The 72089-nt window shown below is 41.4% G+C and overlaps 1 pseudogene; it reads right to left on the bottom strand.

Moving 5' to 3' along the window:
* Positions 1 to 18152: 18152 nt before the first annotated feature.
* LOC139155354 (mucolipin-3-like) lies at positions 18153 to 43187 on the bottom strand (annotated as a pseudogene).
* Between the last annotated feature and the right edge of the window lie 28902 nt (positions 43188 to 72089).

Genomic DNA, 72089 nt, shown 5'->3' with positions numbered 1-72089 from the left:
AATCACATGTACATGATCATATATCTTAGAGACTCCAGGTGCAGTCTATGGTGTGCTTTGTGATAGGAGTACACCTATTTTTGTTAAATACGTAAGCAAAAAGTTCCAATGCAGAAAAGTATATGTATGTTGAGACACGCACACACCCAGCAGCTTGTGCAGCTGGTAGCGGATCCCATCCGAGATGACGCCAATGAGGTGATGCTGGCACACAAGTTGGATAGTGAGGAGGCTGGTAAGGATTCGGTGCCAGTGGCAGAGGTTCAGCCAGGACTTCTGAACCTCCAGCACCTCACAGCAGAGATGAGGAAGAAGAGGAGGAATCCCTTCTTAATGCACATGTGCTAAGTTTTCTCTGGTCTGTAGTTGAGGCGGAGCAATATAACAATTAATTGTGGCACCACAATACTTGTTTTTTTAGGTTGCTAGCCAGTACGGGCCACACTGCGTACCGGTAGCGAAAAATGGAGCTGCGCTTGCAGCTCTGTGTTGACAGCATGTGTGCACATGCCCTTTCATGAGATTTTGCTTCCTTCCATATGCAGAAGCAAAATCTCGCTGGGGCATGCGATCGTGCACACTGGCGACGCAGACCTGCGCACGCATCATACCAGTAATGGCGGTAAGTACCAACCCCACCTGCACTGCAACATTGTTTGAGCTAGGAAGTAGGCAAGGTAGGACCTGGTCAATACTTGATTAAGAAATTTCTAAAAGGCTCAGGATCTAGTTTAGGATCTAGTCAGAAAAAGATTATAATGGTAAGAATATTATAAATACATAGAGTAAATCCTATTTTCCTCTTGTTTCATTTCATTCACTAAATTTTATTATAGACCATAATAATCTGCTACTTAGTAAGTTTATTCTAACTTGTTATCTAACTTGACTCATGTAAAAGTTTTTACGTGTAACTTAAGTTATTCTGAAAATAATTCATTTTAACTGTGTGAGAGCAATCCCGTAGGAATAAGTAGGAACTTTCTTCATGGTTTTGCAAATTGCTTTCTAAAAATAGCTCGGTGATTAATCTCTGAAACTACAGTGTTGTCCATGTAACTCAAGTGTTTGGATGACTTGATAGAAGCAATCATATTTTCCAATCTGTGGGTTATTTCAGTTCCTTATTGTCAAAACAATAATCCTTGTTTCTACAATATCCGGTTTTTTATTTTCTATTTAGGAGCATTGAGCATTCTTGTGCGTTTCTCCCATTTTCTGAAATCTGCTGTTACATCAAATTTAGTACTTACTTTGATGGGATGTCTGTCCTGTAATATGCAGTTTCAGGAATGACATCCGAGCAAACCTAAGGTCTTTTAATTAAATGAATGCTAATGCTAACCTCAAAGTAAGCTAATCTCATTCCTGGGAAACTTTGGAAAGAAAACTTGTTTCCGTCCAATTTATTTATTTATTTATTTGTTTGTTTGTTTATTTATTTATTTATTTATTCATTCATTCATTCTTTCTTTCTTTCTTTCTTTATTTATTCATTTAGTCCAATACACAATGAGGGTTTTATTGAGTATATATCAATATACACATAGTAAAATACATGATGAAGGTTATAGAGGAGATACTCATAGTAAAATATATCTAAGAAATAATAGAAAAGAAGATATAGGAATAGAATATATAGGAATAGAATATATAGAATATATAGAATATAGGAATAGAATATATATATATATATATATATATATATATATATATATATATATATATATATATATATATATATATGTTTTCGTAGATTTTCACGGGTACAGGTATGACGGTCTTGGTATATTCGGGTTTCTTCCCGTGTAGGATTTGGAAATTTCTGGCGACGTTTCGATGAGGTCCCACTAATCATCTTCAGGCTGGTGTTTCTGTCCTTGTTCTCTTCGCCTGAGAACAAGGACAGAAACACCAGCCTGAAGATGATGAGTGGGACCTCATCGAAACGTCGCCAGAAATTTCCAAATTCTACACGGGAAGAAACCCGAATATACCAAGACCGTCATATATATATATATATACATACATACATACATACATACACATACACATACATACATATACATATATATATATAAACATACATATATATGTTAAATGTTTTTTTAGCTGGAATTTTAAAATTAAGGGAGACTAGGATGGTCCCATTTCGGCCTTGTTATGGCCTCATCAGCTAGCCACACCCTTTCCTTTACTGGGATTCGACCCCTCTCTTGTAGATATACATATACACACATACATACATACATGCACATACATATACCTATATATATAGGAATAGAATATATCAATGAAAGAATAGAAGAAGAGATATAGGAGATATAGGAGAGTAATAGGACAGGGGACGGAAGGCACTCTAGTGCACTTGTACTCGCCCCTTACTGATCTCTTAGGAATCTGGATAGGTCAACAGTAGATAATCTAAGGGTAAAGTGTTGGGGGTTTGGGGATGACACTATGGAGTCCGGTAATGAGTTCCACGCTTCGACAACTCGGTTACTGAAGTCATACTTTTTACAGTCAAGTTTGGAGCGGTTAATATTAAGTTTAAATCTGTTGTGTGCTCTTGTATTGTTGTGGTTGAAGCTGAAGTAGTCGCCGACAGGCAGGACGTTGCAGCATATGATCTTGTGGGCAATACTTAGATCTTGTTTAAGGCGTCTTAGTTCTAAACTTTCTAGGCCCAGGATTGAAAGTCTAGTCTCGTAGGGTATTCTATTTCGAGTGGAGGAGTGAAGGGCTCTTCTGGTGAAGTATCTTTGAACATTTTCAAGGGTGTTAATGTCTGAGATGTGATATGGGTTCCAAACAGATGAGCTGTATTTGAGGATGGGTCTGGCAAAAGTTTTGTAAGCTCTAGTATGTAGTGTGAGATTGCTAGAGCAGAAGCTACGTAGGATTAGGTTTACAACTCTTGAAGCCTTCTTGGCTATATTGTTGCAGTGGGCTTTGGCACTTAAATCTTTTGTTATTAGTATACCAAGGTCTTTAACCGAGTGGGGATTATCTGTGATAATTTGATTATTAAGTTCGTATTTGGAGTTTAGATTCTTCTTCCCAATGTGTAGGACAGAGCATTTGCTAGTTGAGATTTGGAGTTGCCATGTGTTAGACCACTCAGAAACAGCGTCAAGGTCTTTTTGGAGAGTAGTTGTGTTATCGGTGGTGTTGAAGAGTTTTACATCATCGGCGAAGAGGACACAGTTGCTTGTGATGTAATCGCAAAGGTCATTGATGTAGAGAATGAAGAGCGTTGGTCCCAGTACACTACCTTGGGGAACACCGCTTTTAACTGGGACAGGGGTGGATATGGTGCTTCCTATTTTGACCACTTGTTGTCTGTTTGACAGGAATGCTGTAATCCATCTGTGGAGGGATCCTGAGATGCCATAGGATTTGAGTTTTAGGAGTAGTTTGTCGTGGACCACTGAATCAAAGGCTTTGCAGAAGTCAATATAAATTGCATCTGTAGATTTCCCTTGATCTAGATGAGTTGTCCATATATTTTTGCAGTGGAGGAGCTGCAGGTTGCAGGATAGTTTTTTTCTGAAACCAAATTGTTTGTTAGAGAGAAAATTGTTAGTTTCTAAATGGAGAGTAATTGATTTGTTTATCATTGATTCCATAACTTTGCATGGGATGCAGCATAGTGAAATTGGTCTGTAGTTATCTACAAGAGAGGGGTCTCCTTTTTTGAAGATGGGGATGACCATTGCTTTCAACCATAGTTTAGGAAGTGTGCTGGTTCTGAAGGATTTTTCAAAAATTATGCTTAGTGGTTCAGCTATGGCAGAAGAGAGCTTTTTTAGGAAGTATGCACATAGACCATCTGGTCCGACTGATAGAGAAGGTTTAAGGTCTGCCATGTGATGTAGACCATCTTCACACGATGGTGCTACAATTATTGTTTACTCTTATTCCCCATTAATCTGGCCATTCATTTACTAAGGAACAAAACAACCATCTCAACAGACCTGTCATTTCTGACCCTGACATTTAAATAGTATTAAATGGCTATTACTGTATATAGGGCCACGTTAAAAAAAAAAATCCTTATCCACATAACAAATACAAGCAGGCTTCCACAGCCCCATAACTGGAGACCAAAAACGATCAAGGGTGTTTGAATCTTCATAGGAAGGTTGTTTATAAAGCAGGAATCTTGAGACAGAAAGCACACTTCCTAAATCCTATCTGTAAGCCCTGCGTGGAAACCAAAACTGATGGGACACAGAACTTATCCACCTTGCCTGATAGAATAAAATAACATTCTTGTGATCAATGTTCCCTCTAATTTTTTTTCGGTGTGGGCGGAAAAGTATAGTGTCTGAACGGCAGTCCCCTTGGGACTGGGCCGCATAGAAATAAATAAACAAACAAACAAACAAACAAGAAATAAATAAGAAAAAAATCCCTTCTTTTTTATTAAAAGAAATTAATAATTTAAAAAACCCAAAATCCATTACTATTAAAACTAAAACAACCAGCAAAACCAAAAACATAACTATTAATAAAAACAGGTGAGGGCTGGGGGGTTTTTTCTCTGTTATTATTTAAGTGCTTGCTTTCTCTGTCTGTCTCTCTCTTGCTTGCTTTCTTCCTCTCTCTCACTCTCTTCCTTCCTCTCTCATCTCTCTCTCTCTCTTTCTCTCCCCCTCTTGCTCTCTTTTTTTCTCACTTTCTCTCTCTTGTTTTCTTTCTCTCTCTCTCTCTCTTGCTTTCTCCCTCTCTCACTCTTTCTCTCTTGTTTTCTTTCTCTCACTTTCTCTCTCTTGTTCTCTCTCTTGCTATCTCTTTCTCTCCCCCTTTCTCTCTCTCTCTCTTTCTCACTTTCTCTTTATTTTGCCCTGTCGCTCTCACTCTCTCTTGTTCTCTCTCCGTTCTTCTCACAGCGGAGACCGGCGAAGGTGATTTTCAATGTCGGGCGCGTGGGCGGGCGCGCGCACTCCCCATCCCCCTGCCAGTCCGCCCGGAACATTCAAAGTAAAAAAAACCTTCGCGGGCGCACCCGACATTGAAAATCACCTTTGCCGGTCTCTGCAGTGAGAATGCCCACCCCGCCTCTCTTGCAGCTCCCTCGCTGAGAGGGGAAAGAATGCCTATCTATCCATCCATCCATCCATCCATCCATCCATCCATCCATCCATCCATCCTCCTTCCTCTCCATTTGCCTTCTCTCTTTATCTTTTTCCTCCTCTCTTGAAAATGGGACTCTCTGTCCTCCTTCCTCTCCATTTGCCTTTCTTTCTCTCTTTGGAAAACGGGACTCAACCCTGACTTTCTCGTCGTTTCTTCAATATTTCAATTAGTTTTAATTTTAAACAAGTTTTACAATTTGAATAAAAAAACCTAAGGGGGCTAACTTCACTCTGCTCTTGATATTTTACAGGAAAATTACTTCAGAGAAAGAAGAGGAGATTGAAAAAATTATAAAACAAAATGAAAGTCTCAGCTCAAAAATTTAAAAATATGCCATCGAGAAAGTAGAGCTCCTCCACGAAAATAGTGAATTGAAAGAAGAACTGTATAGGTGAGAAATGTTTATTTTTATTTTATTTATTTGATTTATTGGATTTATATGCCGCCCCTCTCTAAGGACTCGGGGTGGCTTACAACATATAAAAACATATACAATACAAATACAATAGCAAATCCAATTAAGTTAAAACTATAGAGACAATCTAAAGCCCTCAATTATATTAAAAATCAGTCATACCCATTCAAACAACAGCCATACAAACATTTGGTCGGCCAGGGGGTAAGAGAAAACATTTGTTCATACGGTGTCACAGTAAATGTGTGATGGAACATATAGAAATTTTAGGCAGATAGTTAGGTAGCTAGGTAGGGATAGATAGGATAGATAGATAGATAGATAGATAGATAGATAGATAGATAGATAGATAGATAGATAGATACAGATATTCAGTCAGACAGACATATAGATAGAAAGAACAGTAGGTAGTTGGAGAAACACAGATAGACAGACAGATAGAATATGAATTGTGATTTCTGTTTATCCTCAGTTGACCGTTTAGGTTTTTGTTTTGACCTTTGAAATACATTGTTAGCTTGCATTAGCAACCCAAGAAAGCCAGTTTGGTATCGTGGTTAAGGCGTCACCCTGCGCACCCAGAGACCGGCATTCCTTGTCCCACTTTAGGCACAAAGCCAAGTGGGTGACCCTGACCCAGTCACCTTTTCTTCCCCTAGAAAGGAGGCAACACCAAACCACTTCTGAAAAATCTTGTTAGGAAAACAGCAGGAACTCATCCAACCGAGAAGAAACTGGACTTTCCTTTTTCTTTGCTTGGGTTTTTTTGGAAATTTTTTAGACCGTAATCCAAGAAGTTTCTTCAGTTTTGGAAGAATAGTAAAATGTTATTTTTTTCAGTAGTGTGAATTTCCAGGCATGTGTCAAAGATTAGATGGCAGAGATATAGTTGGTACCCCAGATTTGAAGAGGAAACAATGTTTAACATCAACCCAAGTCATTTAGAATTGTTGATAGAAAAATTAGTGTCTTTAATCACTGTCAATTTGCTTTTTTAAAATAGGGTATTTTGTCTCCGGAAGGAGAAAGTTCGAGACATCGTCTTCTGGCACAAAGACATGCTGAGGTATATAATGTATACTTGCAGCTCACCTTAGAATATTACTATGAGAAAAATGAAAATAAATGATTTTTTCACAATTGGTCATGGTTAATAATGCATGTGCAGCATATTTTATGTAGTATATATGTTCGCTTTATATTTCTATTGCATATATGAAATCCATACACACATCTATACAGACCAGTTTATTTGTAATTTCTGTAAAAGAATGGCAATTATCAGAGCTGATGCTAATTCTTGGTCGGTTCCTTCTTTGCTAAATTAGCTACTTTCCTTGGCCACATACAATACCAATAGCAGTGAAATAAAATTTAGATGATTCATAATTGTTTTGAACCACTGTGTTTTATATTTCCTAAAGAAATTAACTAAGACTATTTTTTTTTTCTAGCCCAGCATAAAGTTGCGTTCCCATCAGGTAAGCAATCTAGTACATAAGGAACCTGTTGAGTGTGCATGACTGAGACATAGTTCATATCATAAAAAGAGGGGGGAAAGCCCAGTGTGACTAATTGGGTAGTGAGGGGTAGCAAGTGGGCTGCTACGGAAATATATTCCTGACTTATGATCTATTTTGGCTTCTCTAGATTGTTCAGACAAAAGCGCAAAGATCAGATGCTGATTTGAAGAGAGTGAGGGAACAGAGATATATGTAAGTCTTCACATAGTTCATCAAATCTTTGCACAATCCTCTTAAGTTCACCCTGTCTGTATGACATTCATAATTTCATAAGGTATTTTTAATGTGTATTTAATAAAAATTGAATAAAAAGGTTGATAATTCAAGTTAAAAAAAACCCTGGGGGCTAATTTCTTTCTGGTCTTCATTATTTGCAGGAAGACAAAGGACATTTCTAAACTGCTGACTGAAAAAAATGAATTAGAAATAAAAATTAATGAACTTCTTAAGGAAAATAAGAAACTTTGCCAAGAAAAAAAATAAAATTTGTGAAGACTTTGAAGAAAAGTTGAGGTGAGAAAATTTTAGATAGCAACCCTGACTTTCTCATCGTTTCTTCAATATTTCAATTAGTTTTAATTTTAAACAAGTTTTACAATTTGAGTAAAAAAACCTAAGGGGGCTAACTTCACTCTGCTCTTGATATTTTACAGGAAAATTACTTCAGAGAAAGAAGACGAGATTCAAAAAATTATAAAAGAAAATGAAAGTCTCAGCACAAAAATTAAAAAAGATGCCATCAAGAAAGTAGAGCTCCTCCAAGAAATTAATGAGTTGAAAGAAGAACTGGATAGGTGAGAAATGTTTATTTTTATTTTATTTATTTTATTTATTGGATTTATATGCCGCCCCTCTCTAAGGACTCGGGGTGGCTTACAACATATAAAAACATATACAATACAAATACAATAGCAAATCCAATTAAGTTAAAACTATAGAGACAATCTAAAACCCTCAATTATATTAAAAATCAGTCATACCCATTCAAACAACAGCCATACAAACATTTGGTCGGCCAGGGGGACTGAGATCTAACTGCCCCAAGCCTGGTGGCATAAATGAAGGGGGGGCAGAGCGAATCTCCAGGGGGAGCTGATTCAGAAGCCCCCACATAAAAGGTCTTCACCTACGCACCACCAAACGACATTGTCTAGTTGATGGGACCTGGAGAAGGCCAACTCTGTGGGACCTCACCAATTGCTGGGATTGATGCGGCAGAAGGCGGTCCCACAAGTACCGCCAAGTACCAATGCCATGTTTGGCTTTATAGGTCATTACCAACACTAATTGTGTCCAGAAACCAATCAGCAATCAATGCAATCCACGTAGTGTTGGAGAAAGAGGGGCATGTCTAGGAATGCCCATGACCGTTTGCACGGCTGCATTTTGCACAATTTTAATTTTCCAAACACTCTTCAAAGTTAGCCCCATGTAGAGAGCATTGCAGTAGTTGAATCTCAAGGTGATAAAGGCATGAGCGACTGTGAGTAGAGACTCATGGTCCAAGTAAGGCCACAACTGGTGCACCAGGCAAACATGCCCGTTGCCACAGCTGAAAGATGATGGTTTCTTCCCCCCCAGAGTAATGGACCAGCAGATGAAAGTATCCTCTGAAAGCCCTCTGGGTCCATCAGGCGCCTGGGAAGGAATCACCTAATCAGTTCCATCTCCCTGCAGAGGAGGATTGAAGCCTTGAAATCAAGCCGTAGCAGAAAATGACAAAGGCAAAATATTTAAGACCCTTAATTTCAGATCATTACTCAACTGCTCTGTGGGGAATACCATGTCAGGAGCATGCCCCCCTCATGAGTTGCACCCTAAATTACTTCGGTCAGGTCCATGGTTGCCATGGTGGCCATAAACTCCTGCACCAATCCAGAGGATTCTCCGAGCAACAGGTTAATGTCGACCAAGACAATAAGCTTGGGGAACTCCACTGCCAGCCCAGCTACCTCCTCGAGTAGCACAGGCAGGGCTGTTGACACGCAGCTGGGAGGCAGGTACATGAGCAACAAGCCCAACTGAACCCCTAGGTTCAACTTCACAAAGAGGAACTCACAACCCGTAATCTCAGGCCAGCGAGCCTGCGTAGGCTGAAGGTCTTTTTCGCTATAATAGCCACTCATCCCACTTTCCCTGGGGTCGTGGCTGGTGCCACACCTGCAACCCAACTGGGCACATTTCAGAGAGATGGACTCCTCCTTCTGGGCCCAGCCAGATCTCAGTAACACATGTCAGGTCAGCCTCCTCATCTAGGAGTAAATCCTGGATGAGGGGAGCTTTATTTACAACTGACCTGGCATTGAATATCAACAGCCTGAGCCTATGGTTCGAGATTTGCTTGTCGCCAGTACCCCGAGCTAAACTCATGGGGCCGGAACAAGGGATTGCTTTCAAGCAGCGAGCTCTTGTTCCCCGAGAGCAGCCTACCCCATGTCTCCCAACATATCTGCCTCTCCCCAGCAAAACCGGGATATTCCGGCCCTGTGCTACCCTAGATATGGGCTCCTCCACTCCTCCCGCCTCTATATTGCAAGAGGGCTAATATCTCTCTGGTCCTTATATTTTGCAGGAAAATGGCAGTAATAGAAAAAATTACCATAGAAAAAGAACAAATGAAAATTGAAATGGAAAAAACCACATTCCAAAAAATTGAAAATATTGATAAAAACGAGGAGCTCTGCCGAGAACATTACAAATTGCAGTGGAGGTGAGAAATTTTTAGATAGCCACCAGAAACTACAGAGGAAAGGCTCGTAAGTCTTCACATAGTTCATCTTTGCACAATCCTATTAAGTTCACCCTGTCTGTATGACATTCATAATTTCATAAGGTATTTTTAATGTGTATTTAATAAAAATTGAATAAAAAGGTTGATAATTCAAGTTAAAAAAAACCCTGGGGGCTAATTTCTCTCTGGTCTTCATTATTTGCAAAAACACAATGGAAATTTCAAAACTACAGAATGAAAAAGAAGAATTACAAATAAAAATTAATGAACTTTTTAAAGAAAATAAGAAACTTTGCAAAGAAAAAACTGAAATTTATCAGGAGCTTGAAGAAAATTTAAGGAGGTGTTTCCGTTTGCGTCGAGGCTTGTAGACCAGTGATGGGCAACCTTTTGAGCTTATTGTGTCAAAATTCGCCAAAAAACCGAGCATAACTCGGGTGGTGTGTCACCTTGAGAAGAAAAACATAATTTTGTGCTAAAAGTGTCTGGTAACCGATTCCAGGCATTCCAAATTTCCCGTTCATAGTGGCACTCCTCTTGATTCTCCAAGCGGCACCTTTCTACATTCTCAAGCTTTGACCTCAAGTCAACAAACAAGCTTCTCCGAGTCTTATTTTCACTTTGTGGAATAGTCCCCGGACTCTTTTTTAAAAAAAAACTCCTGCAGGAGAGGGTGGGGCGCCCTTGCCCCAAAGACTCACTGAAACGGCGAATTCTCACGTGAATTGCAGGTTATTTCCAGAAGCCTGAGACAGATATCCTTGCAAAGGTTTGACAGAAAAAGCAAGCAAAGAGCAAACTTCAAAAGAAGGGAAAAGACAGGAGGGAAGGAGGAGATGAAAGGAGGAAGGGAGGGAGCAGAGGGGAGAAGGAAGGAAGGAAGGAGAGAGAGAGAAAGAATGGTAAGAAGGAAGGAAGACAGAAAGAAAGAGGGAGAGAGAAAGAGGGAGAGAAAGAAAGGAAAGAAAGAAAGAAAGAAAAATCCTGGATGAGGGGAGCTTTATTTACAACCGACCTGGCATTGAGTATCAACCGCCTGAGTCTAGGGTCTGAGATTCGCTTGTCGCCAGTACCCCGGGCTAAGCTCATGGGGCCGGAACAAGGGATCGCTTTCAAGCAGCGAGCTCTTGTTCCCCGAGAGCAGCCTACCCCATGTCTCCCATCATATCTGCCTCTCTCTAGCAAAAACGGGATATTCCGGCCCTGTGCCACCCTAAATATGGGCTCCTCCAATCCTCCCGCCTCTATATTGCAAGAGGGCTAATATCTCTCTGGTCCTTATATTTTACAGGAAAATGGCAGTAATGGAAAAAATTACAATTGAAAAAGAACAAATGGAAATTGAAATGGAAAAAATCACATTCCAAAAAATTGATAAAATTGATAAAAATGAGGAGCTCTGCCGAGACTATTATGAATTGAAATGGAGGTGAGAAATTTTTAGATAGCCACCATAAACTTCCTGGTCCAGAATTTTGTATTAGGTTCTCCTTAACTGAGAAAATTCAGAAAAATCTCACATTCTCCTTATTTTAGAAAAAAAAAGAATTATAGCTCATTATAATTTTACATCTATAAATCTAGTAGATAGCCTCATTCAACTCCCACTGCCCAACTATAGATATATACTTTAGGAATGAGAATTTCCGGACATCAAAGCAGTTCCCATTATTTTTAACTAAGAATACTTCGTTGTTGGTCCAGTTCATAGCTAACCTTCTGCTTTTTTTCAGAGAGGAACTACAGAGGAAAGGCTCTTGCCCATTAAGGAATGAAAAAACTGAAGAAAAAAGAAAGCCACATCAGCTCAATAAAAAATGGCTGAAAATTTCAGTGGATGAACTTAAAACAAAAAACCTTAAGAAATCCATTTCAAATATGCTGAACTGGCTTGAAAAAAAGAAGAAGAGAGGATTCGTGTAAGCTGTCAGGGTACACCCTGCCCCAATGGCTTAATGAATGCCTAACCAACCTGCCGAAGGAATGCGCCGAGGATGTGAAAGGTTGGTTAGGCATATCACTAAGTAATGTCCAAGAAGAAGGGCCAGAAACATGTGATTTAGATGTGCGGGAATGGCTTGAAGCATCAATTATAGGCATTCAACCTCTACAAAAGTCCAAGTCAGAGTTTCAAAGAAGCCGAAAAAAGAGATGGCTTGAAATATGATCAAAAAACCCCAAGGAGCAATGTCCTGAAGAATCTGTGAATATATCAGAATGACTTCAAGAATCCTTAGAAAGCCTCCCACTACCTGGAGAACCTACCATGTTTCCCTGAAAACAAGACCTCGCCCTAAAATTTGACTAGCAGCAATTGTGTAGAGCTGTGGAGTTTCCTGTTTCACTCAGAGATCCTGTGGAGGACTGTGATTTTTGAATTTGTGCCACCCTAGATACGGGCTCCTCCACTCCTCCCGCCTCTACATTGCCATAGGGCTAATATCTCTCTGTTCCTTATATTTTACAGGAAAATGTCAGTAATTGAAAAATTAACAAGAAAAAAAGAAGAAATGAAAATGGAGAAAATCACGTTCCAAAAAATGGATAAAATGGATACAAATGAGGAGCTCTGCCGAGACTATTATGAATTGAAATGGAGGTGAGAAATTTTTAGATAGCCACCATAAACTTCCTGGTCCAGAATTTTGTATTAGGTTCTCCTTAACTTAGAAAATTCAGAAAAATCTCACATTCTCCTTATTTTAGAAAAAAAAAGAATTATAGATCATTATAATTTTACATCTATAAATCTAGTAGATAGCCTCATTCAACTCCCACTGCCCAACTATAGATATATACTTTAGGAATGAGAATTTCCTGACATCAAAGCAGTTCCCATTATTTTTAACTAAGAATACTTTGTTGTTGGTCCAGTTCATAGCTAACCTTCTGTTTTTTTTCAGAGAGGAACTACAGAGGAAAGGCTCTTGCCCATTAAGGAATGGAAAAACTGAAGAAAAAAGAAAGCCACATCAGCTCAATAAAAAATGGCTGAAAATGTTAGTGGATGAACTTAAAACAAAAAACCTTAAGGAATCCATTTTAAATATGCTGAACTGGCTTCAAAAAAAGAAGAAGAGAGGATTCGTGTAAGCTGTCAGGGTACACCCTGCCCCAATGGCTTAATGAATGCCTAGCCAACCTGCCGAAGGAATGTGCCGAGGATGTGAAAGGTTGGTTAGGCATATCACTAAGTAATGTCCAAAAAGAAGGGCCAGAAACATGTGATTTAGATGTGCGGGGATGGCTTGAAGCATCAATTATAGGCATTCAACATCTTCAAAAGTCCAAGTCAGAGTTTCAAAGAAGCCGAAGAAAGAGATGGCTTGAAATATCAGCAAAAAACCCCAAGGAGCAATGTCCTGAAGAATCTGTGAATATATCAGAATGACTTCAAGAATCCTTAGAAAGCCTCCCACTACCTGGAGAACCTACCATGTTTCCCTGAAAACAAGACCTCGCCCTAAAATTTGACTAGTAGTAATTGTGTAGAGCTGTGGAGTTTCCTGTTTCACTCAGAGATCCCGTGGAGGACTGTGATTTTTGAATTTGGATTTTGAATTTTGGATCTTAGACCTTGGATTTTTGGATTTAGGCCATAGGACATTGACTGGTGACTTAGGATTTCAACTGAAGATTTGGTCTGGTCAGTTCTTTTTTCTCTTACTGGATTAAAATTCTGAAATTATATTTATTGGTGGACTTAGATGAAACCCTGTGCATAACTCTATCCGGTTCTACCACCACCACTCCCCCCCAAAAAAAGAAAAGATAGAACAGATTTACTTTTTTAAAGGTAGAATTTGTCTTACTTAAATAGAATCTCTATCCTTCCTCCAAGACTTGCTTAAAACTCAAACTCCTAAACTAATTAAATTGTGTTTGATCATTTCCCCTTCTTCCTCGTAACAATCGGATATATTGAATGATAAAAAGGCTAAAGCACTAGAAATGGTGTGTATATTTATAGTAATTTAAAGACTATAATTTAAACTACTAATTATTAAATTAAATTACTAAAAGAAAATGGCTTCTAGAACATTTACCCAAAACAAAGGAACAAAAAACCAAACTCTCTTACTGACGACTCAGATAAGACAAAGATTTCTTGAAAGTACGTTAACAGAAGAGAAAATATCACCTCAAAAACTTGAAGTTACTCTAAATACACTACAAGAAACTCTACTAAAAATGCAAGACAATATTACAAAAAGCAATGACGGAGTGAGAGAAGAAATTAGTCAACTGAAGCACAACATGGGAAGAATGGACGAGAAGATTGGAGTAATGAAAACTCCTTTAACAAGAAACCAACAAGAGATAGAAGCGGTGAAGAAGAAAACAGCAGAAATTGAAAGGAAAACGGAAAGAACTGAAGACAGATTGGAAGTTGTCAACCATAACTTAGAAGAGGCCATTCTTCATCTCAAACTCGAAAAATCACCTTTCTTTTTACGAATACAAAACATAGATGAATTTAGAGACGAGAACCTCCCTGACCTGATTGCTGAAATTTTAGGTCTTGTACTTGACAAATCAAAAGAGGAAATGAGTAAGGAGATTGACAAAGTTTATAGAATTAGTATAAGCCGCCCCGAGTCTACGGAAAGGGGCGACATACAAATCTAATAAATGAATGAATGAATGAATGAATGAATGAATAAGTTATGCGAGAAGCTTCAAATACCCAAGAGAGATCCATGTCAGACTCTTAAAAAGAAAGCTACGAGATGAAATCTTAAATACTGTCAGAGTAGAATCACTGAGATATAAAGGAAAAGAGATTCTGATCCTGAAACAAATTCCCCTCAGAGTAAGAGAGAAGAGGCGCAGGTTCCAATTCTTGTCAACACAATTGAACAGAAATAATATCCCTTTCAGATAGTTAGTCCCGGAGGGAATGTTCATTACTTGGAAGGAGAAAAAATACAAAATCGATTCTATAGACAAGGCACAAGAGCTCCATGAGATTATTCTGATGAAAAATGAAGATTTCAATAGAGAAGAAAGTGGAAGCCGTAACTTGGAAGAAGTAGCAATAGGATTGAGAACAGGGGAGGGGGAGGTTATGGAACCTGGAAAACCTGTAAGACAGGAAAGTGAAGGAGCCAGGGCCACAGCTCCAGTGGAAACAAGGTCTAAAACCATCATTAAATCAAATAACCAATAGGCAGGCTACAGGGGGTGAAACAAAAATGTTGTCTGTTAATGTCAATGGATTGAATTCTTTAATTAAGAGAAAATGTGTTTTCTTAGAATTGGGTAAACTAAATTCAAGTATTACCGTATATACACGAGTATAAGCTGAGTTTTTCAGCCCCCAAAATTGGCTGAAAAACACAACCTCGGCTTATACTCGGGTCATTGACAAAGTCACCACAAGAGGGCGCCATTGCTTGAGCAAGAGCGAGGAGGCACCAGCTTTTTTCCCCTCTCGCACGCCGTAGGAGCTGTGGGAGGGGTGGGGCTGGTGTCTCCTCTCCCTGGCTCAAGCAAAGGAGGCAGCCATTTGCTCCAAACGGGAGGGGGGAAAAGCAATGGGAAGCTGGTGAGGTCGTGCGTGCGTGTGTGTGTGTGTGCATGCCCCCTCCCTGCATTGCCCTTAGTTGGATTAAAAAGGCCCCCTGCTGTAAGATTCTTCCCCCCCTCCTTTGTAAGGATTTAAACTGTTTAAAAAATGGTATTTTGTGGTAGTTGATGTCCTTGCTTGGATAGGAACTAATAAGGCAAGAGCTAGACAGGAATTCCTAAAGTGTGTTTGTGGATCTTTAAAAGTTGCCTTTTATAAAGTGGGTTTGAGAGCAAGTTTCAATTAACAAGTATGAGGGGAAGCATTTTACATATTTTAAAAATGAGTTTGATTCTTAATAGGACCTGCATATTTAGGATACAAAACCACAAGAGCTGTCTGTGTTGTGCAAGTTTTGCTTGTCTCACTAGTCTGTCTGTCTGTCTGTCTATCTATCTATCTATCATCTACCTACCTACCTACCTACCTACCTACCTATCTGGTTTTCTATGCTGATAACCTCACAGCAGCTAATGCTGAAGCTCTGTTTGGATATACAGATTTATTTATTTATTTATTTATTCATTCATTCATTCATTCATTCATTTATCTATTTAATTAACTGGATCTGTATGCCGGCCCTCTCCAAGGACTCAGGGTGGCTCACAGCATATATAAAAACAGAACAATAATGTAAATCCAATTAATGATGAGATGATGAGAAGGAATCCTGTTTTAAATTTACAGAGCTAGTTTACTGGTTTTCTTTAAAATAAATATTCTAAAACATGTAATCTTCTGATGTTTCAATTAATGTAATTTTATTGGTTTCCATTTTTATAAGTTACCATTAGCCACTGCATTTTCTAACCTCGGCTTATACTCGGGTCAATAAGTTTTCCCAGGTTTTTTGTGGCAAAACTGGTGCCTCGGCTTATACTCGGGTCGGCTTATACTCGAGTATATATGGTATTTGTAGGCAAGAAACAAAGACTTGGAATGTTCAAAATTAGGGAAAATGTTCTGTGCCTTGGCACGGGTAAGCAAAAAAGGTATTGTGATATATGTCAAAGAATATTTAAATCCTAGCATAATTGATAAAGATGTTGAGGGAAGAGTATTGATGGTGGAAATTTGTACAGATAAGATCAGACAATCAATTGGCATTACTTTTTATTGATGTGCAAAAAACCTTCGATAATGTAAACCGAAATTTTCTAATGACATTAATTAAAATGATGCATTTTGGAGATAAATTTAATAATTTGATGGAAACTATATATTCAGGCCAAACAGCTAATATAATAATAAATGGAGATAAGACATAATTAATATTGAAAAAGGAGTTAGACAAGGTTGTCCAATCTCTCCACTACTATATATTTTGTACATTGAAATCTTATTGAACTTTGTGACAACAAATCTAGATATTAGAGGTTTGAAAATTAAGGATCAACATTATAAGACACAAGCCTTTGCCGACGACCTAATCTATATTATACCATTAAATTCAGGATTGGAATTGTTAAGGGAAATGGAAAAATTTGGAAAAGTAGCGAGGCTCAAAATCAACAAGGATAAAACAAAGATGTTAACTAAAAACTTGTCCAAGAAACATATAGAGGAATTAGAGGAAAGAATAGGAATTAAATCAGTTAAAAAAGTTAAGTATCTGGAGATTTGGCTTCCAGCCAAATGTACTTTGATAAAAAAAGACAACTACCCAAAATTTTTAAAGGATATCCAGAAAGATTCAACGAAATGGTCTAAATTACAAATATCTCTGTTAGGGATCTCAGTAATTAAGATGAATGTACTTCCAAAGTTACTTTATCTATCTTCCTTGGTGACTTCAACCCACCTCACATTTCCCAGGGGGAAAAAAACAAGGAATATAAAATCTTACTGGAGAAGATTTGTCCAATGTCAGCTAAGTTATGGCAGGCGCTGCACTCTTTTGGACTATTTTCAATGGATCTTCACTGTTGATCGTTTTGTTTGCTTGGAATCAAATCAGCTGTATGTATAAATTGATATAGAGAAACATGTGTATCTGGCATTGAAAAGCCAAATTGAAAGCTGGACATTTTGAAAGTGAAAAGGAATGAACCAAAATCAGGATTGCTTCCCTGACTGCAACATTGCTAGCATAACAGTACAGCCTTTGTGGAAGGGAAGTGCTGCCTTATGAGGAGAGTTCTCAGACTTCCATGGCCATCTCACAGTTATAAGCCATGACCCTGGAATTTGGGTGCCAAACTTTAATTAAAAAGTTGAAATTGGATTTCAATTGGATTTCAATTGAAAGGCCATGAAATTGCCCTTTCAGCTCTGAGCTTTGCAGTTGAAGTCCAATTTCAACTTTTTAATTAAAGTTTGGCAGCCAAATTCCAGGGTCATGGCAAGACCAGACCACGGCTTATCCAGGGCCTCAGAGTATCTCTGTTGCTTGAACTGGAGTTCCCAGCAACTATAGAATGATCTTTGGACTTGATATGTCCTCCATTTAATTTGCCTCCTACAGGTACTTAATAAAGCTTGAAATCTCATTATGAACTGGTGTGTTTGTTTGGTTTTGATTCTCAAAAAGCCATTTATTTGGCAGCTGGCCATTGCCTGACACTTGCACACACACACACACACACACACACACACACACCACAGAAACATATCAGATTTATTTACTTTGAATAACAAGGTAAATTTACAAGTCTTCAGAGAGGGGTGGCATACAAATCTACTAAATAATAATAATAATAATAATAATAATAATAATAATAATAATTATTATTATTATTATTATTATTTTTATTATTACAAACAAACCAAGGAGCCACCCACACACATTTAATGTTCAGAAGCAATTGTGCCAAGAGAACAAGATCACTGGTAAACCAGGCTGTCACCAGAAATCCATTGTATCCGTAAGGTACCTGGGATGGACCACCAAAATGGATCTGGCCTTGCATAGGCAGTCCAAAGCAGGCTGCAGCACTACCAAACCATCAAGCCACACCGTGCCAAGGATAGGAAGCTTTGCTTGCTTTCCTACGCAGTAACCTCCCCGGCTGAGCAAAGATGCTGGAGAGGAGCACAAGCCCCTTGCCACTTTGTCTGAAAGGGAAGAAGCCAGGCTCTGCTCACCCCTCCTGAAATGGAGCACATCATCTCCATGCCAGGAGAAGCCTTCCTCCCAAGTCATTTTTCTAGAAAGCAGAATTCTGGGCTGGCTCCTGGTTCTACAGCCATGACAGCTAGTATTTGGGCACCAGCAAAGAAAGCCTTCCGTTCCTTTCATTCTAGGTTAAGCTGAAAGAAAAGAGCCCACAAGGGACCACATAATGCTATACTACATTTGCCAAATGACCTCACCTAATGGTCTCATCTCCTTTTAGTATTAAAAGGAACAGGAACAAACCCTGATCACTCAGACCATGCTATTCATGTGTTCACACAGTGCTTGGAAGCTTTGAATTTTGGATGAGAATTTTGTGGGCGTGGCTTAATTTGTAGAAGTTGCTTGTCGGTCATATAACTGGGTGGGAGCGGCTTTGTGGTCATGTGACTGGGGTGGGGTGGCTGGGTGGTCACGTGACTGAGTCAGGGTGGCCAACTTGACATCACTAACATCAAGGGTTAGTTAGGGTTAGGGTGTCTGACCTCTCCTCACCTCAATGAGATACAATTTCCCTATCTATTTACTATTACTGAGCATGCAAACTATGTTATTTAATCCTATGTATATATGCCATATGTAGACTTACATATTACATACAGGCACACAAAAATATACATTATCTACTATGTGTACTGTATGTGCATGTACACGCACACACACACACCTCTTCTGAAACTATACATTTTCAATCTCACTTATTGCATTTGGAAAAAACATACCCAGAGTTCACGCTCTGCCACACATTTAACTCTGACTTCTGTACATTAAAACATTCCACATGCCTTCAGATTTACTTCCCTAGTTTGCACATCACTATTAGAGCCAGGAGATGTCATGGATTGAATAAAATGTGGTGAAACTCACTTAACAACGCTCAATTGGGCTCAATTGTGGTCATAAGTTAAGGACTATCTCTGCCTTCCTCTGCATGGCAGCCTTGTCCTAGTAAACTCCTTCTTCTTTCTGGCAATTGTTCTCTCTGTTAGAGGCACCAAAATAATCCAGACAGTGTAAGCTTTCCTGCTGCAGCAGGGGGTTGGACTAGATGACCTCCTAGATGTCTTCCAGCCCTAAATTGCTGTGTTGTTTCAAAGTGTCTTCTGAAACGATGTCTAGAACCACAGTTTGTGGTGCTTCCTTCCTCTTCTCTCTCTCTCTGTTTTCTTCCTTTTCCCCCTCCTCTTTCTTTCTTTCTTTCTTTCTTTCTTCCTCTATTTCTTTTTTCTCTTTTTTGTCTCTCTTTCCCTTCATTCCTTTCTTTCCTCTTTGATGATTTCTTACTGAATCTGTGATGATTGTCCAGCTCCAGAATCTCCAACTACTTTCAGCAATTTTTGCCAATGTTTTTATTAAGACCTAAAGAAGGGAAAAAGGTACAGAGATGTTATCCAGCTGCTCAAAAATATAATAAAGAAATCAAAATGGTCCCATTTTATAAATCAAACAAGATCTATTGATCTAAAGAAAATAATTTTAATAAAAATAAGTCACCCTGAATAAGAAGTGCAAGGTTAGAAACCGTACTGTTAAAAAACCCCAAAGAATTAGTGGGGATAATCACAATTGCTCACTTTACAAAAGTATAACTGACACCAAAGTTATTTTATGCACCATTATTTTAAAGGTTCACTGGTATCTTTATTCCTCAAACCTCAGAAAGTTTAAAATAAATCAGTAATTGCTTTCACTTTTAACCATTTGCAATTCTGAAAAATTGGTATCTATCTATCTATCTATCTATCTATCTATCTATCTATCTATCTATCTATCTATCTATCTATCTATCTATGACATTGGGGGATCATGGGAATCCAGAGCAGCTTTCAAAACAGTGTAGGGTCACTAGGCTAATGAGAAAGTACCTACAGTTTCACTAGATTCAAGACTGATGTTCTGTTAACCTGCTTTCTATTCTCACAGCAGTCAACTTAATTAAATATTGAAGAAACAAAACTGTCAGATGATGCATCTGTCACCCAGGCCTTTAGTCACCAACCTTTTACAACAACAGAAAATATTTATAGGACTCTCCTCTTCTAATCTGTATCTTCCAGAGTTTGGCAGGTCTTTGCACTGGGCTATGAATGAATGAAGTTCTGTCTCTGGAAAGCCTTCACGCTGGTAATGCTAAAAAAAAAAAAGTTGTTATGTAGTACAACTCCAGTGGATATTATATGGCTATGAAAAACACAATTTTTAAAGAGGGGTGAGGAAAAATAGGAAAGGTCAGGTTTCTCTTGGTGAGTTAGAAGCCATTAAATGAGTAGAAAAGTGAGGTTCTTGAACCCTATTTCTCATCCACCTTCCCCCAAGTTTCCACATGAGATTGGGAAATTAGGGTGGACTTGTAATCTGCATTTTATTGGTCTTGAAACCCTGGTAGAAATGACAGGGGAACACAACTTTGAGACTCAGGATTCCAGGCAGACTCTAGTAGCCTTGGAGGAAATATTCAGATGTCTTCCAAATGATGCTGCCAAATTATACATTTTCATATGAGAGAAGAGGAAAATTCTGAAATCAAAGAGCAAAGCCATCTTCTCTGGACCCTTGTGATTTACATGGATACATCCATTCAGTTTTATTGCCCAGGAATGGTAAGAAAGTGATGTGGTTCTGCCCTCTTCCAGGATGGGTTTTCAACCTCCCACAGCACTAGATTTTTTTCAACTTCCGATATGAAAGCTAACCAGAGCCAAATCTGCTTTGTCAAATCGTACGTTAGCTACCTGAGGATGCGGACGGCTGTTAAGGCAGTAATAAAATAATAGAGAGGGAGCAAGGCCTTTGAAATATGGTGCTGGAAAAGACTTCTGCGAGTCCCTTGGACTGAAAGGGGATTAAATCGGTCAGTCCTAGATATCAACCCTGACTGCCCTTTAAAAGGCCAGATGCTGCAGATAAAACTCAAATACTTTAGCCACCTAATGAGAAGGAAGGACTCACTGGAGAAGAACCTAATGCTGGGAGAGATTGAGGGCAAAGGAATAAGGGGATGATAGAGAATGAGGTGGCTGGATGGAGTCACTGAAGCAGACAGCGTGAGATTTAATGGACTTCAGGGGATGGTAGAGGACAGGAAGGCCTGGAGGAATGTTGTCCATGGGGTCACGATGGATTAGACACAACTTTGCATCAAAAACAACAAAAATCATAGGAATTGTGTTGAATTAAATATCCTTGTAATTCAATATAAACATAACATTAACTTAAAATATTGTCTTGCTCCTGGGTTCTTCTCATGTCAGTATTGCAAGAAGAGTGCTTGAGGGCTTTTCATATTTTTTTTGTCTTTAGGGCCTACAGAGGACATTAGGAAGTTGGAGCACCCAAACTATCTTCTGAAGAGATTCCCTCATATTATAGGCAATGGGAAGGGAAAAACAACTGTTATCATAGTACATGTCCTCTTGCCCAAGGGAAATTAAGCATAGTAGTTCAGATTAGAGTTGGAAAATTAAGCAATAGGTTATAGCCTTAAACTTCAGTCTTGGTTGTTCTAAAGAACTTGCTCAGTTCTTTAGAACCAGATAAACCATGCTAACAAAAAAAAATTAAATACAAAAAACTTATCACTCAGCTATGGAATAAATCAAACAGATGGCCTGTGATTTGGATACATTATGCGCAGGCCAAGCCCACCCCAGTTCCGCAAAGGGGGGAAACATCGCAATACATTATATGACGGTAACATGACTCTGTGAGTTTGACATAGACTGAATAAATGATGACACTGCATCATGATGTCATCATGCAAATGGCCCTTTTTTGCTTACTTGCAGTAAATATGAACTTATCAGAGCTCTGTGTCATTTGTATGACGATGTCATGATGTTATGCTGAATTCTTGCAAAGGTGTAGAATATCTCTGTTTGCACAAGAGACTAATGAAATGAACAAAATCATTTGATATTCAGAAAACTATTTCAGAACTTTTGGAAATTCACATTTCAAAAATTAAACGTAACATCCTATAGTGTTGTTTATGTACCTTCACTGTTTCATACGTGTCTGTAATTAAGGCAATGAAGAGACTCAGGACCATGTAGATAAAGAGGCTAATGAAGGAGTAGAGGTAGATCCGGCTGAACAGCCACACCAGGTATCTTTTCTGTTGCATTTTTGCAAAAGTAGCAAACATGTCATCTCCATTTATCAAAGAGAAAAGACATTCAGAAACCATATTCAAGGTATGGAACTAGAAGAGAACAAATATTCAGGAACAAACAGACAAAAGAAAAGAAAATTATTTCCATTTTTTGCTCAAGTTGTTTAAAAAATACTGGTCAAATACAGTAAACTACAAATAAATGTTACATGTTTTACTCAATACCAGCCCATGAAAATCTCTGGATATTACAATATTTTATTAATGTGCATCAGTGCCTCAGATAATGCAGAATATATACCTATACGTGACAACTCCATATTCTGGTGATCATGTATAGTTACATAACTAAAGTGATAAACTGGCCTTTCAGATATCTTGGCAGCGTGCTCATTTTGTTAACATTTGCGCAAGACCCTTCAGATACAAATCTAGATGACAAACATCCAACTCACAGTACCTTAGCATGATATGGGCCCAGCACAATCCAGCCACAGAAACAATAACCCAGATAGATCATAGCCGCACAGGAGCAAAATCGAATGACATCGGGCAATGCTGCACGGAGAGTCAAAATAAGCAGCTGAAAAACAAGGCCCAAGAAAAACCCAGAGATGCTCATTAGACTTTCCAAAGACATTCAGCATTGCCAGTTAATAACAGAAAAGAATACCAAGAGCATGAGTGTTCCAGAAGATCCTTACATTATATTTCTTAAAGAAGCTGAGGTAGCGGATCACTCCAAGCCACACAAGCATGGTGGAAGTTCCTAACAGGATACTGCAGACGTCATAGTTTGTCAGACTCTATATGAAGATTAAGATGATGATCAATAAATTACACTAACGGAATTTTAGGGGGGTGCCCATAAAAAAAGGACCTTTTATATTCATTTTAACTCTTGGGGATACCATATTTTCTTTTCTTTTGACACTGAGATGGGAGACATAAAGTTCTGCTACGTAGATTAGGAGACCGTTGTTGGGAGGTGAGTAAACCTTATTCCATTAAAAAGAAATGGGCTAAAAATGTCAGGGCTGTTTCCTGGTGGACAAAGAGCACAAATGCATTGCACAGCAAATTAATAGACTTTTGATGATATGCACAGATACTGCTCATTTCTAATTTCTAATGATATTACCATGGATAGGTAAAATATACAGCTAGAAAAATGCCTTCTCTGGAGCAGCAGTTTTCTCAATGTGACCATTTTCCCCAGTTGAAGACTCAAGTGAACTATAAAAATAACAAAATTCAGGTTGGTCAATAAGATTTCAATTGGGACTTCCAAAACTGGAACACAGGCCATCTAATCAGCATTCAAGTCACTTACCTTAGCTTGTATCTCCATCTTTAATGTAGAACCAACTATGGTAAGAAGGTCACTAACGATGATCATGATATACCATCCATTGACAAATTCCACTAGATCAGAGAAAGATACTTCTTTCTTATAGTGATGTTGGAAAAAGTCACAAATTCCTAGGATACGTGAGAGGGCAAGAAAAGAGAAATTGCTATTTAAAACCTGCAATTAAATTTATTAAGAGATACTGACAAACATAAGCTTACCCTTTGTAGATAAATTCCTTTAATTACAGATCGTGTGCAGAGAATCAGTGATGCAAGACATGTCAGTATGACAAAACCATCAAAGATCATCATATAATGGGTATTCTTCTGTACTGGGAAAAAAAGATTGATTTACCTGTCTATGCATAATAGTCAACCTGATACACTCATAGAACACATACTCATTTGTTTCTGAGGGGAAATTTTCTTCGTGAAATTGCCTTGAGAGAGTGCTAATAATGGAGAAGAGGCCTCCATCTTACTTAATTTTTCAATACAGGGAGAGGTGGATAATTAAAGGATTCAAAGCCATCAAAAAGAATGAATGCTTCACACTTTTGGTAGTCTAAAGAGGACCCCTCCTCCCTCAAGTTATATAGTTATTTGCACTTGGGGCAAATTTCCCATTGTGGGGAATTCCCTTCTAATATACTGTAAATCAGAAGTGAAATTCAGCAGGTTCTGACAGATTCTGGAGAACCAGTAGTGGAAATTTTGACTAATAAGGAGAACCGGCAAATACCATCTCTGGCTGGCCCCAGAGTGGGGTGGGAATGAAGATTTTGCAGTATCCTTCCTTGCCACGCCCACCAAACCTCACCCACCAAACTGGTAGGGAAAAATTTTGAATTTTGCCAGTAATCTAAATATTAACCATATAGAAAGAGACTTTTTTAAGGACTATAGGTGAAATGATGTAACACACATATTCAAATTGCGTGCTCAGTTGACAAACATACTTTTAAAAATATAGTTACTACAGATCATAGCAAATACTATATTTAACATCATGCATCACTAGGCCTTCAATAAAACCTAATAAGCACTAAATAAGTAATAACAAAAGTATGTTTTTTAAGCTTACTTGATCCAGAAACATGCCAGTCTTTACATTCCTTGATGGCAATATCATTGTCTAGGCTTATTTTAATTCTTCCACTATGAGCTTTGTTATCAAAGAGTATCTGTAGATATTGTGGAGATAGAAAAGATGCTATTATTCTTATTTCTAAACACTCGTTAGTTCAGATAGAATCTGAATAGTTTATACCTAATGCTTGGTAATAAAATCAAAATCTATATCTATCTATCTACCTACCTTCCATCCATCCATCTATTTATCTATCTACTATTCTTCTCAAAAAAGCCATAAAGTCTTATAGTTAGCTTGAAGTATAACTTTGAAGCAGTGATGGCATATAAAAAGCATATTTTGTAGAAAACAGAAAATGCTTGGAGTTAGTTTAGTTCTGTCAGTGTACCATTCTCCCCCAAATCTAAGCAGTTTAAAAATAAGGTGGAGAAATAGAATAAAGGAAGACTATATCTGAATAATCCTCGAACAAAACTTAACAAGAGAACATGACCCAATGTCTTCATCTTTTTAATATTGTTTCAGAAATATTTCTATTCTTATCACTATTTGGGTTTTATTGCACTTTTCCATCTGAGGAGTATTCAAGTTGACCACCAGCCACAGTCAACCAAAAATAAATAGAAACAAATTTTAAAATGTACAATTACAATATAGTTACACGCATAATAAAAGTATTAATATTATTGTTAATATTATTGTCAAAAAGCTAATACTATACAGAATTATGTTTTGAACTTAACTAAAAGAAGAGTAGGTGAGTTACCGCGAGAATTAATGTGAATTGTAGGACACACACACACACACACACACACACACACACAGAGAATAGCTGATTTACCAAATGGGTATTTGCAGCTGTGGGCAGGCAAATCTCTGGTAGCAATAAATCATTGGTGCCTGCCTCTTGATTAGCTTCAGCGTTATCATTTCACTTTATTCTCTACTTCTAAGTTGCTAATGTATATACTGCAATAGTCCACTTTAAGAAGAAGCTGACACAATCTAGGCCCATTTCTCCCATCCCAAACCTGCCCTTCAGAAAATGACTAATTACAAGTCTTCATCAGTTCAATTTTTTTTACTTGCTTCCTAGTTTATCTGTACATAAACAACCAAGCTCAGAAAGTTCCAAGGACTCCACCTCCGTACTTACTGTTAGTGTGAAATCATAGCAGTCTGGGAGTTCATGTTGTCGAACGGTCTGGAGATTAATGGCCTTCAGTTTGAACGTGAGTGTCAGAGTTACAAGTCTAGAACAGAGACCGGAGCTTTATTTCACCATTACCAAAAATATTCAAGAATGCCAGCAACTTTTATTTCTCCTCACCTCTGGAAGTCCAAAGTGAAATTGAAAGGAGTCTTCCTCAGTGTCCCATTTTCCAGAGGTAGTATTGGCTCCACATAAAGACACTCTGTTTGAAGACAGATGCTTTACGACATATAGAAAATACTCAATATTTAATAAGATGAGGAAGACAGAAAATCAGTAATAAGGAAATTAAATCCAATCTGGTCACTAGTAGTCTTATCTAAATAATACGAGATGTAAAATCTTTCTTCATACTTGCAAGAAATGACAGCGCCGGACTTACCCGGCAGGCAGGCTTTGCTGGAGGGACCGGGAGACACCGGACCCTCATGGCGGCCGCCATCTTGGATCCCGAGCGAAGTCTCGCGAGATGAGACTTCGCTCGGGATTTCGGGCCTGTATTGGCCTGGCTGCTGATTGGTCCGGGCTGGGCCTGCCTGCCCTATATAAGGGCAGGCAGGCCCGAGGCTCAGCCTTCTTGCCCGGACTGCAGCCCCGAGCAGACACTTGTTTGTTTGCTCGTGGCAGCCATTTTGAGTGCGACCTCGTGTGCGGCCGCCATTTTGAGTGGCCAGAGTCGGGCGAGGAGGCCTTTGGAGAGCATTAATCAGCGGAGCCAGCATCGGCTGGTCTCCGCTCTGGTTTGGAGCCCTAGTCGCCCCGGTGGTCGGGGGTCTTGGGGGGGCTTCCCTTTGGCGGCAGGGGTACCTGGGAGGGTGCGGCCCTGTCTATAAAGGGCCTAGGTGTCTGGCGGTGGGCAGTGAGGCCTTGCTGCCTCCGCTAGTGTGGGAGGAGGTTTGACTTCCTAGGTTGCCTTGGTGAGGCCTGCTGCAAAGGTAGGCCTTGCCTTGTGTGTGCAGGCTCTTTTGGGGGTTGTTCCCTTCCCCCCTTTTATTTCTTGTGTAAAAATAGACTTAAGTGAACTGACACATGGCCCCTAAGAAGAGGCCAGCCCAGGCCCTTCCGGCCCAACCTGTGGTGCGGCCCAGGAGGGCTGCCAGGCCTTCTGCCCGGGCTCGGGCTGCGGCAGAGGCGCCCCCGGGGGTGGTCCCGGTGGCAGGGGGGGTGGGATTTATGCCCCCAGTCCCTCAAAACGAGGTGTCTCCTTCTCTCTCCTGGGCCAGGGTCCTGGAGCGGCTCGATGAACTGGAGCGGTGGAGGTCGGGAGCAGGCCCGGAGGGGCTTCCCATGGCTGCCTCCGCTGCATGGGGTTCTGACCCCGAAGATGATCTTGCCCAGGAGGGGCAGGTGGCCCACACCGCACTGCTGGCCCACCCTGGGCAGAGGGCCCATACCGGGCAGACGGCCCAGTCCGGGCAGACGGCCCAGTCGGGGCAGTGGTCATCATTCCAGGGCCCAGCCAGGATGGGGCCCCCATGGATGTCTTCCACCCCTTATGGGGCAGGTGAGGTTGCACCACACACTGGCACTGCATCGCTCCTTCCCGTGCAGGGTCCTGGGTTTGTCCCGCCTGCATTGGGGAGTGGCAATAGCTTCCTTGGGGCATCTGCAGGCACATGTGGGCAGGTTTGGTCCCCACCGGCTCCGCTGGTGGGGGTGCCGGGGGTAACTTTTCCACCAGGGGCAGGGGTGGGGGGTTGGATCCCTCCCCCGCCGGCCATTATGCCACCGCCCCCTTTGGTGTACCCACCGGGGCTTGGAGTCTTGGGGACGGGGGCCACCACGGTGTGGGACCCGTTTGCTAGCATCAGGCCTGGGGCCATCCCTTGTGGGTTGCCCTCGACGCCATTGAGCTGTCATCTCCACCCATCAGTGAAGGAAGCGATCTGGCGGGGGGAATATGTGGACCTTTTCTCCCTTTTAAATAGGGAGGTCCCCAAGCAGGACAAGGAGGTAGTGCCTGGGGAGAAGGTGAAAAAGACGAAGGTCACAAAGTGTTTCAGCTCTTGGCTGTACGCTTTTTTGACCTTCGCTTCGGTAGTGATTCAGAGGCAGCCGGGCAGGGCCGCTGCTTTTCTGAAATACATTGATATAATAGCGCGGGCCCACTTTGAGTATGGGGGTACGATCTGGAGGCATTATGATAAGGGGTTTAGGATGCGTATCGCCCTTGACCCCCATTTGCCCTGGGATATGGTGGTCCCGGACCTTTGGTTCCGGGCCACTCATATGTCTGGTAAGGAGGGATGTGAAAGGACCGACAGTGGTCACTTTATGGAGGAGGAGCCCACGACTCCCGCGCCGGCCAAGGCCGCGGCAGGGAGAACGGAAAAGGGGGCCTCCCCGGCGTGCCACGAGTTCGCTGCAAAAGGGGCGTGTTTTCGTCCCTTTTGCAGGTTTCGGCATGCATGCGGGAATTGTGGGGGGAACCACTCCTCAGCCGTGTGTCCCCGCTCCAAGAAGGGGGCGGAAAAGAAGGGCGGGGGTTCCCCAAGGCCTCCCCCACCTGCTGGGGGTAAAGGGGCCCAGTCCAATCAATTTGCAAGTGCTTGAGGGTTGGTTGGGTGGCTATCACCCTCGCTCGAGAGCGGCCGCTCTCTTGCTAGGTTTTTCACAGGGATTCAGGATCCCTTATATGGGTGTTAGGAAGGCCTTCATGGCTGACAACCTTAGGTCGGTTGTCGGTCATGAGGACATTGTTAGGGAGAAGATTCGGAAGGAGGTGGCCGAGGGCAGGGTCCTCGGGCCCTTCCCAGAGCCGCCCTTCCCGAATCTTCGTGTGTCTCCCTTAGGTGTGGTCCCCAAAAAGGCGAGTGGTGAATTTAGGTTGATTCACCATTTGTCTTTTCCTAAAGGGGAGTCAGTGAATGATTTCATTCCTGACGAGCTTTGTTCAGTCCGGTACGCATCCTTTGATGCAGCCGTGACTATGGTTAGGGAGTGTGGGGTAGGAGCCCTTATGGGTAAATGCGACATTAAGTCGGCATTCCGGCTCCTCCCCATACATCCAGACGACTTTGAACTGTTGGGCTTCCATTTCGAAGGTGGTTATTACGTGGACAGGGCTTTGCCTATGGGTTGTTCTGTCTCGTGCTCTCTTTTTGAGAGCTTTAGCACCTTTTTGGAATGGGCGCTCAGGAGACACAGTGGTCTGGGTTCGGTCGTTCACTACCTTGATGACTTCTTGTTGGCGGGGCCTGCGCATTCGGAGCAATGTTCAGCTCTAATGCGGGACTTCGAAGCCCTTTGTGCTCAGTTAGGGGTGCCTTTAGCCCCTGAGAAGACCGAAGGCCCCGCCACCAGGATTACCTTCCTGGGTATTGAATTGGACTCGGAGGAGCAATCTTCCAGATTGCCCCTAGAGAAGTTGCTCAAGATTAGACGAAAGCTCGATGAGGTGCTGGACTGCCGGAAGGTTACCCTACGGCAGCTTCAGGAATTGGCAGGCATTCTTAATTTTGCATGTCGGGTAGTTGTTCCTGGTAGGGCTTTTTCCAGGAGGTTGTACGACGCGATGAAGGGGCTCCGTTTGCCCCATCATCGTACCCGCCTCTGCGCTGGGGTCAGGGCTGACCTCGGTGTGTGGCGGGATTTCTTGGTCAGGTTTAATGGTTTGTCTTTCTGGAGGCACGAGCTTCTTTTGGAAGCTGAGTTGCAGCTCTGTTCTGATGCCGCGGGGACTTGCGGTTTCGGGGTAATGTTAGGTGACCAGTGGTGCTGGTCGGCATGGCCTCCGGAATGGAGTGCCTCTTCGTTAGTCAAGGACCTTACGTTCTTGGAGCTCTTCCCCTTAATAGTGGCCTTAGAGCTTTGGGGGGAGCAGTTTAGGGACAAGACTGTGCACTTTTGGTGTGACAACCTAGCGGTTGTCCATGTGGTGAATGCCCTGTCCTCTAAGAGCGACAGGGTCATGCGGCTTGTCCGCCATTTTGTGCACAGGTCCTTGTCCCTAAACGTGTTGTTTTTGGCTAGGCATGTCCCCGGGTTGGATAACGGGGTCGCTGATGCCTTGTCCCGTGGTCAGTTGTCCAGGTTTCGGACCCTGGCCCCGTGGGCCCGAGAGTTGCCAGAAGTGTTCCCCGGCCACCTCTGGAGTCTGGGGGGGATCCAGAGTGGTGGAGAGACGAGGCATCCCGGGTGATCTCCTTGTCTGTAGCGCCCGGCACCCTCAGGGCATACCGGCGTGCAGGTGGGAGTTTGAGGATTTCAGGCAGGGCAGGGGTTACCAACTTAGTTGGCCTGTCCCTGTAGAGCACCTGGCCGGGTTTTGCGTCCAGCTTAGGCAGCGTGGCCTGTCAGTTAGGATGATCCGGTCCGGGTTAGCCGGCCTCGCCTTTCTGTCCAAGGCGGGGGGGTTTGCAGATTTTTCGGGTGACTTCCGCATCCGGAAGATGCTGGAGGGCTGGCTGAGGGAGCAAGCGGGGGCCCCTGGTGACACTCATCGGGCTCTGACGGTGGAGCAGCTGTCTTTAATTAACGGGGTTTTGACAGTCTGTGTGCCTCATTGTACGAGGCCCGTCTTTTTAGGGCAGCGACTTGTGTCATGTTTTTTGGGGCCCTCAGGGTCAGCGAGGCCATGCGTCGTCTCAGGCTGACATTCTGCTCCGGGCCTTCCAGTACGCTGATCTGGCCTTTAGACAAGGGGGGGTATCCCTTGTAGTGAGGCAGTCTAAGACAGATCAGCTACACAGAGGGGTTATCCAGTTTAGTGCGGCCGCTGACCAGTCGGTGTGTCCGGTGGCCGCCCTACAGCTTTATTGTGGTCTGTGGGGGTCAGGGCAAGGGTACCTGTTTAGGCATTGGGACGGTACCCCTCTGACCCGTTACCAATTTTGGGTGCTAGTGTCCAGGGCAATGGCCCGGGTAGGCATGGATCCCGCCGGTTATGGAACGCATTTGTTCCGTATCGGTGCCGCCACTAGCGCGGCACTTTCTGGTTTCCCGGCCCATCGGATTCGGGAGATCGGCCGCTGGCGGTCAGCGGCATATTTGGGTTATGTTAGGCCCACTGAGGATCCTAGGCAGGGTTCAGGCTGGGTAACCTCTCTGTGTGTGTGTCCTCTTGCAGGTCGCCAGGCTAACATGAAACCGACGGCGCTGCTGTGTGGCCACAGCATGATATTTTGGGCCGGCCGCTCAGCAGCCAGGAGTGCCATCGGGACCCACTGTCCCTGGGGCAGTGGGTCAAGGTTGCCTGGATGGGCCGGAGAGGTTTGCGGTGGGAGGGTCTCCTACCGGCGTTGCTGGGCGCTCAGCATTCCGTGGCTGCGCCCGGCAGTATGGTGGGGGCGGCTCCTCGGGGTCGTGCCCAGGTGGGTTTGGGTGGGCAGCGTCCTTTGGCCGCACCCAGGTGGCTGGTATTGCACTTAGGAGGCAATGACCTGTGCATGCTGGGAGGCCTGGCGCTGATCATCCAGGCACGCGAAGACCTGCGAAGGCTTCGTGAGGTGTGGCCCACCACGCAAGTGGTGTGGTCAGAGATCCTACCTAGGATCGTGTGGAGGGACGCCTCTTCCCTTAGGGCCATTCACCGGGCAAGATGTAGAGTGAATAGGGCCCTAGGCAAAACAGTTAGGGAACTAGGTGGGGTTGTAGTGGCCCATCCCCTCATCACAATAGACCGGCCATGGCTTTACCGGGCCGACGGCGTTCACCTGTCAGAACAGGGGAACGCCATTTTCTTACAGGACCTGCAGCGGTCTCTGCGTGAGCTGGCGCAGATAGAGGGGGGAGTCGGGGGGCCAAGATAGAGATCTGACCCCCGCTCCGTGGCAGGTTAGGGGCGGAAAATTGGGGTGGTTTAGCAACCGCGCGTTCTCCCTTGGGCATCTTTGGGGATGATTGACAGGTTCTCCGCAAGCTCATGGAGGGAGTGTCTGCCTGAGCAGCTGGGGGGAACCTGTCTTTGGGTCCTGCACCTTTAATTCCCGGGTTCGGGGTAGCCGGTGGGACCCCCCTCATGCAAAGCATGGCAGGGTCGCAGGTGATGGACTGCTCCCTCACCTGGACTTGCATCGAGATACGCCCATGAGTTGCCCAGGAAGTTTTTGTCGTAACGTCATTTCCGCCCCGGAAGTATTTGTTTGACCCTGCAGGTCCATTTCCGGGTCATAGTTGATTATGCTAATATATTCAAATTTAATGAATAAATTATGCAAATTTATGTTAATAAAAATGACCCAATTTAAATCCAGCTCTTGTGTCCGTGTCGTTACTCCGCCTCTCCAGCAATGACAGCGCCGGACTTACCCGGCAGGCAGGCTTTGCTGGAGGGACCGGGAGACACCGGACCCTCATGGCGGCCGCCATCTTGGATCCCGAGCGAAGTCTCGCGAGATGAGACTTCGCTCGGGATTTCGGGCCTGTATTGGCCTGGCTGCTGATTGGTCCGGGCTGGGCCTGCCTGCCCTATATAAGGGCAGGCAGGCCCGAGGCTCAGCCTTCTTGCCCGGACTGCAGCCCCGAGCAGACACCCGCCCGCCCTCCCTATTTTGCAGTGTGCTTAGGGGTCGCCCTTCGGGGACCGAATGGGAATTTTTTGCAGCTCTGCCTTTTAGCCGAGCTGTTTTTTCGCCCATTCCACACTGGGGAGATGGATGTGCGGTTAGGGGGTGCTTGCATTTTATTAGGTTAATTGGCTTACCTTTGGTCATTTGGGTAGGCAGGTTAGGGGCGGAAAATTGGGGTGGTTTAGCAACCGCGCGTTCTCCCTTGGGCATCTTTGGGGATGATTGACAGGTTCTCCGCAAGCTCATGGAGGGAGTGTCTGCCTGAGCAGCTGGGGGGAACCTGTCTTTGGGTCCTGCACCTTTAATTCCCGGGTTCGGGGTAGCCGGTGGGACCCCCCTCATGCAAAGCATGGCAGGGTCGCAGGTGATGGACTGCTCCCTCACCTGGACTTGCATCGAGATACGCCCATGAGTTGCCCAGGAAGTTTTTGTCGTAACGTCATTTCCGCCCCGGAAGTATTTGTTTGACCCTGCAGGTCCATTTCCGGGTCATAGTTGATTATGCTAATATATTCAAATTTAATGAATAAATTATGCAAATTTATGTTAATAAAAATGACCCAATTTAAATCCAGCTCTTGTGTCCGTGTCGTTACTCCGCCTCTCCAGCAAAAAGCAGCTATGTTTTTTCATTAATTTAATGCATATATTTACTGAACTTCTTATTTGATAAAGAATCCCTGAAAATATCTGCTTGTTAAAAATAAACCCAAAAAGGAAATTTTATACTTGATCCACAGATCAGTACCCTAATACCCTAATTTCTATGGTTACAGGCCCTTCTACTTATGACTGTAGAATGATGTTTCAATGCAGTTATGAATTACTTCCATCTGAATAAAATGAAGAAACAGTAATTCAGAAAGTTCTTGTACTGTAATTATTTGTATATGTTACACATTGGTTCATGTAATTGCATACATATATCAAGAAAAGACCCTCAATCTTTCAACAGTCCTTTAATATCTTTCATACCCAAGAGGTTTAAGCTAAGATATCCTTACAGAATTCAGCTTTTGGTATTGTTTGGAAATGTTGTGCACATATGTTTACTACATTAGTTCGCTAAGAGATTATTATTTATGTCACTATTTCCAAACTCCAAAAATAAGTCACAATGCTTCTGAATTCTCATAACAGACACTACCAATAATTCTATATGTTCAGTAATCAATATTCATGTTGAACAGTTAAGACTGTCCACTCAAATTTATTCACAAAGTTTCAGAGGCCAGTAGAGTCAGCCAATATATTTCGGTATTTGCCTAAAGCACATAAACATGAATGGCTCAGGCAGGTAAACTAACTGGATTTGTAAGTGCATTGTAAGGTGACATTTTCTTCAATACTTCAGGGCAAAAGTAAGAGCGCAAAATAATCCACACAGCAAACATTTATGTCATCCAACAGGTTACTAATGCTTTCTATCACATGTCTACAGTCTGAGGGCACTGCCTCACTTTTCCTAATAGTAAAGTTCACCCTGAACCTGAATCACCAATTAGTGTTGGTGATGTTTGCAATGTTGAGTTGGCAAGACACTTTTGTGGATGAGGGACATCAATTGCTTCAATTTTGATTATACTACAGTATCTTGCAAGTAGATGCACCCTTAACCCTGTTCAATAATTACCAGTATGAAGAACCTGCTTCAGATACAATAAAGTCAACACACTGGGCTATGAGTCAGCCATTTTTATCAGCAGGGTATCAGGCCACTTGGAAACTAAACCACGTACACCCTAAAGGTGCTTTTTCAAGAGGCACCTGGACTTTCTGGTTTTTCTTTCAAGATGTTCTGTTTCTCATCCATGAAGCTTCTTCAGCTCAGAGTTGAAGAAGCTTATTGGATGAGAAGCAAAACATCTTCAAAGAAAAACCAGAAAGTCCAGTTACTTCTTGAAAAAGCACCTTCAGGACAACCATAACCTGGATGACTGAGAATCTCCATAGATATAAACAATGTACATCTATATGGAATATACTAGGTCTGACTGAAGCTGACATCATTTGAGTGAAATGGGGCAAGGAATTAAATGAAGCACCACTACTGCAGGTTTCATGACTTAAACAAGACTCTAATGTACAAGTAGTCCTCACTTACTAATCACAGTTACTAAGTGATATAGTCATAAAGTGAAACATCCCATGACAGGTTGTTAAGCAAAATGGCGTGTGACTTTTGTGACTTCCTGCCATTTTCCACAATGATTCTGCTTGTTGGAAACAAGCTGAGAAGGTGACAATGGATGTTGCAATAGCTGCAAGTTCAGGGATTGGTCTTAAATATACCTTTTCACTGTTGTTGTAACTCTGAACTGTTACTGAATGAAGCAATTGCTAAGTGAGGACTATCTGCAGTAGTTGAATTTCTTCCCGTACAAATAAAACATCTGAAGTGTCTACCCATTATATTGTAATGATACTGGAAATTACTATGTGTTTGCTTTTAAACACTATGACTTTGCTCAAGTTGTCTTTCTTTCTGACCTCTGCCCACCCCACTCTCATTCTTCTCTCTCACACACAGAAACAATCTATCTGATTTGAGTAGTTCAGTATATCACCAGTTTCAATTTCTGGGTCAATATCGAAAGTGTCATTTCCAGGGCTGATAATTCCTCTCTTGTAGAAGTACTGACATATTGCCAGATCCTTTCTTTTCGTAGGCGTGATTTCCAACCAAATTAGCACGCAGCTGTAAGAACTAAGCGACAAGGTACAACCAGTTAATGGAGCTGCCTGATAATTAAAACTGAACTAATTGGAGACGCAAGAGAATGTCTGTGATGGAACATACTGCTTTTCAGATTTATTGATCTCATGAATAGAATTACAAAGACTAAGCTTCAAATAAAACTCGGTGAAATGGATTCAGTCATAGAAAACCTCATTTTTATGGGCCAATTGCCTGTGTTACCTTTATCTCATGAGGTTACTATGGAATTAAAAGGTCTGCATCTCTTGCCTCATTAGAGCCAATGCAAGCTCTATGGTATAGGAAACCAATGTGATTTTCCTTCCATTCATTTCTGTTTACATATAATGACTTGGCTTTTTCAAGCTTAGTTTAGGTTCAGTGTTCGAGAGACTAGAAGAGACTATCATTTCTTGACCAAACTTCTGATTAAAGAAAATATAACGTTTCGCTGGCTTATCCCACAAGGACTATCATTGACATGGAAATCAACAAGATATAAGTTGGAGAACTTGGACCAAGCAAGAGACTTTTATGAAAATAGTGGAATAAGCGAAATGGAACAACTAACAAAAGAATTGGAAGCAATGCAGGCGGAAGCTATGGGGGCACTCACACAAGTGGAGGAGCAGGACCAAGGGGCTAGAAGAAAGCAACCTCAGCGGGAAACCAAGAAATACAATAAATGACTGCATCGAGAGATCTAAAAATCTTCTCTGTAAATATCAATGGACTTAATGAACCAAAGAAAAGAAAACAAATGTTTTCCAAAATCAAGAACCAAAAGGCTCAAATTGTGATTCTTCAAGAAGTACATATAAAAAAAAGTAATCGGAATTTATTGTTAAACAAAAAAATTGGAAATATGTATGCTGCATTAGCAGACCAAAGGAAAAGAGGAGTGGCAATGTATGTTGAGAGTTCTATAAATTCCAAACAATTATTTAGTGATAATGAAGGTAGAATTTTGATTGTCCAGGTTGATATTGAACCTAAACCCCTAGTTATTGTTTCTATATATGCCCCAAATGATGATCAAATTATGTTTTATGAAAAGTTACATCAAAAAATTATAGAGTTAAATTTGGAAAATATGTTAATTATTGGAGATTTTAATGCTATAACAAATAGGCAATTAGACCATTCGGGAGAGAAGAAAAGTAGTAAAAAGAAAAAAAAGAATTTACTACCCTCCACTTTTCAAAAAATGAAAGCAGAATTATTATTGAATGATATATGGAGGTAGAGACATCCACATAGAAGGCAATATACTTTTTACTCTAACCCCCACAAAATTTGGACTAGAATAGATATGGTGTGGGCACCCAAAATAACAGCAGAATATATACAAGAGGTGGAAATAGATGTCAACACTTGGGCGGATCACAACCCAGTCATAGTTTATATGAGAAATATCAAAAAACACTACAATTGGCAAATGAATAGAAACATTTTAAAAGAGAAAGAATATAAAGAATGGATTGAAAAGGAATTAAAAATATTTTTTGAAATTAATAAAAATACAGACACCACTCCACAAAACATATGGGATGCAACTAAAGCATACATAAGAGGATTAACAATATCATACACAGCAAAATATAACAAAGAAAAGAAAAGAAAATATGAACAATTAATAGATGAATTAAAACAATTAGAATTTTTATCACAACAAAATATGAAAAATAAAGATTTGGGGAAAAAAATAAATTTAATTAAACATAAAATTAGACTGCAAGACCAAAATCAGATATTGGAAAAAATAAAAAGAGCTAAGCAACAATACTTTGAACATGCTAACAAACCAGGTAGATGGTTAGCATATAAATTGAGAAAACAGAGACAATCTAAATTAATTAGACATTTAGAAGACAAAGATGGAACAATAAAATATGACTCAGAGGGAAAAGCAAACATAGTTCAAAAATTCTTTAAAGAATTGTACAAAGATGACAATATTGAAGAAGACGTAGTATTTAAATATTTAGAAAATTCAGAGTTACCACAAATAACAGAAGAGCAACAAGAGAAGATGGACAGTCCTATAACAATGGAAGAACTCCTTACAATTATTAAGAAGCAGAAAAACAACAAAGCCACAGGGCCAGATGCAATTCCAGCAGAGTGGTATAAAATAGAAAATGAAATATTAAGAAATAATATGTTGCAAATTTTTAATGAATGTAGAGTAGATGGTAAAATTCCTAAATCTTGGTTGGAATCATTGATAACTTTAATTCATAAACCAGACACAGCAAAAGAAAAAATTAAAAATTATAGACCAATATCTTTACTGAATGTAGATTATAAAATATTTATAGCAATATATGCAGAAAGGTTGAAAACCGTAATAAATAGTAAAATCCATCCAGATCAAAATGGTTTTCTCCCAGGCAGACAAATTAAAAACAACCTTAGAACAATTATTAATGTATTAGAGTATTATGAGCAATATTCAGACAAAACATTATCTTTAATGTTTCTAGATGCCCAAAAAGCTTTTGACAACGTGAATTGGACATTTATAAAGATGCAATTAAATAGAATGAGATTTGGCCCCAAATTTGTTAATTTAATAGATGCTATATATTCTGAACAAACAACAAAAATTATATTAAACAATGAGCAGCTGGAAGTGTTTAAAATAAATAAAGGAGTTCGCCAAGGATGTCCTATTTCACCTCTTCTCTTTATCATGACTTTAGAAACACTATTAATAAAAATAAGAGCAGACTCAAAGATAAAAGGTTTAACAGTTGGAAAAGAGACATATAAAGTCCAGGCTTTTGCAGATGATCTGACCTTCATAATGGAAGATCCGATAGTTACAGCACCGAGATTAATCCAGACAATAGAACAATATGGTAAGGTAGCAGGTCTGAAAATAAACAAAAATAAAACAAAATTTATAACTAAAAACATGAACAAATTACAAGAAAGCAATTTAGAATGTATTACTGGAATACAAATAGCTAAAAAAGTAAAGTATCTAGGAATATGGCTAACAGCCAAAACAATAACATTAAAGAATGATAATTACATAAAATTAATTAATGAAATTAAAAAGGATTTGGAAATATGGAATAATTTAAAAGTATCTTTTCTGGGAAGAATTGCCACAATTAAGATGAATATTTTACCTAAGGTATTATTTTTATTTCAAGTGATCCCAATAAATCCAGGGGCAAATTTTTTCAAAACCTTAACAAATGTGGTTAAAAAAATTTTATGGCAAGGGAAAAAGGCAAGAATTAAGATAAATATGTTAGAAGATATAAAAGAGAGGGGGGGTTTTGCCCTCCCCAACTGGAAACTATATTACCAGGCAGCCGCCCTAACATGGATCAAAAATTGGATAACTTTAGAGGATACGAGAACATTAAAATTAGAAGGACATGATCTTATGCTTGGCTGGCATGCATTTGTTTGGTATGATAAAGATAAAAACCATTCTTATTTTAAAAGACACACATTGAGAAAATATTTATTTGATGTATGGAAAGACATAAAGAAAAACCACTTTTTAACAATCCCAGATTGGGTTACCCCACTGGATGCAATAATACACCACAGGGTATTAAAGATACAAGAAAAATAAGATATAAAGACTTGTTAGACAATCAAATGAAATTAAAAACTAGAATGAAATTACAAGATGAAGGGATACAAATTGACTGGTGGCATTATGCACAGATTAGATCTAGATATCAGAAAGATAGTACATTTTACATATTTAATAAAAGCAAAAACTTGTTAAGCGATTTAATTACTAAAAATCAAAACAAGGTAATTGGGAAAATATATAAATATCTGATTACCCACAAGAACATTGAGTTAACATTAAAAGATAGTATGATACAGTGGTGCAGAAATATAGGTAAAGAAATAGATTTAGATACATGGGAGAAAGTTTGGATGTGTAATTGGAGGATGACAAAGTCAGTTTCTTTGAAAGAGAACCAAATTAAAATGTTTTATAGATGGCATCTCCCACCAAGTAGAATAGCAAAAATGTTCCCAAAAACATCACCTTTATGTTGGAAATGTAAGAAAGAAATAGGATCCTACTACCACCAATGGTGGACATGTAATAAAGACAAAATATACTGGAAAATGATAGAGAAAATGACAAAAGAGATTACGAAGCAGAGAATAGATTTCACCCCGGAGTTTTGTTTATTAGGAATTACTAACCAAAACTATAAAAAAGAAATTTTGTATTTAATTATACACATTTTTACAGCGGCAAGAATTGTTTACGCGCAGAATTGGAAAGGGGAAGATATCCCCAAAGAGGAGGGAGTTATTGCAAAAATATTAGACTGCGCGGAAATGGACATGATGACAAGACGCTTGAACGACCAAGAAGAAACTAAATTCTATGAAACATGGAACAACGTTTATGAATGGATAGATAAGAAAAAAATAAAAATAGAAGATCAATAATAAGTATAGATATTTTTGTTCAAAACATTCTCTTTTTTTATTGAGATTAACAATAGATTTAGTCTATATATATAGAATAGAATTTTTAAGATTGTTTGACTTGAAACTAGTTAGAATTTTTTTTTTTATGATATAAATTTTTAAAATAAAATTTTTTTTTCATTAGACATTTTTTTTCATTAGACATTTTTTGTATTAGCAGCATTGAATTATGTATTTAATCATGTATTCCTTTTTCTGTATCTGCATTTATACTTTTGAGAAAAGCAGGGATGATACATCCCTACATTTTATGTTAAATGTTTGTAAGTCTGTCTGTCTTTTTAAAGAAAATTAATAAAAAAAAAATATTTGAAAAAAAAAAAAGAGAAGGGTCTTTTGCCCCCTACTCCCATGCCTATCACCCCTGCCCTCCCCTTCCCATGTGATCTTCTTTCCGCTCTTTCTACAATCTTGGCACTTTGCCCAAAATCCACCAGGGGGTGTCGTCTGCCTCTAACAGGGAGTCATTGAGAGGGGCCTTTCTTCCCCCTACCCCCATGCCCATCACCCCTGCCCTGTCCCTCCCCCCTCCAACGCACTCCTCTTTCCCACCCTTTCTACAATCATGGCACTTTGGCCCACCTTCTGTCAAGTGCTTTCCCATTGGCCCAGTGGAGGGCAAATGTCATGGCTGGCTTTCTAGAGGAAGCTGTGACAGAAGTGAATCATAGACAATGCCCACTCTAGGACGCTGCACTCGCTCTCATTAATGGCCCAGATGTTTCAGAGTTATGCTGGAACACACACACACACTAAGGGGTACTAGGGTGTCTTACTCCCACAGTATTTGTTTCCAGAGGGTAAATCATATGTGTAGCAAGTTTGTTTAAAATTGCTTGAGTCATTCCAGACTTATGCTGGAATATACAGCCGATAGATAGATAGATGGATGGATGGATGGATGGATGGATGGATGGATGGATGGATAGATAGATAGATAGATAAATATTACCTGGTTTATTGCGAAAGAGATCTGGTCATAGACCTCTGTTTGCGTGTACACTGCATAGGTGTCATCCATGCTGTCCATATAGCCTTTCAGGAATAGATGCTTAAAGGATACCGTGTTTTCTTCTTTAAATGTAACCACCATTTGATTGCTTAAACCAAAAACTACAAGCTGAAAATATCAATAGAAAGGGAATTCTTCAGCTAAAATACTCAAAAAGTCCATTCTGACCACAAGTACATTAATTTTTTTAATTGATGGAGCATTCGTAGCTACCGTATCTTTCAGAGTATAAGACACACTGGAGTATAAGACGCACCTTAGTTTCAGGGGAGTAAAATAGAGGGGGGGAATCTACCTATCAGGTATTCATCTGGTTAGTGTTCTTAGTCAGTTCAGCTCGAACACATTATTTTATCCTCTGGTTAGGGCTGAAAAAGCCTTTTTCAGAGGGGGTAGGAATGAAAGCAAGCCTGCAAAGACTTAGGGCTGGAAAAAACCTTCTTCGGAGGGCATAGGAAGCAGAGAAGATTGTCAGCACCTTGCTAGGGCTGGGGAAAAAACTTTGAAAAAGTAACATTCAAAGTATAAGTCACACCCAAATGTTCAGCCTCTTTTAGGGAGGAAAAGGGTGCCTCTTATCTGTATATTCCGGAAAATACAGTAGTTCTACCACCATTCCCTACTCATTCTCTTGGTAGTTTCATTTTACCCTGAGAGTATGAAAGGTAAATAAATCAGGAATTGAACATATAGGAAAAAAGAGCTGGGTACCATCCCTCCGATTTACAACTTTTATTTTCATTCAGTGGTCAAAGACTCCTCCTATATTTATGTAACTATGTTACACTTATAATTTAGCCCAGTTCAATATCATGACTATTTTATTCTTTTTGATCTTGGATCTGTTTTGCTAATAAAAACATAATATAATATTAGTATAGTTCATATTGGACATTTTCATACTATATTCTGAACACACAGATTTCCTTATAGTTGGTGAACAATGAGCATTTAATTAGTAGAAGGCTGAAGAGTGACATATATAATAATGAAATGAAACTGCAACTATAATCTTGATATTGTTCATTCTCTCCACTTGACTAATAGCCTATTCTGTTCATTACCCCAATCCAGCATCCATCAAATATTTGGACTAAAAGTTCTATAATTCCTAAACGAGATAGCTATGTTAGCTGACACTTATGAAAGTTCTTTTGCAACACAGATGAAGAACATATGATGAAGATACATATAATATTATTAAATTTGTCAATACTAAATACTTGACAAAAATATTTTCTTCCAAAATATTCAGTGTGTAAGAACACAGGTCATTTCAATACTTACAGATGGTCCTTGATTTACAATCACAATTATGACCAACATTTCTATTGCTAAGCAAGGCAATTATTACATGAGTTGTACCTGATTTTATTTTTAAATATGTGGGGGGGGGGGGGGGGCGCATGGTTTTTAAATGAATCACTGCAGTAATTGATTGAATTATGTGGTTGCTAAATAAATCCAGCTTTCCCTATTGACTTTGCTTGTTGGAAGCCAACTGGGAAGATTGCAAATGCAGGTCACATGTTTCTAGGATGCTGCAACCATCATTAGTATATGCTGGCTGTCAAGCGCCCAAATTCTAATCATATGACCAAGCCCTTGTAACTTTAGACAGTTACTAAACAAATGGTTATAAGTCGAGGACTGCCTGTATTAAGGTCTGAAAGTTTCAAATACCAACCGTACAGATGGTTCTAAAAACACAAGTCTCTAAAGAAGCAGTAAATCAGAGGTTGTCACTCAACTGGTTATAATTTCTTGAATTTATATAGCAGTAGCTAAAAATGTGTAAGTAATAATTGTACTGCAGCTGTGTATCTCACCTGGATAGTGACCATAGCTATTTTCACAATTTGTATGCCCAGCTTCCACGGTTTCCTTCCTCGGCCCAGAATTTTTCACAGGGATTCATAAAGAAAAAATTAAGTTTTCTTCTTAACTGATCTTCCAGAAGCTGGCACATTGATGATGTTTTACACTGTATAAATGTTCATCATCCTGAGTACTGCAGCTGCCTACAAGCACTTCAGGATTTTCCATTGCTGGAACAGAAAAAAACATTAGCAATATTGTAACGATTAACCAAAAATGCTATGCATGTATTTGTGAGCATATCTAAAAGTCAAGGTGTGATTGTCTCCTTTAACAATGAGAGTTTCAACTCCAAACTACAAGTATTACAGCACCTTCCATGCCAACTTATAGCTCATCGATGTTATTTCATCAACTAATCACAGCAGTGAAAAAGATATTAACAGTGAAGAAAAATGAGTTCTCCCACAGTTCTCATGTTCCTATCATAGAAAGCACTATTTTTTGGAACCAAACATAAGGAGGTTTTTTTCCATAAACACATTATTTTGTTTATCAGTTTTCCTGTTAAGATTTTACAGGATATTGTTTCAAGAGTTATTTCTCAAAAAAATCTTCCACATTTCTCCTATCCTCCCCCTCTCTTACGTGCATTTATCCTTGGCTCTTGCTTGATTTCTACGCCATCATAAAATGGCTGAGAATCACGGCTTCTGAATGGTCTAGAAGTCCAATAATGAATAACTGTGGGTTCTTTAAGACATGTGTATTATATGGAACTCCATTCTATGTCTTACCGTCATACAGATCACACTTTCAGAGAAAAGTCACAGAACCAATTTTTAAATCCAATTCCTTGAAATGCTGTGAGCTAAGAAACTTTAGCACATTGAGGGAGTTCCATAAACTTCCTGGGCTTTTTAGTATTAGGAACCCTAGAAATTACAATATATTCTGTTTGCTCTTAGAGTACGAATGTCACAGAATCTGCTTAAACTTCCTTCTAGTTCTAATAACCCTCTAGTTCCACAGAAGGCATGTGAATTCTTTAGTTCTGTATTTGCAACATTGGCCTTAATGTATTACAAATTGTTGGTAGAGGACAACAACAATGTTAAAAGCAGGTGTAGGTCCATTCCAAAATAAGTGTGCTCAGAGGCAGGTCTCTCATCTGAAAAATGGAGCTTTCTTCCATTCATGTCTGGGTAGAAAGACAATAGATAGGAAGTAGATCCACTGTGAGAATGAAGACAAGATATTATCAACATCTTCAATACTGAAGATACCAGAAAACCAGGTTAACTAAATTCAAAGAATTTATTATTGAGAATTGTATGATGCTCAAGAAATATAATTGCATTACTGGTATTGCTATGAAAAACAAAAGAAGCAATATTTGGGGAACAGATTCCTGTGCATACGAAGGACAAAGAAGCTAATCTATAAAGCAGTAGCTCACTTCCCTTATCTTTCCCTCCTCTTCCCTGGTCCAGGATCTATATTATATGTGGCAGATTCCTCAATTCATCTCATTTTACTGAAAGAGTAGTAGATCCTTGGAACAAACTTCCAGCAGACGTGGTAGATAAATCCACAGTAACTGAATTTAAACATGCCTGGGATAAACATATATCCATCCTAAGATAAAATACAGAAAATAGTATAAGGGCAGACTAGATGGACCATGAGGTCTTTTTCTGCCGTCAGACTTCTATGTTTCTATGTTTCTATCTCTTTTTCTTTCAAAAAGCACCAACGCACAGTTGATATATTAAGATAAATGGGAGGAAACTCATTGTTATCTCATTTGACACTGGCATATAAATGGGACATAATGTGCTCATTTTAAAGCAGTACAAAAATATTTTCATATATAAATTATTTTGTGGGACCTATCATATTTGTACAAGGTGACTGTCTATTCCACAGGATTATTAATGTCATATCGATCCTGTAATACTGCCAACCCAATAGAGATGCTCATAATCTCACAATATACAATAAAACCCATGCAAAACCAAATTCTTTATATAAATGTTGCAGTCAACTTATCAAATATAATGCTAAACATTCTCTTTATTGACTTCAATTGCCAAATCAGAGCCAGAGGAAGTAAATGTATGCATAGAGTTAATTAGTGAATATACAGTCCATTTTTGGTATCATCATTTGAAAGGAATATGCCGCCTCCGAACTGATTTAACTGTTGCTCATAAAATCATACATCACAATGTACTCCGTTGGCAACTACTTCACCTTTAACAACAACAACGCAGGAGCATGCAATAGATACAAACTAAATGTAAATCGCTCCAAACTAGACTGCAGAAAATACAATTTCAGCAATAGAGTGGCCTGGAATTCACTACCGGACTCTGTTATTTCTTCCCCCAATCCCAAAATCTTCAACCTTACATTATCTACAATAGACTTCTCCCCTTTTCTAAGAGTGCATAAGTGCCTACCGTTCCTGTCCTAATGTCTCTTTATCTTTTCTATCTCTACTTTATACTTATATTATGTTAAACATACTACAATACAATACCATATTTGTATGATAAATAAAATAAAATAAATAAATAAATAAATAAAATAATCAGAATTCAGAAAAATCTTCAAAGAACGGGAAGGCAATAATGTACCGGTAATCAAATCCTTGAGTTGAATTTTATTCCTGATGACAACATAGGTAGATTCATAAAGTGGGGTTTTTTGCGGGGGTGGAGGGCTACAATCAGTGAAGGGCTATCAAACTTTTTACTACCACACTGTGGGCGTTGTTTATGCAGGACGCCCTGCATTTTCTTTCATCATCTTTCAGTGCAAATTGGATGCTCTGGGATGGAGCTCCATTTTTGCTACCCCACTGCATCTCCCTCCCTCCCAGTCCGGGCAGTAGCCCACCCCTGGCTACAATATGGAAATGGTCTTGCCATTGCCTTCTAGGATTTTTTTTCAGCTAGTCTACACATGAGATCCTTCACAGACCAAGTGTTTCTAAGTGCTAAATACAAGTACGCCCTACTCCACTGTTCAACTAGACAAGATTTGTTGAAATTTTGATTTAGTTGGCCAGATTTTTCAATTCAATACAATTAGTATATTTTTTCATGTATTTATTAGATTTGTGTTTAGGAAGTTCAGAGTATGTTTATAAATTAAATTAGAGTGGTAGATTTAGCTGGCCATCTATGGTTTGTCAACACTACTATACGAGTGTCTCATAGAAGCAGAATCTAAATTTCTGACACTGTCTCAATACTAGCCACTGATGATTATTATATCATACCCTATAACTAAAATCCATTTCAAAAAACTGAACTGTTCCAAGCTAAAATTAAAAAGCCAGATGAATTTGAAAAGGGGGCTATGATTAATTTGCACCACTCAGCTGAAGTTAAAAACAAAGTTCTAGAAAGCTTTTGTTCATTCACTTAGATATGCAAGTACAGTATTTTAACTTTCTCCACAATTTTGAAAATTATTCAACTATCCTTCAAATAAAAAATAGCCTCCAGAAAGATGTGGATTTTTTTTCTTTGTAGTTATTTAGCATCATCATGTTTGTGGGAATGATAAATAGCCATGATTCATCTGCATAACCAATAACATAGTGTCATTCATTAAAATGATTTCAAAGAAAGGACATATAAAATTAACATTACCTCTATAATGTAACATAAGGCAACAATAATTCCATAGCAATTTTAATCTGAATGGAAGGAACATATTTTAGCATCATCCAGAGTTTTTTTAAATTTAAGAACTCTCTAAATTGTCCAGTTGAAGAAACTTAACACCATTTACCTAAAAAGAAATCTACTGCAGTGTTTTTCAACCAGTGTGCCGTGGCACACTAGTGTGCCGCGAGACATGGTCAGGTGTGCCGCGAAGCTCAGCAAGAGAGAGAGAAAGAAAGCAAGACACAGAGAGAGAGAAAGCAAGAGAGAGAAAGAAAGCAAGAGAAAGAGAGAGAGAGAGAAAGAAAGCAAGAGAGAAACAGAGAAAGAAAGCAAGAGAGAGAGAGAAAGAAAGCAAGACAGAGAGAGAAAGCAAGAGAGAGAAAGAGAGAGAGAAAGAAAGCAAGAGAGAAAGAAAGCAAGAGAGAGAGAGAAAGAAAGCAAGAGAGAGAGAAAGAGAGGCAGGGAAGGAGGGAGAGATAGAAAGAGAGCAAAAAAGAGAGGAAGGAAGAGAGAAAGAAAGAGGGATGGACAGAGAGGGGGAGGAAGGAAGAGAGAGAAAGAGGGAGAAAAATAGAGTGAAAGGGAGGAAGAGAGAGAGATAATTTTTTTGTCCAAACTTTTTTTAGCCCCCACCCTCCTCCCACTCAATGTGCCCTAGGGTTTCATGAATGTAAAAAATGTGCCGCGGCTCAAAAAAGGTTGAAAATCACTGATCTACTGTACAAAGAAAGGGCATATAGATTTAATATTACCTCCACAATAAAACATACGACAGCAACACATTCATATAACTTTCATATAATTTATTTGAATGGGAAGGAAGGGATTTGATTATTATTATTAATATTTATTATTATTATTTATTAAATTTGTATGCCGCCCCTCTCTGCAGACTCCAGAAGACTTCCCCAAATCCAGAAGACTTCCAATTGAAGAAACTTTTTAAAATGTTTATTTATCTAAGGAGGAATCGAAAGCAATGCCCATCTATCTAAGAACTTAACCTTAATTAGAATAATGAATATTTCCATTAAGTCAACATAGGCTTCCACTGATGAATTAAATTAGTTTTTAACAGTCGATAGCTTCTATACATATTGCTATCGGAGTGAAAGTATAATTTCTGAAGGAAAAAAGGATGCCACCTTCATGTTTAGATGGCATATGCATTTACGCCCAGAGTCCTTCAGGAGTTGGGCATCATATTATTTATTTCTTATTTATTAATTGGACTTTTATGCCACCCCTCCCCGAAGACTCAGGGTGGCTTACAACACATAATGAAACAATATATAACGTCCCAAATCCAGTTAATTTAAATTGTAATCTTATTATAATTTATAATCGAGTCTGTGGAGAAGGGTGGCATACAAATCTAAATAATAAATAAATACATAAAAATAAAAAAACCCAAACCATAAAAAGTCAGTCAGTCAGTCAGTCAAATCAATCAGCATGCAATTTTAGAAAAATCATTCCCTTCACATAGCAGCAAAAGTGGGAGGATGCAAACTTAAGAGTTTGTCCCAAATAAAGCATCTCTTTTGAGAAAAATAAACAAACGTGATATTAAATAAATATTAAATTATTCTTTTTATTATTTTTAAAAAACTCAAAAAATCACCCAATCAAGAGGGAGAAGAGGTTTTTTAGTTCAGCAGAAAGGCTTAGAAAAATTCAATTCAGTTCAATACGTTGCTCTCTTCCTCCTTCCAGCCCCAGCTCTCAGTCCTGGAATTTTACCTCTTCGTCCTTTATTGGTCCTTCGTCAAAAGATTATCGGGGCCACCACAAAAAAGCAAGCTTCGTCGCCGGGAAGGGTCTGCCTTAAAAACACGGTCAGACCCTCTCGATGGCCTAGTTCCATAATTCAGAGGCGGATCCCATCCGAAGCAGCCCCATTTTTTTCGCCTCTCTCTGTGCTCAGGAAGCCCCTTCCTCCCGCCATCCCAAGGAAGGACAGAAGCGGCCGCCGACCCCAGACTCACCTTCCCAAAAGAAAGGCCGCCCCTTGAACTCCTAGAGCCGGGCAGGGGAGGGCCTTTTTTAAAAAAACTCCTACATCAGCCCTAGCAGGTGAAGCTGGTTCCTCGAAGCGAGCGAGGGAGTGAGCGTCGGGCTTTCCTTACATCGCCGCCGGGCAGAAGAGTCACCTGAGCCGCGCGGCAAAGGCGAAGCGACGCAAGACGTCGGCGACTTCGGCCTGACTCTGCTACCACAAAGCCGCGTCTGGGGAGCATATCCAGAAAAAGCCGGGCGATGAGCAGCCGGCGGAAAATTGCAGGCGACAGAAGCTGCTCCTCTGCGTCGGCACCACGTGACCGAGGCCGGCTTCTGCCGCCCGCCTCGTCGGCCGCCTCCTCCTCCTCGCTCAAAGGCAAGGAGAAATCCGAGGCCAGTCAGCCGCCCCGCCCGGGCGCAAACCGCAGCAGGCCTGACGGGTTGTTTGGAGAGAAGGCGGCATCTGAGTTCCCTCGCCCCGATTCTCAGCTGCCTTTGTCTCTCTCCGGACCAAATCTCAACCAACAAATGCTCTGTCCTACACATTGGCAAATAGATCACCAAATACAGGCTGAATAAACAAGACCTTGCAGACAACCCTCACTCGCTAAGGACCTTGGAATACTCATATTCCAAGGCTAGTATGAAAGGCTAGTATGAAAATAAGGAACATAATATCAGTCTGTCAAATATAAACTGAGTGAGGATAGGAGCCACTCAGGAAATGGACAAAATAAATAAATAAAATAAATAAATATTAAATGGCCTAAGTGTCAAAGCCCACTGCAAGGACATCGCCAAAAAGGCTTCAAGAGTTGTTAACCTAATCCTACATAGCTTCTGCTCCGGTAATCTCATACTAGCCAGAGCATACAAAACTTTTGTCAGACCAATCCTTAAATACAGCTCATCTATCTGGAACCCGCATCACATTTTGGACAGAAACACTCTAGAAAATGTCCAGAAATACTTTACTAGAAGAGCCCTCCATTCCTCTACTCCCAACAGAATACCCTACGCAACTAGATTTACAATCCTAGGTTTAGAAAGCTTAGATCGATGTCAGCTAAAACACGACCTAAGTATAGCCCATAAAATCATCTACTACAACATCCTTCCTGTCAACAACTACTTCAGCTTCACACACAACAACACATGAGCACATAACAGATACAAACTTAAAGTAAACTGCACCAAACTTGACTGCAGGAAATATGATTTTCATAACCGAGTAGTTAATGTATGGAATTCACTACCTGACTCTGTAGTATCATCATCTAACCCCCAAAACTTTACCCTTAGACTATCCACTGTTGACTTGATTGCTAAGATATCAGTAAGAGGCGTGCATAAGTGCACCAGCATGCTTTCTGTCCCCTATACTATTGTTTCCTCTCTTATTAGTATCATGTATATAAACATTGTTATATCTTTGTATACTACCAATATGTACTTGACAAAAACAAACAAATAATAGAATAGAATAGAATAGAAAAGAATAAAATAGAATAATAGAGCTCCACAAGAAATGATAGTTAAAAAAATTAAGCTATAGCAATATTTTAAGAATAAAAATTGAATTAATTGGTGGTTGGCCCAGGAGACAAAATTAGGGGATTAGGTGACATTAGAGTCATGTAACATATGCCAAGGTTGTAGAAATTATAAACATAGCAATGAAACAAAAATAATAATTTGAGAAGTGGCACCGCAAGTATGAAAATAAGGAACATAATATCAGTTTGTCAAATATAAATTGAGTGAGGATAGGAGACACTCAGGGAACGGTATTAGAGGGAGGAAGAAAAAGTAGAAGGGGAAGTTAGAGGAGTGAAAAGAAGTAGAAAATATAGAGTGTTAATAGAGGATGAATGGAGGGAAGGAGAAAGGGGAGGGAAGGAGTAAGAAAGTAGGAAGGGGATGAAGGTTGTGAGAGAGGAGTGTTGGGTCAGACTGAAGAATAAGAGTTGAAAAAGGTGCAAAATAAGATATTGGTTTATGAAATATTGAAAATGTATATATATCTTATTGATATATTTTAAGGCGTATATGTTTTGTTATAAAATAGAATTTGTGAAGAGAAAAAATAGAATAATAGAGCTGGAAGGGATCTTGGAGGTCTTCTAGTCCAACCTCCTGCTTAGACAGGAAAGCCTACACCGCTTCAGACAAATAGTTAACAAATCGCTTATTTGAAACTTCCAGTGTTGGAGCATTTACAACATCTGGAGGCAGGTTGTTCCATTGATTGTTTTAGGTATCAGAAAATTTCTCCTTAGTTCTAAGTTGCTTCTCTCCTTGATTAGTTTCCACCCATTGCTTCTTGTCCTACTGTCAGGCCTTTGGAGAATAGCTTGACTCTCTCCTTTGTGACAGCCTCTGAGATATTGGAACACTGCTATCATGTCACCCCTAGTCCTTTTCATCAGACTAGACATACCCAGCTCCAGCAACCATTCTTTGTATCTTTTGGCCTCCAGTCCCCTAATCATTTTGTTGCTCTTTTTTGCACTCTTTCTAGAGTCTCAACATTTTTTTAAAATTGTGGCGACCAAAACTGAATGCAATATTCCAAGTGTGGCCTTACCAAGGCATTATAAAGTGGTATTAACACTTTGTATGATCTTGATTCTATCCCTCTCTTTATGCAGCCTAGAACTATGTTGGGTTTTTTGCTCACTGTAGCGCTCTGCTGGTTCATATTTAAGTGATTGTCCACTAGGACTCCAAGATCCCTCTCACAGTTACTGCTGTTGAACAAGGTACCACATATACTATATCTGTGCATTTTATTTTACTTGTCTAAATGTAGAACCTTACTTTTTTCATCTTTGAATTTCATTTAGTTAGATAATGTCCAAATTCAAATCTATCAAGATCCTTCTATATCTTAAGCTTATCTTCTGGAGTGTTGGCTATTCCTGCTAGCTTGGTGTTGTCCGAAAATTTGATGAGTTCTTCATCTATACCCTTATCCACATCATTGATGAATATGTTGAAGAGTACTGGCCTTAAAACAGATCCATGGGGTACCCCACTGTATATGTCCCTCCATGTAGATGCAGTTCCATTGAGGACTACACGTTGAGTGTGGAGTACAGTGATACCTCATCTTACAAACGCCTCGTCATACAAACTTTTCGAGATACAAACCCGGGGTTTAAGATTTTTTTGCCTCTTCTTACAAACTATTTTCACCTTACAAACCCACCGCCACCGCTGGGATGCCCCGCCTCTGGACTTCCGTTGCCAGCGAAGCACCCATTTTTGCGCTGCTGGGATTCACCTGAGGCTCCCCTCCATGGGAAACCCCACCTCAGGACTTCCGTGTTTTTGTGATGCTGCAAGGAATCCCAGCAGGGGAATCCCAGCAGCGCAAAAGCGGGCACTTCACTGGCAATGGAAGTCCAGAGGTGGGGTTTCCCAGCGAGGGGATTCTCAGTGAAATTGCAGCATTGCAAAAACACAGAGGTCCGGAGGTGGGGTTTCCTATGGGGGGGAGCCTCAGTGGAATCCCAGCAGTGCAAAAACAGGCGCTTCGGCTGGCAAAAGGGGTGAATTTTGGGCTTGCACGCATTAATCGCTTTTCCATTGATTCCTATGGGAAACATTGTTTCGTCTTACAAACTTTTCACCTTAAGAACCTCATCCCGGAACCAATTAAGTTTGTAAGACAAGGTATCACTGTACTAGATTAAAGTGACTTGTCATTAAACATGCTGCTAACCCTGTTTGGCTAGCCTTACTAGTGCCCATCTGAAATTTGCCCCTGGTATTTATGGGTTTTCTGCTGTATTGCTCAGTGTTGGTAGACTTACACAATCTACAACAAAGGAGTACACTTTCAAGCAACTAATGAACATGACATAAATCAATAAAAACAAAGCATAGGCGCCATGTCATATTTAATAAAACAGTTAAGGTCATATAAAGCCTAGGGTTTTTTTAGAGAAGCTGTACCCAATCTGGTGGCCTCCATGTGCACTGGACTTGTAACTCCAAGACACATCATACATGAAGGGAATTCTCCATTGTAGAAGCCTGTTCAAAAATATTGAGGACTTTCATCTTCCTGAAATGTCCAATGAGCCATTGAGGCTCTGAGCTATTTTATGGATGAAACATCCCAAAAAGGCAGATCAGAGAAATGCAAGGTAAATAAGGCCAACCAACAGAGTTGACTTTTTCCTGTCCTGTCCTGGATTATAATTCCCATACTCAAATGAAAATACAAATTATAAAAGTGGAATTCTTCAGGCAAAATAGATGGCTTTTGGGACTATTTAACTTGCTCATATTGCATTTTAGGAATTGAATATTTGACTCATCGTGCACACAAAGTTCCATATAATTCCAAGAAATTTTATTTTATTTCAGATCTTTGGAGCTAGACTTCACAATGGTTATTGAATGATAATGAAAGACACATTATATTATAATTACAATTATTTTCTTTGGATTATCACATTAAACCAAACCAATATCTGTGCCAAAGAGCTTATAAACGTTCAATCTTGAATCTTGGCAGAGTTAAAAATTGTACAAAGATTCACTTCAAATAAATCCAATAACTCATCAACAACTTGACCCAGAACTGGGCATATCATCTGCTCGGATTAGGATTGATTGATAGATGTGTTCAGTGAAGGGCTACCAAAATTTTTACTACCACAATATGGGCATTACTTCTGCAGGACACCCTGCATTTTCTTTCAACATCTTTCAGTGCAAATTGGGTGCTCTGGGGTGGAGCTCCATTTTCACTACCCCACTGTGTCCCTCCTCTCCCCGTCCGGGCAATAGCCCACCCCTGGATGTGTTGCCCATCTCCTTCCACTCTGTTGTGCAATCAATTATGCAGACTGGGGGCACTGTTAGATTTGCTATAGCTTCTGGGTGTTCAAATGATAGCATTGTCTATTTTATATAGCAGATAACTCAACATAATCTTACACTTGAAAACTATAGTTATTACAAGGCCTGTGAATCAAAGCCATATATTGTGAACTGTCGTTTTTCCATTTTTTTCTAAATCCAATTGAGAATTCTAGTTCTTACCAATACAATTATAAATATTTTATGACTAGAATTTCTGAAAAACTGTTTCCACACATTTGAATCTGAATGTAATTTGGTGCCCAGTTGCATATATCAATTACTAAACTGGCTAAATTGGGATTAGTGGAAAACACCTTGTTGAAATTTCCTTCTCAGAGATGATAGATAATTAATGATAGGCAGCCCAGTTACTTCCTGGCTACATAAATTTGATCAATCAATCAATAAAATAAATCAGCATTCTCCAAAAGGACTCTTGTATCTTGGCACTTTAATTTCTCAATTCCCAGCATCAATTTCTGACAATGTGTAATTTAGCCTAGATTATTTGAAGTGCTAAATGAACAGAAAAGCAATTTTTATAACAGCTCAAACATTACAAAAGAGTTTAGAAAACAGCTTCATTAGCATCACAAATCATCTTGTTAATAAGGGCTATGAATTTTAAGTATGGCTACTAAATGCGGTAAGAAAAGTATCCTAAAATTTACTGATGTTATACAGAGGCTACATGTTGCAGTGTTAAGAAATTATAAAGAGAATTTGCCAATCTTGATTGATCATTTATCAGTGATCTCTTGTAGCTGTACTATGTGCCATAGCAATTTGTGAGTCTAATGAAATCTTGTTTTAGCACTGAGAAAGATCTACTGTACTGTACTATCTTTGACTGTATCACTACATGGGAAGCCAAAATAGAGCCAAAGTGTATTTAAGTTATTAAAGTGATTAGATTTCACCCCCAAAAAAATAATTATTAAAAAACCTATTATAAAGTTTTTTTATTATACTGTAAATTATATTTTTTTTAAAAAAAACACCAAAAAACTTTAAAAGTTTTTTATCCTATATCCTATATCGAGGGCTGGCAACAGAAAAGAGGGAAATGATTACTGGAAAGCAACATCGGTACATTCATTTCGCACTTAACAACCAGTGATCCGAATGTTACATGGATTCAGGATCCAACAAAAGCAAATAAGCATAGTTCGCTCTTACACACCGACCGTTCATCGGCATGCTAAAGGCAAAAGCATGCTGGAACCTGTAGTTCGCTCTATGCTTTTGGCTCCGTTCTGCAAGAGGGGGAGGGCTAAGCGTAAAACAGTGTCAAACAGCTGAATGAACCCTGAGACTCGCTGGTAGTATTTTTGCAGCATTGCTGGCTTTTTGTCAATGGGACCCTAGGGCAGTGTTTCCCAACCTTGGCACCTGGAAGATATTTGGACTTCAACTCCCAGAAGGAAGGAATGAATTCTGGGAGTTGAAGTCCAGCTGTCTTCAAGTTGCCAAGGTTGGGAAACACTGCCTTAGGGCATATAAACTGCTCAAAAAATAAATAAATAAAGGGAACGCTCAAATAACACATCCTAGATCTGAATGAATGAAATATTCTCATTGAATATTTCATTTGCACAACTATTCCATTTGCACAACAGCATTTGAAATTGATTGTAAATCACTGTTGCTTCCTAAGTGGACAGTTTGATCTCACAGAAGTTTGATTTACTTGGAGTTATATTCTGTTATTTAAGTGTTCGCTTTATTTATTTATTTTTTGAGCAGTGTATAAGAAACTGAAAGGAAAGAGTTGGTTCACCTTGATCAGGACCATCCTAAGTAATTTTGCTACCTAAAGTAGAGCCTATTTGCTACCTAAAGTAGAGCCTATATGTCCTTCCTTTGCGGAAGGAAGGAAGGAAGGAAGGAAGGAAGGAAGGAAGGAAGGAAGGAAGGAAGGAAGGAAGGAAGGAAGGATCATGGCATTCTAAACCAGCTAACACTGTAGCTTATTAGGTAAGCCACCTCGAGTCTTCGGAGAGGGGTGGCATACAAATCTAATAAATTATTATTATTATTATTATTATTATTATTATTATTATTATTATTATTATTATTAAAATAATATTTCAAATTCCTGACTTAAAAGTGTTTCTTAACCATGGCAACTTCAAAGTAAATAAACTTCAATTCCCAGAATTTCCTAGCCAGTATACTCTGGGAACTGAAGACCATCAAGCTTAAAGTTGCAAATATTGAAAACCACTGATTTAGTGTGATGTGTGAACCCAGGTATTATCTTGCTCTGACGGAGTTGAATAAACTGACAATCAAGTGGCAATATTTAGCTGACTTGGGGCCTGGTGCGCATTTGGATGGTAGCCCACTGGAAAATCGCAGGGCTATATGTTTTTTCTAGGAGGTGGGGAAATATCTTGGAGAAGACAGGAACATATCACTTCTCTATTACTGATGAGACCATTATATAGACATTTTCCTGGAATCATCAGGAGTCAAATGTGACTCAAAGATGACTTTATATTTTCCTTAATCGAATGCAATTGATTGTATTAAAAGTCATTTCCTTCTGATTGCTTATTACCTCCAAGATGGAAAGGATTTGTGCAATTTCTAGATTATACTTTCATCTTCTTGAGGAAATATCTGGAGACACAGGTGAGGGAAGAAATATGAGGAATTGGGCAAATTCTGCAGCATTTTATAGCATATTGAAAGCTACATATAATAAGAAGGAACAGTAATTTTAAGGTAGGAGACTAGAGTAGCATCTATAGGTTCGGGGCAGGCTACCAACCACAGTCCTATCGGAACACGCTGGGAGCGCACCACTGCAAGCGCACCCGGCATGCACCCATGCCCGGCACACAGTTTGGCTTCTGTGCATGTGCAGAAGCTAAATATTGTGCAAAGACGTGTGCATGATTTCCGGGATTTTTTGCTTCCATGCATGCTCCCCTTGCTGCACCACTCGCCCTCACTCCCCCGCTGCATTGCTCACCCTCGCTCGCTGCGCCACTCAACCTCGCTCCCTCCGCCATGCCCCTTGCCCTCACTCCCCTCGCCAGACCCTCGCCCCGCTTACCTGGATCACCTCCTGCAGGGGCTATGGCACAGGGAGCAGGGTGGGTGGCCCCAATTCTGGCCGCACGGCCTATTCTGTGCTCTCCCACACTGCAGGAATCTCTCCTGTGGCCCGGGAGATCAAAGTGCAGGCCACATGGCCGGAGATGGGGCAGAACGCTTTTGCTGCTGGCCCCAGCTGCTGCTCTAGGCGTGGCAGCGAGAAATCTCCTTCTGCATGCATGGAAGCAAAAAACCCGTTAATTTTTACCGCAATCGCGCCATTGCGCATGCACAGCGCATGCACATCCAACGGCAATGGAGTGAGCCTACACGCTCCATTTCGGTCAACGGAATGGCATGCCCCCCGTTTCGCCTGGGTGGGTTCTTCCCGGTTCGGACCAGATCTCCCAAACCGTTAGCAACCTGCTGGTAATGTAATTTAGGCGTCATTGATCAGATTCTGTCTCTGCAGGTCTGTGCTTTCACCATCTCTCTTTTTTTGGAATTTTCAGTGATTTTTTTGGTTGTTGTTTGCATGGCTTCTTCTCCTCTACTGTGGAAAAAGCCCCCCCTCCTGCCCGCACGTTAATACCCACCTATATTTCTTCATCCAAAGCACAGCTGAGTGGGTCCACAGCTGTGTTTTGGCCTGAAACCACCTTCTGAGCATGTCCACAAGTGAAATTGCAGGAAGGCACACACGTGTACAAGTGTGGCACCTGCATTCGTGCAACATCACGATGCGCACCGGTAGCGAAGGTAAGTGGAACCCGGCCTGATCCATAGATATTCTTAGTTTTCCCTTAAAAAAATAATACAGTGGTACCTCTATTTAAGAACTTAATTCGTTCCGTGACTAGGTTCTTAAGTGGAAAAGTTTGTAAGTAGAACAATTTTTCCCATAGGAATCAATGTAAAAGCAAATAATGCGTGCAAACCCATTAGGAAAGAAATAAAAGCTCAGAATTTGGGTGGGAGGAGGAGGAGGAAGAAGAGGAGGAGGACAGTCACTGCCCAGAGTGAAGGGAGCATTTCTTTTCTCTGGGCGCTGGCAGAGGTTTATTCCCTCTCCAAGCGCCCAGAGAAAGGAAAATGCTTCGTACACTCTGGACTGCCAAAGCCTCCTTAAGCGCCACTGAAAGGCTCCTCTGGCAGTCCAGAAAGCTTGAGATGGCCAGGATTAAAGGGGGAATGGCAGGAAACTGGCCAGGCCTTCGTGCCGCTCTCAAATTCCCTGGGAAACCTTTCCGGGCTCGGATTCTTAAGTAGAAAATGGTTCTTAAGAAGAGGCAAAAAAATATTGAACATCCGATTCTTATCTAGAAAAGTTCTTAAGTAGAGGCGTTCTTAAATAGAGGTACCACTGTACTTAAGTGTTGGCATTTACTGAACGCCCTAGTAACCTCTACACAACGGTTAAAGTGAACCCACTTACAAAATTGCCAGCATTTAGAAACAAAGTAAAAAAGTTTTTTTAAAATGTAAATGTAACAAAAAGCAATAATTAAAAGAACTTAATACTAGACCCTTTTTAGATTTGGCCCAAGAGCAGGTGGCATCTATCCAGTGGAACAAACAGGGAACCCTAAAGGCTGAAACATCTTTTTTTTTTAAATTCTGATGCTGTTGTAACTGGCTTTTAGGGTTAAAATACAAAGCAGTTGAAAAACATCCAACCCAAATTATTAGTACAACAAAGAAGCTGGTTCCCTGAGCCCAGAACCAGGCCTTCATGGCTTTATGAAAGGCCAACAGGGCGTGGGGCCATCCTGATATCTGGAGGAAGAATGTCCACAAGGTGGATGCTATGGCAGAAAAGGAATGTCCTCTAGGTCCAGTGGTGGGCTATGAGCCAGAATGCTAAATTGCGCTCACTGCCACGGCTCGTATGTTCTTCTACCTTTGGAGGTAGCAAAATTGGGCGCGGGCCGCAGGTGTGCCTATGTTTCAATGAGGGTTTTTTGCTTTCACGCATGCCGAAACACGGGTGCACCTGTGGCTCCATGCAGTTCCTGTTTTTGAGCCAGGTTTTATGTAGTCTGTACCTGCACCTTTGGGGTTTTTTGTTGACATTAGCAGTGGTGGATTATAAATGGTTTTGTTACCAGTTCACATGCTCACTCACGTGCACAATCCTGGGTGGCTGGGCGGAGTCTCCCACTGCCACTGCTACCAGTTCAGACAACCAGGCTGAACCGGGAGCAACCCACTGCTGGACATTAGACCAGTGAAGGGCCGCACTTACCTTCTTTCCCTACCGTATCAATCCCGGATGCTGATGTGGGTGCACACACTCCCATGCAAGAATTTGCTTCTCTGCATGCGCAGAAGCAAAGAAATCAGTGAAAATTGCCGAAATCTCAGGTGAGGACATTCACATGTGAGAGATTTCAGCTATTTCTTTGCTTCCGCACATGCGCAGAAGCAAAGAAAGGTTGAAAATCGCCAAAAATCGGCGATTTTTGCCAATTTATTTTGTGCTTCAATGTGACCGTCTTTGGAAAAAGCAACTTTGAAAGGCAACTTTATCCTGAATAAATAAGAGTAGAAGGCAATCAAAAGAGAGATAAATATAGTCATACAGGGGGGAAATCAACTAATGACTTATTTTTGTAATGACCACATAAAACCTCCAGGATTAGAAGAAATGGGATTTCAAATATGGGTATGGATTGCAAATATGGATTGATGGAGAATATCAGCAGATGGAACCTGTTGCTTCTGTGTGCTGCTTACACAATACATTGAGAGGCTTCTGACTGGCCATAATGGAAACGTGATCCTGGGATAAAAGTGCTTTTAGTCTGATCAAACAGGGCTCTTACGATTCTTTTTCATTTTCTATCTGTCTGCCTCACAGTACTGTAATATAGAGCAGGTCTTCAGCCAGAGGTAATATTCAGATGTGAGCATTCTTCCAACATTGTTGCACATGATGGTGACTCCAGGATTGCTGGGTTTACTTTGAGACCACAAGTTGCACACAAATGCAGAGCATTATATCTGTGGAGAAAGTAGCAGATGTTTGAAAATCACATGTACATGATCAAAAACATAACATCAAAACTTCATTTTGCACTAACCAAAAAATATCTAATATCCTAAGGAGCCCCAAAGATAAAATCCAATTGGAATACCAAGGAATCTATGAAATCCCCTGCAAAACATGTGCAGCCACATACATTGGACAAACCAATCGAAGAGTGAGCCAACACATTGCAGAACATGTGAATGCAGTTAAAAAAGAAGAAAAAACTTCCTCCCTTGTCCAGCACATTAAAAAAACAGGGCACGAAATTGACTTTGAAAAAACTAAAATACTTCACAAAACAGAGAATTTATATAGAAGAATTGCTCTAGAAGTCATAGAAATTGAAAGGACCCCCTTTTGTATAAATAAAAGAGATGATACGTCCCGCCTACCAGAAATTTGGAAACCAGCCTTAAACAAAAAAAAAACACTTCAAAAAATCACCTTGTCAATCCTTCTAATAATTATGAATTTGGAATTTTGAAACTTGGAAACCAGCCTTAAGCTAAAAACACTTCATAAATATCACCATGTCAATCCTTCTAATAATTATGATTACACCAACCAATCAGATCACTATAACATAATCACCCAATCTATTTGCTACATTCAAACCAAATCTACACCCCCACATTATATACTAGGAAGAAATGACAGTTGCAAACATTCCATTTTACAACAGCACGAGGCTTGGAAACTTCAGCCTGATGATGGTGGATGTGATTTCACCGAAACGTCGCATAGACATGCAAAATATTACACAGGGCAAAACCCGAACTCAGAACAATCTACATATACACACATACATACATACATACATACATACATACATACATACACATACATATACATATACATATATATATAGGAATAGAATATATCAATGAAAGAATAGAAGAAGAAATATAGGAGATATAGGAGAGTAATAGGACAGGGGACGGAAGGCACTCTAGTGCACTTGTACTCGCCCCTTACTGATCTCTTAGGAATCTGGATAGTCAACCGTAGATAATCTAAGGGTAAAGTGTTGGGGGTCTGGGGATGACACTATGGAGTCCGGTAATGAGTTCCACGCTTCGACAACTCGGTTACCGAAGTCATATTTTTTACAGTCAAGTTTGGAGCGGTTAATATTAAGTTTAAATCTTTTGTGTGCTCTTGTGTTGTTGTGGTTGAAGCTGAAGTAGTTGCCGACAGGCAGGACGTTGCAGCATATGATCTTGTGGGCAATACTTAGATCTTGTTTAAGGCGTCTTAGTTCTAAACTTTCTAGGACCAGGATTGAAAGTCTAGTCTCATAGGGTATTCTATTTCGAGTGGAGGAGTGAAGGGCTCTTCTGGTGAAGTATCTTTGAACATTTTCAAGGGTGTTAATGTCTGAGATGCGATATGGGTTCCAAACAGATGAGCTGTATTCGAGGATGGGTCTGGCAAAAGTTTTGTAAGCTCTAGTAAGTAGTGTGAGATTGCCAGAGCAGAAGCTACGTAGGATTAGGTTTACAACTCATGAAGCCTTCTTGGCTATATTGTTGCAGTGGGCTTTGGCACTTAAATCTTTTGTTATTAGTATACCAAGGTCTTTAACCGAGTGGGGATTATCTGTGATAATTTGATTATTAAATTCGTATTTGGAGTTTAGATTCTTCTTCCCAATGTGTAGGACAGAGCATTTGCTAGTTGAGATTTGGAGTTGCCATGTGTTAGACCACTCAGAAACAGCGTCAAGGTCTTTTTGGAGAGTAGTTGTGTTATCGGTGGTGTTGAAGAGTTTTACATCATCTGCGAAGAGGACACAGTTGCTTGTGATGTAATCGCAAAGGTCATTGATGTAGAGAATGAAGAGCGTTGGTCCCAGTACACTACCTTGGGGAACACCGCTTTTAACTGAGACAGGGGTGGATATGGTGCTTCCTATTTTGACCACTTGTTGTCTGTTTGACAGGAATGCTGTAATCCATCTGTGGGGGATCCTGAGATGCCATAGGATTTGAGTTTTAGGAGTAGTTTGTCGTGGACCACTGAATCAAAGGCTTTGCAGAAGTCAATATAAATTGCATCTGTAGATTTCCCTTGATCTAGATGAGTTGTCCATATATTTTTGCAGTGGAGGAGCTGCAGGTTGCAGGATAGTTTTTTTCTGAAACCAAATTGTTTGTTAGAGAGCAAATTGTTAGTTTCTAAATAGAGAGTAATTGATTTGTTTATAATTGATTCCATAACTTTGCATGGGACGCAGCATAGTGAAATTGGTCTGTAGTTATCTACAAGAGAGGGGACTCCTTTTTTGAAGATGGGGATGACCATTGCTTTCTACCATAGCTTAGGAAGTGTGCTGGTTCTGAAGGATTTTTCAAAAATTATGCTTAGTGGTTCAGCTATGGCAGAAGAGAGCTTTTTTAGGAAGTATGCACATAGACCATCTGGTCCAACTGATAGAGAAGGTTTAAGGTCTGCCATGTGATATAGACTGTCTTCACACGATGGTGCTACAATTATTCTTTACTCTTATTCCCCATTAATCTGGCCATTCATTTACTAAGGAACAAAACAACCATCTCAACAGACCTGTGATTTCTGACCCTGACATTTAAATAGTATTAAATGGCTATTATGGTATATAGGGCCACGTAAAAAAAAAATCCTTATCCACATAACAAATACAAGCAGGCTTCCACAGCCCCATAACTGGAGACCAAAAACGATCAAGGGTGTTTGAATCTTCTTAGGAAGGTTTATAAGCAGGAATCTTGAGACAGAAAGCACACTTCCTAAATCCTATCTGTAAGCCCTGCGTGGAAACCAAAACTGATGGGACACAGAACTTATCCACCTTGCCTGATAGAATAAAATAACATTCTTGTGATCAATGTTCCCTCTAATTTTTTTTCGGTGTGGGCGGAAAAGTATAGTGTCTGAACGGCAGTCCACTTGGGACTGGGCCGCATAGAAATAAATAAACAAACAAGAAATAAATAAGAAAAAAATCCCTTCTTTTTTATTAAAAGAAATTAATAATTTAAAAAAACCAAAATCCATTACTATTAAAACTAAAACAACCAGCAAAACCAAAAACGTAACTATTAATAAAAACAGGTGAGGGCTGGGGTTTTTTTCTCTCTGTTATTATTTAAGTGCTTTTACCATATGCTTTAAATCAAGAGTCACTTCTCTCTCTGTTTCTCTCTCTTTCCTGTCATCAAATATTTTCTCATTTCTCTTTTTCTCCACTTTTTTCTATCATTTCTCTTTCTCTCTTCCTTCCACTCTTCTCTCTCTTGCTTTCTCTGTCTGTCTCTCTCTTGCTTGCTTTCTTCCTCTCTCTAACTCTCTTCCTTCCTCTCTCATCTCTCTCTCTCTTTCTTTCTCTCCCCCTCTTTCTCTCTCTTTTTCTCACTTTCTCTCTCTTGTTTTCTTTCTCTCTCTCTCTCTTGCTTTCTCTCTCTCTCACTCTTTCTCTCTTGTTTTCTTTCTCTTACTCTTTCTCTCTCTTGTTCTCTCTCTTGCTATCTCTTTCTCTCCCCCCTTTCTCTCTCTCTCTCTTTCTCACTTTCTCTTTATCTTGCTCTGTCGCTTTCACTCTCTCTCATTCTCTCTCCGTTCTTCTCACAGCGGAGACCGGCAAAGGTGATTTTCAATGTCGGGCGCGTAGGCGGGCGCGCGCACTCCCCATCCCCCTGCCAGTCCGCCCAGAACATTCAAAGTAAGAAAAACCTTCGCCGGCACACCCGACATTGAAAATCACCTTCGCCGGTCTCTGCAGTGAGAATGCCTGCCCCGCCTCTCCTGCAGCCCCCTCGCTGAGAGGGGAAAGAATTCCTATCTATCCATCCATCCACCCATCCACCCTCCTTCCTCTCCATTTGCCTTCTCTCTTTCTCTTTTTCCTCCCCTCTTGAAAATGGGACTCTCTGTCCTCCTTCCTCTCCATTTGCCTTTCTTTCTCTCTTTGGAAAACGGGACTCAACCCTGACTTTCTCGTCGTTTCTTCAATATTTCAATTAGTTTTAATTTTAAACAAGTTTTACAATTTGAATAAAAAAACCTAAGGGGGCTAACTTCACTCTGCTCTTGATATTTTACAGGAAAATTACTTCAGAGAAATAAGAGGAGATTGAAAAAAATATAAAACAAAATGAAAGTCTCAGCTCAAAAATTTAAAAATATGCCATCGAGAAAGTAGAGCTCCTCCACGAAAATAATGAATTGAAAGAAGAACTGTATAGGTGAGAAATGTTTATTTTTATTTTACTTATTTTATTAATTGGATTTATATGCCGACCCTCTCCAAGGACTCAGGGTGGCTTACAACATATAAAAACAAATGCAATACAAATACAATAGCAAATCCAATTAAATTAAAACTATAGAGACAATCTAAAACCCCCAATTATGTTAAAAATCAGTCATACCCATTCAAACAACAGCCATACAAACATTTGGTCGGCCAGGGGGACTGAGATCTAACTGCCCCAAGCCTGGTGGCATAAATGAAGGGGGGGGGCAGAGCGAATCTCCAGGGGGAGCTGATTCAGAAGCCCCCACAGAAAAGGCTCTTCACCTACGCACCACCAAACAACATTGTCTAGTTGATGGGAGCTGGAGAAGGCCAACTCTGTGGGACCTCACCAATTGCTGGGATTGATGCGGCAGAAGGTGGTCCCACAAGTACCGCCAAGTACCGATGCCATGTATGGCTTTATAGGTCATTACCAACACTTTGAATTGTGTCCAGAAACCAATCAGCAACCAATGCAATCCACGTAGTGTTGGAGAAAGAGGGGCATGTTTAGGAATGCCCATGACCGTTTGCACGACCGCATTTTGCACAATTTTAATTTTCCAAACACTCTTCAAAGGTAGCCCCATGTAGAGAGCATTGCAGTAGTTGAATCTCAAGGTGATAAAGGCATGAGCGACTGTGAGTAGAGACTCACGGTCCAAATAAGGCCGCAACTGGTGCACCAGGCAAACATGCCCCTTGCCACAGCTGAAAGATGATGGTTTCTTCACCCCAGAGTAATGGACCAGCAGATGAAAGTATCCTCTGAAAGCCCTCAGGGTCCATCAGGCGCCTGGGAAGGAATCACCTAATCAGTTCCATCTCCCTGCAGAGGAGGATTGAAGCCTTGAAATCAAGCCGTAGCAGAAAATGACAAAGGCAAAATATTTAAGACCCTTAATTTCAGATCATTGCTCAACTGCTCTGTGGGGAATACCATGTCAGGAGCATGCCCCCCTCATGAGTTGCACCCTAAATTACTTTGGTCAGGTCCATGGTTGCCATGGTGGTCATAAAATCCTGCACCAATCCAGAGGATTCTCTGAGCAACAGGTTAATGTCCACCAAGACAATAAGCTTGGGGAACTCCACTGCCAGCCCAGCTACCTCCTTGAATAGCACAGGCAGGGCTGTTGACACGCAGCTGGGAGGCAGGTACATGAGCAACAAGCCCACCTGAACCCCTAGGTCCAACTTCACAAAGAGGGCCTCACAACCCGTAATCTCAGAAGCACCGAGCCTGTGTAGGCTGAAGGTCTTTTTCGCTATAATAGCCACTCATCCCCCCACCTTCCATGGGGTCGTGGCTGGTGCCACACCTGCAACCCATCTGGGCACATTTCAGAGAGAGGGACTCCTCCTTCTGGGTCCAGCCAGATCTCAGTCACACATGTCAGGTCAGCCTCCTCATCTAGGAGTAAATCCTGGATGAGGGGAGCTTTATTTACAACCGACCTGGCATTGAGTATCAACCGCCTGAGCCTAGGGTCTGAGATTTGCTTGTCACCAGTACCCCGGGCTAAGCTCATGGGGCCGGAACAAGGGATCGCTTTCAAGCAGCGAGCTCTTGTTCCCCGAGAGCAGCCTACCCCATGTCTCCCATCATATCTGCCTCTCCCCAGCAAAACCGGGATATTCCGGCCCTGTGCCATCCTAGATATGGGCTCCTCCACTCCTCCTGCCTCTACATTTCAAGAGGGCTAATATCTCTCTGGTCCTTATATTTTACAGGAAAACGTCAGTAATGGAAAAATTAACAAGAGAAAAAGAAGAAATGAAAATGGAGAAAATCACGTTCCAAAACATTGACTTAATGGATAAAAATCAGTAGCTCTGCTGAGACTATTATGAATTGAAATGGAGGTGAGAAATTTTTAGATAGCCACCATAAACTTCCTGGTCCAGAATTTTGTATTAGGTTCTCCTTAACTTAGAAAATTCAGAAAAATCTCACATTCTCCTTATTTTAGAAAAAAAAAAGAATTATGGGTCATTATAATTTTACATCTATAAATCTAGTAGATAGCCTCATTCAACTCTCACTGCCCAACTATAGATATATACTTTAGGAATGAGAATTTCCTGACATCAAAGCAGTTCCCATTATTTTTAACTAAGAATACTTCGTTGTTGGTCCAGTTCATAGCTTTTCGCACGCACATTCCAAGACACTAGTTCCCGCGTTCCCACAATCAGGAATTCCTTTGACCTGCTTGAGCTCTTTTGCCCATGCAGGTAGGTAGGAAAATTTCAATTGTGGGATGAAATCCTGTCAGCTTTTAAATGGATCCTACTGATCTTTTTAGAAAAACCTTCCAGATGAAATGTTGTTTTGAGGGGTGGGATCAGATGCAGTTGTCCTTCTTCCTACATAAGGTAACTGGCATCCTGCCAAACACATTCCTTGCTATAGTTAAAGTTAATTTGACTTTCCTTTGAAAAAAAGGGGAAATTTTTCCAGATTTATCCTGATCTGAAAATGCCCAGCATAATCGCCAGCACATTTTTGGGGCCCCGCCCATCTGCTCTGTGCACAGGATTAATTGCCATTGTTTTGGGGCAGGACTAACGTTTCCTCCAGGGTCTCTGGTGGAGAAGGGATGTCCCAACTTGCGTGAGATCTAGCCTCACCTGGCTGGCTCTTTAAGACCAAGAAAGCGGCCCTCTTGCAGGTCTAAAATGGGGTCCCCAACGAGATGAATTCTGTTTTAGCTCAGGGGTTGGAGAGAATCCGCCCAATGGAACAAGGCAGAAATGGACCTTTTGGGGGCCTTTCGGTAAGAATCTGTCTTCAAACTACTGAGTGCCACAAGATCCATCCAGGATGTGCCTTTGACTAGATTGACACAGCCACCTCACCTTCCAGCTGATAGGCCATCAGAAGTCGGGGCAGAGCCAAACTCAAACTTGGTATCTCTGAATCCCACTCACTTTCACGAGGGATCCCTCAACCTCTCACTCCTGGTTTCCACCAGGGAGCTCCCAGCAGCATTGCCAGCAGTGTCTTTCCTACAGAGAAATCATCCAGGCCACTGATTGTCCATGGGGAAGACCGGGGCACTCCAACACTTGCTTGGCATGCTGGGAAGATATCTTAAAGACAAGATTCCATCCTGAGCACCCAATTTTTCCCAAAATCACTGGATCAAGTGGAAAAGAAGCCTTAAAGGAGGGCTCTTTAAACTTAGCAACTTTAAGACTTGTGGACTTCAACTCCCAGAGTCAGCTATGCTATGTCAGATATGCTGGCTGGAGAGTTCTGGGAATTGAAGTCCACAAGTCTTAAAGCTGCCAAGTTTGAAGACCCCTGCCTTAAAGGAAAGAAATTACTGCACTTACAGGAGATTGTGGCTAGGAGGGGAGAAGACTCCCACCCTAGCAAACCACACCTGGACTGCGACCCCTTTCTAAAGATCCCGACTCATTCCAAGTATCCTGTCCCCGCCCCCCACTGTAGCCTGCTAACAGGAGGAATCTCTTTCCTTGGGATGCTGCACAGCAGCCGCCACCTAGTGGTCCCTGCCTGCTACTGCAGCCTATCCTGCATATCGGAGGGGAGATTAAAGGAAACGTTACCGCCCACGCTCCCCAGGAATTACTATGTGAAACGTTCTCTTGCGCATGTTCCGTTAGTCCTCTGACGTTACGGAGAAGGTTGGCTTCTTCTGGGCGTTCTGCGCATGATACAAGAAGACTTCCCGTTGGCTGGAGCGTGGGTGTGTCTCTGTGAGGAATATGCAATGCAAATTGGCCCAGAGCTCAATCCCTGATGGGAAGCATGGCAGGATGACTTGACCCCTTCCTCTCCCTGCTTTGAACTCCTCGGATGTGTGGAGCGCCCCCTGGACGTTGCGCACAGGAATTGTCATGACTTTCAGCCGGTCCTGGGGTAGAGCGCAATCAAACAGTCTTTCTGGATTTCCTCTTTGTTAATTGGGGGGGGGGGTGGAGAGTCTGCTGCTGCGTTAGTCCCCACTGAGGTGCGAAAATATGCCCCTCCCCTTGAGGAAGGAGCAGTGAATTTTCCCTTGCTGGCACAGCTGGTAGACTGGTCCTGGGGTGTGTGTGGGCATTGGTGTGGGTTTTATTAGGGATGTCTGGATTCTGTAGTGTAGTACAGGCTAGGGCGGATTGCTACTACCGGCTATTACCGGTGGGGTGTGCACGCAGCTTGGATTATCTCATTGTGCATGTGCATCCCCAGCATGATTTGGCTTCCGCGCATGGGCAGGAAGCAAAAAATGTGCTGAAATCTTCCAAGGGAACACATGTATGTGTGTTTTTGGTGATTTTTACATGCAAAAAATCACCAAAATCTTGCGTGCATGCGCCTCTCCTCACAAGGTTTTGCTTGTCTGCACGAAGCAAAAAAAATGCAAAAAATTAAAGAAAAAAGATGGTGGTAGCCCATAGGACTGGCACCAGAGTGGTTGCCTGCAGGTTGCACAATTTGGCGGCTGCTATTGATGCGCAGTGGCAACCCATCCCTGAGTACAGGGTCTCCAACCTTGGCAACTTTTAAGACTTGTGGACTTCAACTCCTAGAACTCCTCAGTCAATTTCAACTCTGGGAGTTGAAGTCCGCAAGTCTTAAAGTTGCCAAGGTTGGAAACCTCTGGTCTAGTATAGCTGTTGGAGGTTAGGCTAACTCTAATGTTCCCCTCCCCTTCTCTGTCTCTGTCTGTCTCTTTCTTTCTCACTGTCTCTCTCTCTCACACACACAAAATGACAAATTGTACAGTAGAATTTTAATAACTAATAAATCTAAATGGCGTGCATAGTTATGTCCTTCTTCCACATCTGCAGGAATCCCAAAGTTTCTCTTCCTAGCTAGTACTTCAGTGGGAAGGAGATAGATGCAGTGAGGGGTTATCAAAATTTTTACTACCACACTGTGGGCTTGGCTTATGCATTTTGTTTCAACATCTTTCAGTGCAAATTGGGTGTTCTGGGGTGGAGTTCCATTTTCGCTACCCCACTGCCTCCCACCCCCCGTCCAGGCAGTAACCCACCCCTGATTATCTACTACATAAAGTGTATGTACACACACGCACACACAGCTCTTCTAAAATTATACCCATTCAGCCTAATTTATTGCGACAGGAAATAGCACCGGCAGACTTACCAACCGGTGCCTTTTGCAGGAGGGTCGGGACGACACGGACACATGGCCGCCGCCATCTTGGATCTCGGCTGAAGTCTCGCGAGATTGCGAGACTTCGGCCGAGAGTAAGGCCAAGATGGCCTGATTGCTGACGTGGCCGGGCGGGGCTTGCCAGCCCTATAAAAGGGCGTGCAGGCCCAGGTTCGGCCTGTTCGCCCGGGCCACGTCAGAAGAGCAGACACTTGGCTGTCTGCTCTTGGAGCCTTTTGGCGGCCGCGTGGAGACGGCCGTCACTTAGGAAGCCTCGTTGGAGGCTTGAGGAGGCTGCTGCTTGTTGCGGGCAGCAGGCTTCAGTCCATCCGAGGCTGGTGGTCTGCCCCTCTTCGATGTGGAGCGCTTGGGCAGCAACGGGCTTTCGGTGGAGTCCCGCGTGAGCCTCCTCCGCTCAGTAAAAGGCGGCCGCCTGTTGCGGCCGCCATTTTGAGAGCCTCATCGGAGACTCGTGGAATGGTTTGGGGGCTTCGGGTCCGGCGGGAAGGCCGGGCCTTGTGCCGTTTGGCTGTTGCCCGCCCCCTATTTCGTCCGAGGGGGATCGTTCTGGTAGCCCCCTTGGGGACGTGGGGGCTTGGGCGGAGGGCTCGCGTGGCGGCCCCCCCACGGTTCGTGGCCCCTGAAGAACAATAAAAAATAAAATAAAAAATAAAATAAAAAACGGAGGGCAGTTAGGCCCTTGGCGGCAGCTTCCTGCTGCTGCGCTGCCTGTTTGGGCAGAGGCCATTTGCTGCCCTCTTGGGGCCTGGGCGGCCCCGGTTCATTCATGTGTAAAAAATAAGAACCATGGTGTAAACAAGACAAATAATAACAATAATAATAATGAGACTGATTATGGTTGAAATTATTTCATATATTTATATAGAAACATGGGAGTCTGACGGCAAGAAAAGACCTATTGGTCCCTCTAGTCTGCCCTTATACTATTTTCTGTATTTTATCTTGGGATGGATATATGTTTATCCCAGGCATGTTTAAATTCTGTTACTGTGGATTCATCTACCAAGTCAGCGGGAAGTTTGTTCCAAGCCTTTACTACTCTTTCAGTGAAGTCATAGGCAAACTTCAGTACAGTTATAGTCTAACATTAATTATTTAAATATTGTGGTAGCCCCACGGTAGCTGTGCCTAGGAGGGTGATGAGGCCCTCAGCCAGGGCTAGCCAGGAAGGGGCCCTCCGGGGGGTCCTGCTGGTGGGGAATGCGGTTGGTGCCACTCGGTCCCAGTTTCTTGGGGTTTTTTCGGGGGGGCACCTGTAACCAGGTTTGGCCCCCCCCGGGGCAGCTTTTTGCCAGGGCCTGGTGTGTCGGGGGCGGGGGGTTTGACCCCGCCAACGCAGGCCGTAGGGCCTCTGCCCCTTTTGACAGCTTAACCGTCGGGGCCAGGGAGATTGGACATGGGGGCCACCACAGTGTGGGACCAGTTCGCTGCATGTCATGGGTTTGCTGCAGAGGGGCTTGTTTTCGCCCCTTTTGTATGTACAGCCATGCGTGCGGGAAGGCGGGGTTCCCATGCCGCTTCGATGTGCCCCTGCCCCTAAAAGGACACTCGGGGGTTGGTTGAGGGACTACCACCCTCGCTCGGGAGCGGATGCTCTCTTGCTAGGTTTCTCAAAGGGATTCAGGATCCCTTACATGTGGGTTCGGGCAAGCCTTCGGGTTCGACAACCTCAGGTTGGTTGTAGGACATGAAGGCATTGTTCGGTCCAGAATAGCATGGGAGGTGGCCGTGGGGAGGGTCCTTGGGCCCTTCCCGGAGCCGCCCTTCCCAAATCTTGGGGTGTCCCCATTAGGGGTGGTCCCCTGAAAGGTGGGTGTTGAATTTAGGTTGATTCACCACTTGTCTTTTCTTAAAAAGAAAGTCAGTGAATGATTTCGTTCCTGACGAACTTGGTTCAGTCCGGCACGCATCCTTTGATGCGGTCGTGGCCATGGTAAGGGAGTGTGGGGTTGGAGCCCTTATGGATAAATGCGACATTAAGTCAGCATCCCGGCTCTTCCCCATACACCCAGACGGCTTCGAGCTGTTGGGCTTCCATTTCGAAGGTGATTTTTATGTGGACGGGGTTTTACCCATGGGTGGCTCCGTCTCATGCTCTCTTTTGGAGAGCTTGAGCACCTTCTTGTAGTGGGCGCTCAGGGGGCGCAGCGGTCTGGGCTCGGTCGTTCACTACCTTGATGGTTTCTTGATGGCGGGGACTGCGCGTTCAGAGCACTGCTTTGCTCTAATGCGGGTCTTCGATGCCCTTTGCGCTCTGTTGGGAGTGCCTTTAGCCTCTGCGGGGACCGAGGGCCCTGCCACCAGGATTACCTTTCTCGGTATCGAATTGGACTCAGAGGTGCAATCTTCTAGATTGCCCCTGGACAAGTTGACTAAAATCGGGGATAATCTTGGTACGGTTCTGGGGCTGCTGGAAGGTCACTCTTCGGCAGCTCCGGGAACTAGCTGGGATTAGAACGTTTTAATGGGTTGTCTTTGGAGGCATGAGCTTCTTTTGGAAGCTGCATTGCAGTTGTGTTCTGATAACTGCAGGGACTTGTGGCTTTGGGTTGTGTTAGGTGCCCAGTGGTGCTGGTCTGCGTGGCCTCCAGATTGGAGGGCCTCTTCATTGGTTAAGGATTTGACCTTTTTGGGAGCTCTTCCCCTTGACAGTGGCCCTAGAGCTTTGGGGTGAGCAGTTTAGGGGCAAGACCATGCATTTTGGTGTGACAGCCTAGTGGTTATCCATGTTGTGAACGCCCTGTCCTCTAAGAGTGACAGGGTCATGCGGCTTGTCCGCCATTTTTTGTGCACAGGTCCTTGTCCCTGAACGCATTGTTTTTAGCTAGGCGTGTCCCCGGATTAGGTAACGGGTTTGCTGACGCCTTGTCCCGTGGTCAGTTGTCCCAGTTTCGGTCCCTGGCCCGCGGGCACGTATGTCGCCATGGGCTTTTCCTGTCCACCTTTGGAGCTGGGGGGCTCCTGGGCAGTGGAGAGTAGAGGCTTGCTGGGCTACGGCACTCTCGGGGGTGTCTGGCACTCTGGGGGGCTTAGCAGCAGGCAGGTGAACTGTTTGGGATTGTAGGCAGTATACGGGTTACCCCTATAGCTGGCCTGCCCCAGTTGTGTACCTGGCCATATTTGTGTCCAGCCTAGGCAGCGTGGCCTTTCGGTTAGGACTATTAGGTCCAGGTTGGCCGGCTTCGCCTTGTCTAAGGCGGGGGCGGGGTTATGGTCTTATGGTGACT

Source organism: Erythrolamprus reginae, unplaced genomic scaffold, assembly GCF_031021105.1.
Source record: "Erythrolamprus reginae isolate rEryReg1 unplaced genomic scaffold, rEryReg1.hap1 H_12, whole genome shotgun sequence".
NCBI classification, from domain to species: Eukaryota; Metazoa; Chordata; class Lepidosauria; order Squamata; family Dipsadidae; genus Erythrolamprus; species Erythrolamprus reginae.
This window is presented reverse-complemented; position numbering and strand designations above follow the sequence as displayed.